We start from the raw sequence: 56,325 nt of genomic DNA on the forward strand, positions 1-56,325 counted from the left end.
TGCTAATGGTTTACATAATGCTGAACTAAGTTCTTTCAATACGCGTGGACTGATATTATCTGGACCGGGCGATTTGTCAATTTTCAGCATATCTAATTTCTTTTTCACAATTTCAGGAGTTATATTTATAGTGCATGCAAAGTCAGTGTACTCAACATGTTTCTGTTCAAAATCTGGCCAAGGGCTGTTACTATTATTGGTAAATACGGAGGTAAAAAAGTCCCCAAGAATTTCAGCTTTTTCATAATCACTACACGAAACCTCTGACTTATCCTCACTTTTATACATGTCAGGAATTGATGATTTTGTCTTTGTTCGAGATTTGACATATGTCCAATTTTTTTTCGGATTTTCTTAAACCTGTTCAATGATTTTTCTTTCATGATTTTTAACAGCTTGACGTGTCAACCGACGCACTTGATTTCTCACTCTATTATATTCTTGCTGGTCCTTTCCATTTCCAGTTTGCCTGTACTTGTGCCAAAGTCTGTCCTTCCTTTTCATCTTTGCTTTTAATTTGTTGTCTATATAGAATGTTTTGTTCCTTTTATTCCTCCTACTATCTTTGACCTGGACTTTTGGAATACATGATTCCATAGCTGCCTGTAATTTTACTCTAAACACTCTCCATTGTGCTTCAACTTTCTTATTTCCTAGAACATTTTGCCAATCAATGTCAAGTAACTCTTCCATGGTTCTAAAGTCTGCTTTATCATACTTAAATCTTGATTTTACGTAGTTTGACTGTGTATAAGCTTCAAAATTAAATTTTATCAGTGAATGGTCACTCTTTCCCAACGAAGAGGTCACTTGTAGGTTTGACACCATTCCCTCCTCATTTGACAATACAAGATCCAAAATAGACGGTTCATTTGTACCCCTACCTCGAGTAGGTTCTCTGATATGTTGGAACAAAAAACAGTCTTTTATTGCTTCAATAAATTCATATTTTAGCTCTCCAGGCCCTCCTGATGTAGAAAAATTCTCCCAGTCAATACCGGGATAATTAAAATCACCAACGCTTATAATGTGACTATAGTTTTTCTCAGAGAATACACGCATTAATTCATTCAAATTACAGCTATTTTCACTGCTCGAGCTCGGACTTCTGTAAAAAGATGTGAACAGCATCTTATCTTTTTTACTGATATCGATTTCAATGCGACTGTATTCACTAATGTCTATATCAAAGTTTACTGGGGTAAATTTCACGCTACGGTGTATGTAAATAATTGTTCCTCTTCCAGGATCATTCTTTGCAAGATTTTTATGCACTATCTCGTAGTCGTCTATGTTATATTCACTCAGAGATCTTTCATATCTAAAATTCTTGGGTCGAACTTTCTGTAGATTAATTATAGCTGGTTTTTTACTCACAATCATCAATTTTCAGTTTCAATTCATTTAATTTGGCTGTATAAAAACCCGTATTATCTTAAAACATGCCCACGAAAAATGACAAATTTTACAGTAAATAATGAAAAATATTTACATTTGTGATTTATAAAGATGTTTTATTTGATCAAACATATATGTTATCGCAAACCTCACAAGACATACATTTGAAAATAAGAGTAAGGAAAACAATATAAAACGCCGGTAAAGTATCATCAAACTCTCAGACTTGGGAGTAATTATGCGGTTAGGAATTAAACATGTATGCTAGTGTATTGTAATTTTATTTGAATCGGAACTGTATGCAGTTATATTTTCATTGGCACTTAAAGGTTTTGTGAATAACCTTGGCACAAATTTGTTTTTTTTTAGTTCCATTCAGGGTTCGACATTAACTTTTTTTACAGCCAGACCATCGGACCAGCTCCTCTTACAATTAACTAGCCCTAATCTGATGTCTACTAGACCATAAATGACATAGCAAATAAACAGAATTGTGTCGTGTAACTGTTTAATCAGGTTTTATCAGAAAATAATTAGTGAACACAAGAAAGTTATTTTGATGCACAGAGTAAAAAATAAAATAAAACTATTTAACAACATAAATTGTTTGTTGTAATTTCACTGCTTATCACCAGTTTTACAAATGATGTCTGTACAGCAGGTGACATTTATTAAACGTTATCAAAGTCTGGCCTCCTTGACCGCTGTGCTCCATGCTACCACAGCTCCAATGCCCTTTTCCATCATAATCTGTGCCAGTTTTACCGTCGGATTTTTCTTTATTAACTTATTTGTCAGACGAAAATCCAATCTTGAACAAAGTCACTCTTCAAATTACATTCTCTCGTCTTCTACGCCAAGATGTTTACATTGACGATACCGATTTTCGATAGAAGTCGTAAAAACATGATGTAAAGTTCTACGACACTGCAGAAAATCATTAACTATTTCAGTGCTGGAACCGAATTTTGAAGGTCTTTGAAAACAGTTTGGATCCAGATGAGACGCCACGTTCTCAAACTGTTTGCTATTCTGATAGTATTCTTTGAAAACAAATGAAGAAAATGCTAATTTTAGAAATTCAGCAGACAACATTTTAGCAGACTACAAATTTCCCAGCATGCAAAGGGTTAATATTCATGACAACTTTACCAATGGAAACAAGCTATTTCTGCGGGAAGCTCTCCTTCGCGTCTAAAAATAGCGATGAACCATGTGAATGCTCCGCGTTTAATTTATATACGCTAGTTTTGTTCTGATGTAAATAATGGATACAATAGTTATTTTACACATTAAGAGAAAAAGGTTTTAAGTTAGTTATAGTTATATGAATCAGTATAGATTTTGTATGTACGACCAGTCGGACAAGCTAGCCCACAGTTTTACTAGCCCGACCACCGATCTTACTAGACAATGTCTGTCGGACGTGCCTTAGTGTCGAACCCTGCCATTAAACAAATTTATTTAATCCCAAATGCTTTTTTTATATTTGAGTGTCAACGTATCAACGAACGCGCTTTTGCCAGATTTGCCAATGAAAAGTACTGGATGATAGGATTGCTTGGTTTTACATAAAAAACAGATGACTATGACCATCGAATCGTATTTTAACCAATGAAAACAATCCACGCGCCTATGTCCGTGGCTGCGCGTGGTTTGCACTTCCTATGTACATTGCAGCGTCAATCTGGAATATAGTAGAAGTTTCACTTACAAAAGCATCGAATAAAAGGGTAAATAAAATTTAAATTTTGTGTATATTATTTTTATGTTATTATGGTTATTATATTTGCATGTTACTTGAAGTATTTCTTTGGCATGATAAGAAACCGGCGTAAAACGCATTGTTTGCATTGGTGGGTGGGGAAGCGGTACATTTTCAAGTGTTGTCGTTTGTTTATTTGAAAAAGCAGTTGCCAATAAAAATTAAGCACCTGCAAGTTTTTGTATGAAATGCTCATGTGGAACGACTGGAACTATTTGTTTGCAATAATATAAATATTTGAAGGAAAGTTGGCCCAACGCAGACTCAAACACAAGTTGGAAATACCACAAAAACACTTTCAGGGGACTAACCAAAATAACCACCTTGTTATTACCAGGGGATACCAGTTGCAATAATTATCCCTTGCCAGAGGCGGAGGGATATTGTTTTGGCGTTGTCCGTCAGGCTGTCCGTTGTCCGGCACTTTTGTGTCCGGAGCCATATCTTGGATGTTCTTTGGCGGATTTCATTGAAACTTTGTATGAGTATATATATGCATTAGAGGATGATGCACGCCAAATGGCATTGTACACCATCTGTTAAAAACAGAGTTATGGTCCTTTGTATCTTGAAAAAATGCTTTTTACTATAGGCACTTTTGTGTCCGGAGCCATATCTTGAAAGTGCTTTGGCGGATTTCATTGAAACTTGGTATGAGTATATATATGCATAAGAGGATGATGCACGCCAAATGGCATTGTACACCATCTGTTAAAAACAGAGTTATGGCCCTTTGTATCTTGAAAAAACGCTTTTTACTATAGGCACTTTTGTGTCCGGAGCCATATCTTGGAAGTGCTTTGGCAGATTTCATTGAAACTTGGTATCAGTATATATATGCATAAGAGGATGATGCACGCCAAATGGCATTGTACACCATTTGTTCAAAACAGAGTTATGGCCCTTTGTATCTTGAAAAAATGCTTTTTACTCTAGGCACTTTTGTGTCCGGAGCCATATCTTGGAAGTGCTTTGGCGGATTTCATTGAAACTTGGTATGAGTCAGGGCCTTGCCGGGGCGCTTGAATTTCGAAATCAGAGTCCCCGGGGCGCTTGTAATTTTCCGATCAGTGTATTCTTCAGTAAAAGAAAGTGGACATTGTCAAAAAAAATCAAGGTTTCCCTATCAGTGTATCAATATTCCCTGTTTTAAAAGAGCACTCGGTACCTACTTTCACAAGTAATGGCCATAAACACCACATGGGGTAATAGATAATCCACTGAAAAGAGAATAGCATGACGCGCGTATCGATTATTCTAGCCACATTACACGGTCATTTAAATGCTGACAAGGATGTATCTGGTAACTTTCCAGTCGTCAAACTGTGAAGTTCATCGTCCATCGGTTACGCGAATGCTTATGAGGGCGGGGTTAACTATCGACCATTATTTTTGATTGACGGCATGAAGTAAGAGTTTATCGCAGCTTGATTAGCAAGTAGTTGTACCATTTGAGTAATATAAAACCGGTAATTAGTACAGAACATTAAAGACGGTTTCGGGCATCATCATCACACCTTTTTACTGTAAACAAGTGTTACCTATGACTCATAATTAATACAAGAAATTAATTGCAAGTAGTAAACAATTAATTATTATAGCGGTTACAATTATGTGATAACAATTTATTTAATTCCAGTACGTGTATATTTCAACATGCCCATTTTTAGAACTGATTCACCTCGTTTTTCTGACAATTATTCGACACGTAATGCGCTTTAACAAATTTTCGTTGAATTAATTACGCACACTTGTAAATGTTTCGTCAGATAATCGATAGTTAGAAGACTGATGATGGCAACCGGCCGTGATCCTCGTGGACAACGTGAATTTCATGCATAATTCCGTCAAAACATTTATTCAACTCGTAAAGTGTGTAAACAAATTATCGTTGAATTTATAACGCAACGGTTAATATTTGTTGAAATCTCAAATGGGAATAATTAAATTTGTAATCCGAAACCCATTACCGTAAGTCGATGTTAACGCGTTTTTAATCCAAACACACTTCCGAATGTAAATGTTACCGCAACGTTAAATATTTTTGCTTCAAATTTGCAGGCCTCAACACTAACGGTGGTCTGGGGACCCGAGGCCCCCAGATTTTGGCGAGGACCACCAGTTTTTTCAAGCTGGGTGGTCCTCCGGGAACCCTAAATTTATAGAACCACTTTGTCTTGATTGACCATTTGAATTTTTAAAAGTGCCTCCAATTTTTAAAGAGAGGCGTATAAAAAAAAATCGGTAAAATCTTATCCGTAAATGTACTGCGAATCGAAAGCACGCGACTGAGCATTAGCGGCCAGCGTCTGTCAGTTGTAAATATTGATTTTCGACGATGTAAGCGACCTACAGTGCAGAGAATATATTGAAATCTCTGAAGCGTGTAAGTGTTACAAACGGTGTTTTTACTGCTATAGTCAAGTTTTATGGGGGTTATTATCGGATTATTAATGGCTCCTTTATGATATTGAGCCCCCCAAAAAGTAACATTGGGACAAACTGTCACGACGATCAGTAATTATAATAATTATTAGGGCCGCTATTTCTTTAATCAAAACCATAGGCGATCGGGCTGGCAAAAGCATTTAATTTCTCCTCAAAAACACATGCCGATAAACACTTTTTTCTACAGGTATTTGTGAGCATTTCTGTTTAATAGTTCCATTGTTATTATGACCTTGGAAGGATATAATTTGATTAAGACACCAACAATTTCTGAAATAAAAAGTATATCGTTCACTTGGTATACTATATTTCGGATATGTTAAAATTCGGACATTTAAAGATAGTGACATGTATGTGTTTGTTTGTTGTTGATAGTTTGTAAAAAAAATATGCTTTATGTTATTTCAGGCAACTAGAATAGATGGTGGTAATTATCTGGGCCTTTCTGTCAGGAAATAGGCGTGATCAACTATAATTTAATTGATCCTGAAAATCATCCACCACTAACAGAAAACGTTTTAACAACAGAAGCTGATGTATGACATGTCCAAATGACCATATATAACTGTTTAACAAATTAAGTGAGATGATTTATTTTCTGATGTTTTATATTTCTTTTTCCCTTTCAAATGATGTAAATTGGTGTGATTTTCTGTTTAAATAATTAATTTTGAAACATTTAGGCAGCATACTGTTTAATACATTGAAGTTAACATTGTTATATTATTTTGGTTATCTGTGTTGTTTATCAAGTTGAAAAAAATGGTATTTATATACAAATAAAGCTTATTAAGACTTATGAAGGTATGACTTATGAAGGTACATATTGTTTTTTATGTAATAATATACTTTTTAAAGTGATAATATAGGCAATGACATTAATGTAGTAAGGTTTCTTTAAATGATTGTTCTTATTAATAAGGTTGGAATAATCGACAGTTTTCACGGCGCGAAAAAGTTGCAACAAGTTTTGTTGAGCCAGTGAAACCCCTGAATGCGCGTAATTACCTTTTATTTCTTAAAAGTTTATAATAAGAACTTCCGAAACGCTAAGTTCTGGCGGCGAAGGGCAATGCTGAAGATGATAATGCTGATGATGATTATGACAAGGATGACGATGCTTATGATATTAATGAAATACATGATATCAAAAGTTAACAAGACAAGGTTATGAGCTTTTAATGGGTCTGCTTTAAATGGCAACAGAATTGAATATAGGAAATAAAAATGTGTACTAGTATAATTCTTGTACTTATTTGCCCATACGCCAAGTGTAGCTGTGTGTTGAAACAAGAGGACTCCCTAGTTTTGGTGAGGGCCACCAAAAGTTGAAAGTAGGGTTCCCTCCGGGTTACCTGTCAAAAAAGTTAGTGTCAAGGCCTGATTAGCAGTGCAAATTTATTTTGTGTCGAATCTTTTTCTCAATTAAAAAGAGCGCGAAAATTATGCAGCATGTACAACGTCGCGTCTATTGCATACCAATGGCGTGTATTGAGCGTTTTAACAAGCACACAACAGGTCAGGGAATTGACGCATATTCAGAGGCAATATTTCATCAAATCTATAAATAGTCACTTAAAAAATGGCAAGGTTTGTGTTAAAGAAATAACTGAAAGCTTTTATCGTAAATATTTACCAGAAAGAGATTGATGAAAACGGAATAAACGGGATTATCGGGTAATAAATAGAAACTTGAAAAATAGTAAGTATACAGTAATAGTAATTTTTTTGAAGAGTCATAGCGCACCAAATGACGTCTTTTCACGCTGCTTTTTTTAGTTATAACGCACCACAGAACGTGAATTGACACGTTAAATTTAAAAAAAATCAACGTCGGGATCGGACACACGAACCCACCCCCGGGGCGCCTGAACAAATTCCTGGGGAAGGCACTGGTATGAGTATATATATGGATAATCGGATGATGCTCGCCAAATGGCATTGTACACCATCTGATAATAACATAGTTATGGCCCTTTTTATCTTCAAAAAAATGCTTTTTTAGTGTCAAATATAAAACTTTTGTGTCCAGAAGTATATAGGCGGGGGATATCAATTCAACAAATTTGCTTGTTCAACTATCAGATAGAGTTGCAATGCACTGTTAATGTTCCATAGGTGCAAAATGTGATCACCTAACAAGAGCTAAGGAACACTGAAACTGCAAAAACTAATCAACATGTACCTGTCTAAACCACAAACTCATGCAAATGATACCATGAAAGCTAGAAATAATTTCTTTTTATTTATTTTATTTGGGACGATTGAACTTTACCGGTACGCAACACTTAACATCAAACAGCGTACCCTAACCCTTAACACCTTACACATAGCAACTAACACAACACCTTATAATCTTTTTTATCCTATATATTTCCTTAGTATCGGGGGCTACCGCCCCCCAAACCCCTGCTTTGTTGGTTGTGGTAGACACTGCGTACTGGTAAATTTCAATCTAGCCTTTTATTTTTAGCTCAGCTGTTTTCAGAGAAAACCCGAGACACAGGCACTTGAATTTTTTTTTTGGTCCTTATATATAATAGGAGAAAAGGTATCCAACGATGATTTCACAGGTGTATTAAATAACACAATGCAACAGCATAAAAGATCAAACAATGTACACATATGCCATTGTGGTTACCAGCAGGAAGCGTCCATCTATGATAAAACACCTTTTATTTGATGAAAATCGTCCAAGTATGTCCAAAACAGCCAAAAAAATCAAAAATAGCACCCCAGAATGAAAGTGTGTAATTCCGGACGTCCAGCTGTCAGTAATGAATGAAGGCGATTTTCGGCATTAGGCCTCAACCTTATGAGGTAGTCACTGCGCGAGAATAACGAGCTTGTGAAGCAGAAAATGTAAGAAATGTTTTAAGTTCAAAATAATTTAAAAGTTAGTCAAAATTAAATGGTTAACCAACATACGGCTGATGATGCAACCTGTACAAAAATACCTGCTTCTTTTTCAGTTTAGTGCAAGATGAGACTTTTCCAGCTTGGATTAGCGCTGGTGTTGGGGATCCTGTTGGTATCCTTTGGGGTCCAGGCTGAGTTTGATGACGATGATAACCTTGAAGATGGAGTAGTGGAAGATGAACCAGTACCAGGCCCTGTCACTGTTGAAAAGGTCGGTCAAACATCTGTATCCTCATACTTTCATATATTATTCCATGTATATGAAATATGTAATTGCAGGGCATTGCTTTGGCTTACTTTATTAGCTCAGCTGTTTTCGGAGAAAACCCGAGGTATTGTCATAGCCAGGCGGCAGTGCCAGCTTGCCGTCCGCCCGGCGTCATGCTAAAACTTTGACATTTTGCTCTAAAATCAAAGTGCTTCCACATACAACTTTGAAACTTCATATGTAGATGCACCTTGATGAGTTCTACATGCCAAACCAATTTTTGGGTTACTAGGTCAAAGGTCATGTTACTGTGACCTCTAAAAAAAATAATATTCAGACAAGCTTTCATTTATTAAAAATGCACCCACAGCCGAGCAATGGCACCCGTTAAGCAGTGCTCTTGTAGAAGTCATTCGGTCATATTCCCAGCGGCAAAAAGTATATTTTTTCCCCAAACTCGGCCCTAAAATTGTTAATTGATGGTTTGACTTTCACATGTTTGGAAATAGAGTTGTAAAAAGGTAGAAATTATGAGTTTTTAATTTGTGCCATGCATTTAAACTATCTTTTTGTGCCAGTGTTTTTTTTCACCTATAGGGGAATGGTGGCGGGGCCCGTCCAAAGGGGAAAACGCGTTGTTTTTTAGGAAAAGGGGAAAATTAAAAATTCACTCTTTTGTATGTTATGATATTTATTATATGAATACACATGTATGTATGGATGTAATATTCACAGCTGAATTTCTCTGTCCTTTTTCTTAAAGATATATCAATGATTTTTCAACATTAGTTTCAGACAGTTCAGCCTTCGTGCACAGTCTCAGTTTTCCTAGCCATTTTGAGTCTAATTGGGATATTTTAATCAATAAAATGGCAAATTTGAGCATTTTTTATCAATAAAATGGACCAAATTGGAATGTTTTTATCAACAAATATTGACACAATAAAGATACATCAGGTCTTTTCCTGGCCATTTTGAGAAAAATGCAATTCATATGAAAAGTCCACAGATGTGGGAAAAACTACCGTAATTTAATATAACTCTTTATAATAATTCAAAATCATATTAATTTTTTATATACTTTGTTAGTTGTTTATGAAATTAATTTGAGATATATTTTTATATCATTAGAGAGTTCTTTGCAATAAATTTTTATTTTTTATTTTTTTTTTTTTTTAACTTTTGGAGGGGATTTTTTCTACAAAATTGGGGGAAAATATATACTTTTTTAGGGGACCGAAATTGCCATAAAAAAACACTGTGTGCTAACAATGATCTTCTATATGTAAGTTATACATATATATTATTATTGTAAAAAAGTTATAAATAAATATTATTTTCCCAATTTGACATCGAATAGACTATACATTATCCAATTTTATGGGTATAGGTCATATTCCCACAATGATCAGAAAAAGCTATGCATCAAGTCAATGACACCATTTGCTACATGTACCTTTGAAGGTTAATAGATTTTTATATGTTGCTAAACTTACATTTCAAAATGTAAAATTTAACTTAATTATAATTGTGTATCATATTTTTCAGCAAAGATACCAGGCACCCAGTCTTCAAAAGAAACCATTCTTTGCAGAATCTTTTGACAGTGAAGAAGACTTCAAGAAAAAGTAAGCTTTTGTGAAGGAATAGGTTAAGATTAAATTTTTTTTAAATCTCATGTGCTTTTTAGTCCCCTATTGGTTTCACTGGAGAGACTTATGGTTTGCGTTCTGTGTGTCTGTCTGTCAGTCCGTCAGTCTGTCTGTCACGCTTTTCAGGATCCTGCAATAACTTTAAAAGTTCTTCATATTTTTTCATGAAACTTGAAACATGGACAGATGGCAATATGGAGATTATGCATGTCATTTTATTCTATTCCTATGTCAAGAATTCTGGTTGACAACAAATAGACTAGAAATGTTGCTGACAATGGTGGATCCTGCGATAACCGGTAGGGGACTTTTATTGCTTGGCAACCATGTAACAATGTAGTAAAAAGTTGCAGCTTTCAACAGACATACATTTCATACATTCAGCTACAGACATATAAACATTCTTGATCTTATATGAAATTTTCTGTCAAAATGAAAAATCAGCAACCTCTAACACCACAGCCGTTTGAAGATACACTTGCACATCATGGACCCAAAGATATGTTGCTAGAAAAAAAACACATGATCTACATTAAATGCAAGCAAACCATGTAATGGGGTATGCAAACTTGCTGATTAATTTTTGAGTAACATTTTGCCTCAAACCGTTCTGATTTGCTTGTTAAGTAGAGTGCAGGATCATCAAGTCCAACTCCCAGGGTTTGTCAGATAACTTCATGCTTGTGTCGAGGTTTTGGTATAGTTTGTACATTGATAAATCTGGTAAAAAAATTAGACACAACAAAATCGAAAACTGAAAACCTATCTGTCCCCTTGCAGGTGGACATCCTCCCAGGCCAAGAAGGACAACATAGAGGAGGAGCTGGCAAAGTATGATGGCAAGTGGTCCCTGGAGGAACCCAAGGACTCCGCACTGATTGGAGACCTGGGACTCGTACTCAAGGTGGGACATGATGCAGACATTAATTGTTTTAACCTTACCTCTCAGATACACCCTTTGACATGTGTAGTTCCTTAGAAAATTAATATATTCAAGTATAAAAGGCTTAATATCCAACCCTAAATTACTAATGAGCATCAAACCCCATAAAGCCGTTTTTGCTGTGATTCTGAACTGGAATGGGCATAGGCTAGTAACCTTGATCAGAATGCAATCATTTTTAACAAGAACATTTTTCATTTGTGTGACTAAATGTATTGAATATTTACTATCTTAATTGTATTGAATTAGTACCTGATGGGAACCTCAAAGACTTTGGGACCACTGACAATTCTGCAATTTCAATAGTTTTTTCAGATTATTTTTTGTCAATAATAGTCTTGCGCAAATTCAGAGCATGTAATGTTTTTTAAGCAATTTTAATGAATTTGTTCCCATTTGCTATATTTTAAAGCAGAGCAGACAAAAATGTTTGGAATATATGGAATCCCAATTCTATTTATTTGTAGTCTTTTGGTATAATTTATATTTATGATGATTATGTATTATGTTTAATAAATATTTGTATTCAGGTTCTGATTAAGGATCCATTCTCAGATGTCAACATTGCTGCATTATTATCCCCTGCCATAGGCGGAGGGATATTGTTTTGGCGTTGTCCGTCCGTCCGGCACTTTTGTGTCCGGAGCCATATCTTGGAAGTGCTTTGCCAGATTTAATTGAAACTTGGTATGAGTATATATATGGATAAGAGGATGATGCACACCACATGGCATTGTTCACCATAGGATAATAATGGAGTTATAGCCCTTTGTATCTTGAAAAAATGCTTTTGTGTGTGTCCGGAGCCACATCTTGGAAGTTCTTTGACTGATTTGATTGAAACTTGGTATGAGTATATATATGGATAAGATGACGATGCACGCCAAATGGCATTGTACACCATCGGATAATACAGAGTTATGGCCCTTTGTATCTTGAAAACATGCTCTTTTTGTGTGTCCGAAGCCATATATTGGAAGTGCTTTGACGGATTTCATTGAAACTTGGTATGAGTATACATATGGATAAGAGGATGATGCACGCCAAATGGCATTGTACACCATCAGATAATATCGGAGTTATGGCCCTTTGTATCTTGAAAACATGCTCTTTTGTGTGTCCAGAAGTATAATGGCGGGGGATATCAATTCAACGAATTTGCTTGTTCAAGTAAGATTGGCACATATTTGTAAATTTTGAAATATACAAAGATTTTGAACATCATCTTTATTATGCTCCCCCCCAAAAAAAATTGGGGGGAGCATATAGTCACCACACGTCTGTCCGTCCGTGTGTCCGTCCGTCCGTCCTTCTGTCTGTCCGTGCAAAATTTTTGTCCGGGCTATTTCTCAGCAACTAATGACCGGAATTCAATGAAACTTTATGGGAAGCTTCAGTACCAAGAGGAGATGTGCATATTATCAGCTGGTTCTGGTGGGATGATTTTTCACAGAGTTATGGCCCTTTGAAATTTTCCATTAACTGTACATATAGTGCAGTTCTTGTCCGGGCTATTTCTCAGCAACTAATGACCGGAATTCAATGAAACTTAATGGGAAGCTTCACTACCAAGAGGAGATGTACATATTATCAGCCGGTTCTCGTCGGATGATTTTTCACAGAGTTATGGCCCTTTGAAATTTTCCATTGTACATTTAGTGCAATTCTTGTCCGAGCTATTTCTCAGCAACTTATGACCAGAATTCAATGAAACTTTATTGGAAGCTTTACTACCAACAGGAGATGTGCATATTATCAGCCTGGATATGATCATTGATTTTTATGCCCTTTCGAAGAAAAGGGGGCATATAGTTTTCGCACTGTCCATCTGTAAGTCTGTCTGTCTGTTAGTCTGTCCCTCTCACACTTTTCGTGTCCGCTCTCTTATTCAAATAGTTTTCATCCGATCTTTACCAAACTTGGTCAGAAGTTGTATCTAGATAAAATCTAGGTCAAGTTCGAATATGGTTCATGCAGGGTCAAAAACTAGGTCACGGGGTTACTTAGTGCATTTCAATAACCACTTTTCGTGTCCGCTCTCTAATTCAAATAGTTTTCATCCGATCTTTACCAAACTTGGTCAGAAGTTGTATCTAGACAATATCTAGGTCAAGTTCGAATATGGGTCATGTTGGTTCAAAAACTAGGTCACGGGGTCACTTCGTGCATTTCAATAACTTCTATCAAAGCGTTTATTGGGGGCATATGTCATCCTATGGAGACAGCTCTTGTTCACAGAGTTATGGCCCTTTGAAATTTTCTATAAACTGTACATATAGTGCAATTCTTGTCCGGGCTATTTCTCCCTAACTACTGACTGGAATTCAATGAAGCTTTATGGGAAACTTAACTACCTTGAGGAGATGCGCATGTTATTTGTGGGTTCTGGTTAGATGATTTATTTAGAGAGTTATGGCCCTTTGAAATTTTTAAGTTGCTAAACCATCCATCGTATTATTTTGTCCAAAGTTATGGCCCTCAAGACGTTTCCTTTTATCTGAATATATAGTGCAATATTGTGACAAAAAAACTTTGGGGAGCATCACCAGTCTCCGACGGTTTCATGTAATTAAGCGGTTTGAATATTAATCTTGGATATCTGTTGACTATGATGAACAATGTTGTGCTAGTTATCAATTCTATTATTCATCTTAATCTTTCTGTATGTGCATGGTAGTAACATGCTTGTACTTATTTAAAGAATTATTCAGGTCTGACTTGAAAATGCTAATGTGGTTCAAAGAAGGGAATGCTTGTGCATAAATTTTGCTGTTTTAATCATTCAGACAAAAGCCAAGCATCACGCAGTAGCCAGCAAACTAGACAGGCCATTTGAGTTCAAAGGGAAACCATTTATAGTCTCGTAAGTTTACTCTCTCAGTTACTCTCTCCGTGTTAATGTAACCTTGTATGTATTTATGTTTTTGGTCTGTAATAACCTCTGATTACATAAATTTTTTGCAGAACAACAAACCCCAAAAGTAGCCATGAACAGGATAATAAACTAAGCGTGCCAGTAGCCTCAGTTAGCCTATGGAAATATAACTCTTCAAATTAATGCATGTGCATGCATGTCTAGTTTTAAACTTGTTTTCAAAACTCTGTTACTGGTGTTCTTGCAAAATCAAAATGTTTTTCTGAATTTGATTGCTTGTGTCTTACTATTGTAAATGTGCTGTCTTATGACCTGCAAACTGTGATCAAAGTAACATCAATCATGTGTATGAAGATATTAGGGTAGATGGTATTTTTGTATCATTAGAATAGAACATTTATATTTGCTAAATCAAGAACATGTTTGCATGGCGAAAGTTTTCAAGGTCATACATTTTCAACTTTAAATCATGTGTTTGTATTTCAGATATGATGTGAAGTTCCAGAATGGCATTGACTGTGGTGGTGCCTATGTGAAACTTCTGACCAAAACTGACAAATTTGAACTAGTAAGACACTGGTACATGTATTAATATCGGTGTTATAACTAGTATTAGGACCTTATTTGCTTACCTTTGTTCTTTTGAAACTTTATTGAGAATTTTGAAGTTTTTCTCAGAACATCTAGGGGTCCGCCCCACATATAAGGGGTCGTAGTCTTGTTTGCTCCTGCTAATTTATATTCCTGGATATGGTGGTAGGATAATGTTGTTTAATTACTTTAATTACTTTTCTTGTTTTGCTGAAGTCTTAATCGCCAGAAAAATATGAATATGATTTTAGGCTTTATCAATGACGTAACAAAATGCTCAACATGAAAATTTACCTGTATGTATAATAAACAATTTATGTCAGATACAATAGTATCAATAGAATAGTAGCATCAAAGACGCTCAACCAAAATTTGTTCTTTTGTCATAAGCAAGTTGTGAATAAGTTGATTCCATAGTGAGTGATGAAATATGTTAAAGCTGGATCTGTAAAAGCATTCTGAGATTTGCTGACCACTTCAATGAGAAGGTAGTTTCTTTCCCAGTGCAGTTTAATTGTTTCAGAATCATTTCCCTAAATTGTTTTGTATCCTTTCAGAAATCATTCCATGATAAAACACCATATACAGTGATGTTTGGACCTGATAAATGTGGTTTGGATCACAAGGTACAATTATAATTTAATACAGGTTCATATTGTATATTCAGGAAATTTCTTGTTTTTGAAATGAAAAATGTTTGTCAGTACAGTTTTCATACATCGTTAGAGTCTATAAATGATTTAAACTTTATACTGCATGATTTTTACTTTCTAGGCAACTTACAGTGGTTTATTTGAGTACAGAAAGTTCCTTAGCCAGAGTGTATTTGAAGCAGAAATAAGTGCCACACTCTAAAACTATATTTCGTTGTCTATTGTTTCTTTAAATTGTTATACATATACATAGTATGGCCCATGGCAAGTGATTGCCATTTCTGTATGCATTGGAGATTTTTTCTGTGACCTTTGATTCCAAGTTTTTATGCCCCCGGTATGGTGGCATATAGCAGTTGAACTGTGTGTCCATCTTTCTGTCGAGCATTCTGTTTTCCGGAGGTTTTTTACGCAACGCTTTCAGAAATTGAGCTCATTTTTGGTATGTGAGTCCACCTACAGGACTACAAATTAAGTGGTAAATTCGTTCTGGATTATTAGTAGCTCGACTCTTATATATGAAATATATATAGTGAAGCTATCCTACTCACCCCGGCGTCTGTGTGAGCGTCTGTGTGAGCGTCTGCGTTAGCGTCTGCGTTAGCGTCTGCGTTAGCGTGCAAATGTTAATGTTTTCGTACTACCCCATATATTTTCTTTGTCCCTTGACATATTGATTTCATATTTTTGCATACTTGTTTACCAACATGACCCCAACCTATAAACAAGAGCAGACAACTCTATCAAGCATTTTGTCATAATTGAGGCCCCTTTTCCACTTAGAATATGCAGCAAATGTTAACAGTTTTCGTAATGCCCCATTTATTTTCATTGTCCGTTGACATATTGCTTTCATATTTTGCATACTTGTTTACCAACATCACCCCAACCTATAAACAAGAGCAGACAACTCTATCAAGCATTTTGTCATAATTATTGCCCCTTTTATACTTAGAATATGCATATTATTGATAAATCTATGTTTAAGTTTGCGTACTACCCCAAATATTTCCTATATCCTTTGACATATTGCTTTTATATGTTGCATACTTGTTTACCAACATGACCCCAACCTATAAACAAGAGCAGACCACTGTATCAAGCATTTTGACATAATTATGGCCCCTTTTACACTTACATAATTGAACATTTTGCTTAAATTGCCATTACTTTTTTATTTATGATCACATTTTATTATTTTGTTGACAAAACAACACACCCCACATTATACCACCCTCTCACCCCCACCCCCCTTATTTTTTTTGCAAACATCATCTAATAAATTACCCCACCCCACATGATACCCCCCTCTCCCCCCCTACCCCCCCCAAAAAAAAATAAAATATTTTTTTCCTTTTTTTATTTTTGAAAGATCGTCTAATAAATTATTGAATGTGAACAATTTCCCATTGATGGCTTACGTTATACTGTCAAGCACTCAAATAGTCGAGCGCGCTGTCCTCTGACAGCTCTTGTTAGCTCATTTTTTTTTGAAAAAAAAAAAGAGCTATTGTCATCACCTTGGCGTCGGCGTAGGCGTCCGGTTAAGTTTTGCGTTTAGGTCCACTTTTCTCAAAAAGTATCAATGCTATTGCATTCAAACTTGGTACACTTACTTACTATCATGAGGGGACTGGGCAGGCAAAGTTAGATAACTCTGGCATACATTTTGACAGAATTATGTGCCCTTTTTATACTTAGAAAATTGAAAATTTTGGTTAAGTTTTGCGTTAAGATCCACTTTTCTCAGAAAGTATCAATGCTATTGCATTCAAACTTGGTACACTTACTTACTATCATGAGGGGACTGGGCAGGCAAAGTTAGATAACTCTGACATGCATTTTGACAGAATTATTTGCCCTTTTTATACTTAGAAAATTGAAAATTTTGGCTAAGTTTTGTGTTTAGGTCCATTTTATTCCTTAAGTATCAAAGCTATTGCTTTCATACTTGCAACACTTACTAACTATCATAAGGAGACTGTGCAGGCAAAGTAATGTAACTCTGACTGGCATTTTGACAGAATTATGTGTCTTTTTATACTTAGAAAATTGAAAATTTTGTAAACTTTTGTGTTTAGGTCCACTTTATTCCTACAGTATCAAAGCTATTGCTTTCATACTTGCGACACTTATTAACTATCATAAGGGGACCGTGCAGGCAAAGTTATGTAACTCTGACTGGCATTTGGACGGAATTATGGGCCCTTTATACTTAGAAAATTGAAAATTTGGTTAAGTTTTGTGTTTTGGTCCACTTTACCCCTAAAGTATCATAGATATTGCTTTCATACTTGGAACACTCGCAAACTATCATAAGGGTACAGTAAAAGGACAAGTTGCATAACTCTGGTTGTCATTTTTACGGAATTATGGCCCTTTTTTGACTTAGTAACTTTGAATATATGGTTTAATTTTGTGATTCGATCCACTTTACTTCTTAAGTATCAAGGCTTTTGCTTTCAAACTTCAAATACGTTCATGCTATCATGAGGTTACTGTACCTGGCAAGTTGAATTTTACCTTGACCTTTGAATGACCTTGACTCTCAAGGTCAAATTATTAAATTTTGCTAAAATTGCCATAACTTCTTTATTTATGATTAGATTTGATTGATACTTTGACAAAACTACTCTTACCTGACATACCACAATAGACTCCACCCAAACCATCCCCCGTGCCCTCCCCCCCCCCCCCCCCCTCCCCCCCTATTTTTATTTTTTTTTAAGATCATCTCACAAACGACCACCACACCCTCACACTATACTCCCCCCCACCCCACCCCCCCCCCTCCCACCCCACCCACCCCAATTTTTTTTTTTTGAAACGGTACAAAAACACAAATTTATTATATTATTATATAATATTTTATTATCTGATGTTTGAAATACCGTCCAACCATCGCACCCAAGAATCCCCCCACCCCCCGTCCCCCCACCAGAATCCCCCCCCCCCGCTAATTTTTTTTTTTTTTTTTTAAGATCATCTCACGAATTACCACCACACCCTAACACTATACCCCCCCCCCCCCCAATTTTTTTTTTAAAACGCTTAAAAAACACAAATATTTATTTTTATTATTTTATGTTTGAAATACCGTCATACCATCGCACCATTGCATTTTTGGAAGATAATGTAATAAATGTCCACACCCCCACACTATACAGCCCTCTTCACTCCACCTCCCCTCCTTTGTGATTGAAAATGAGAGTCCCTTCACCTTTAAAAAGAAAATAGATGAGCGATCTGCACCCGCAAGGCGGTGCTCTTGTTTTTATAACAGTTATGGGCCTTGGACTTAGAAATGTATTCGTATTATAACTTTTCTGGAGGTTTCAGATATTGAGCTTATTTTTGGTATTTGAGTGTACCAACATGACTTACAGATGAAGTGAGTTTCGTTTTGGTCCATTGACTTTTGGCTAAGTTATGGGCCTTGTTTTCTGTAAATAGCTGCTTCAAAGCGCAATAGGGGCATTGTGTTTCACAACCGCAGCTCTTGTTTTTTTATGTTGTGCATTATCTCTCTGCTTAGTGATACAAAGTGTGTATTATTTATGTTTCAGCTGCACTTTATTTTCCGCCACAAAAACCCGAAGACTGGAGAATTTGAAGAGAAGCATGCTAAGAAGCCATCAGCCAACCTGGACAAGTACTTCACAGACAAGAAAACACATCTGTACACACTTGGTGAGTCTTCTGTGGGGGAAATATATCACAGTTTCCTGTTGGACACGGAAAAGCAGTATTTTTGAAGCACATATATTTAACTTACCAGTTAGCACTTGTTAATCAAGAATAGTTTGCAATTGCATTACAGTAGATATGGTGTAACCGTGTATGCCTTGCGGCTGATAGGACCAGGGTTGGATATTCACTTAAGGGGCCTTCTTATGATCTTTCTATAGACACTAAGTCTTTCCAGGCAGCAGACTCGAGAATGTTTCTATAAGCCCAATGCTATTTTATAAAATATTTTTTAACCAATCATATGCTAGGGTATTTTTTTCTGCTGATGTCCTTGTTTTTCAATTACTATTTTTACCTGTTTTGAAACTTAGTAGGATCTGTGTAAAAATGCAAAGATCTGAACTTGGGTAATCTGCCTTTCATGTTATCCATTCTCATGTCTGAATTTAAAAATGAAGGATTTAGTTGACATTTGTGATATTTCAGTGGTTAGCACAGCAAATGGTTTCATATTTGAAATGATTTATTGCAAACACTCAGACAAACAACAGAACTGCAGTGGGATAGATTTCAGTATATTAGTTTATGGAATGCTAGTGCTTTAAGTTGTCATGGTCAAAATATTAAAATAAGTTTGTTTGTTTACAGAGAGGTTCTGTTTCATATTACATGGATGTGATTTTTCCTTCTTACAGCTGATTTCCTCCCTTTCAATGTCAAACTTATTTCACAACTAGTTTGTAACTTTGCTGTATATAAAAATGAAGAGTTTAACTAAATCCTGTAAGGGAGGGGAGGTGTAGGGCATTGTCCTCCCCTTAAACAGTTCTATAATCACACCCCTGATATTAATACCAGGAGGAAGAGTTTTAAGCCATCTATGATAACTTAATGATAAGCTCCAACCCCTGTGTACAATACAACCATTTTACTGTTGAATTTGATGACTTTGTGCAAATGTTCTCAATGTACAGTTATTCTATGCGAAACTGCTTTTGAAATGACTTGTCCAACACTTGAGTGGGATTTGTGTTGTCCAGTGAATATTGAGTTTTGACTTGCTAATCATAGGTCTGGTCTGGTTGCTTTCAGTTGTGAATCCTGACAACACATTTGAAGTTCTCATAGACAACTCTGTTGTCAACTCTGGCAGCTTGTTGCAAGACGTAAAGTGAGTGAAGATATAAATATTTATGTTTATATTATTAAAATTTAATTGGTTTCAGACTACTAGATAATAAATTCCTTTAACACTGATGAAATTTCTGATATACTTTATTGTGAATATTTATTTCCCCTACCGGTGAAACCGGAGGGGACTTATGGTTTGCGCTCTGTGTGTCAGTCTCTCCGTCACACTTTTCTGGATCCTGCGATAACTTTTAAAGTTCTTCATATTTTTTTCATGAAACTTGAAACATGGACAGATGACAATATGGAGATTATGCTATTCATTTTGTTCCTATGTCAAAAATTGTGGTTGCTATGGCAACAATGCTATGGACAATATTGCTGCTTGTTCATTAATGGAATTAAGATTGTTATATGGATGTATTTTAATCCAAAGTCTTTTTAATTTAATTTGACCTCAGAAAGTCTCCAGTTTTTGTTAACTGACAGATAAATATGCAAATGAATGATAAGTAGTTTTCGTATTTAGAAATGACACAATGGGTTGTTTCTTGCACGATAAATTTACAAGCAAGTTAAGATAAAAAATGGTCGCAAAATTTATTATTTTAGTCGATATTTTAACATGATTGAAGGGAAATTACTTATTGAACAGTAGTAATTACTTATACTATAAGAGGTAAGGGTGCCCATCTGAACATGCTTGTGTTCTGTCTCCAGCCCCCCTGTGAATCCCCCCAAGGAGATTGATGACCCCAATGACAAGAAACCTGCTGACTGGGACGAGAATGAAAAGTAAGAACTGCAAACAAATTATTGTCTTTGATAAAAAACAATGTTTTCAACAATGAAATGTTTAATTAAAATTTTAAATGCTATTTATAATTCATGGTTAGCACACATACAGATAAGGCTAGCAATATGACCTATCATTCTATACTAAAATTGGATTGATAATTTTGATTGCAACTGACTGCAAAATCTAGATTTGTGCATTAAAGTTTTATGAAAGTTAGTCTTAGTTCCACTATGATTAACAATGTACAGCTATGCTGATAAGCTGCGTTTGTCTTTCAGGATTGTATTCATGATATAACTATTTTGATGAAACTGCTGACTTGTTACATGTTTGCTTGTGCATGTTGCACTGGGCCGACCAAACTTTGAGTACGGCAGTGTCTGGTGATCCTGTTGTAATTAAGTTCTGGAACACTAACTGTCAACCGGCCTCTTACTAAGACCTCCATCTTGTAGATGGTTGGTCAGGCAAAACCTGTGGATACACTACAACTTTAGCAGATTTAGTTTGAGCTGCGCTCTTGAAAAACTGGACTTAATGCATTTGCCTAAAGTGTTGTCCCAGATTAGCCTGTGCAGTCTGCAAAGGCTAATCAGGGACAACACTTTCCGTCTAAACATGTATTTTTGTTCAGAAGAAATTTCCTTTCAACAAAAAAATGCCATCAAAGCGTAAAGTGTTGTCCTGGATCAGCCTCTGCAGACTGCATATACTAATAAGGAACAACACTTAACGCACATATTCATGAAGACCTGTTTCCCATAGTGCAGCTCAATGAATACATTGATAGATATATTAATATTGAATGTTTCCTCCCTCCATATTGACTGTATACTTGTGAATTCTTGTAGCCAATACTTGGTGCTATGCACATTATAATTCATATGCACATCATAATCTAGCTTTCTAATGAAAGTCCAGTCTTTGAGTATGGCTGTGTTTGTTGACACTGCTATAATTATGATCTGGAACAGTAAATTGCCTCTGGAGCAGCAATGTTATTTCTAGACACTGGAAATCCAGGTCTAGGAACTGCTCTAGATGATACAATGAACAACAGTTACTAATATTGATACAGAAATTCTAGATGAGAGTTTCTTCTTTGAGTTGATATACCTCTGTTGTTATTTAAAATCAGGCAATCTCCCTGCATTTAATAGTTTGAAAACATAAATGAGCCACGCTGTGGGAAAACTTGACTTAATATATTTGTGAATAGTGTCATCCCAGATTAGCAAGTGCAGTCAACACAGACTCATTAGTGTCAACAGTTTTCCAGTTTTCTTAGAGAAATCCAGATGAGACAGCAATTGTCATACCTGATAAGCCTGTGTGGACTGCACAGGCCAATCTGGGACAACACTTTAGGGACATACATTGAGCCCAGTTTATCCAGAACAAGACTCAATTAATATTGAAGACTGCATTCTAGTGAATACTTGTGGCCATTGCTTGGCGTTATGCACATTATAATTCAGCGATCTATTGAAAGTCCAGTCTTTGAGTATGGTTGTGTTTGTTGACACAGCTATAATTATGATCTGGTACAGTAATTTGCCTCTGGAGCAGCACTGTAAACTCTAGACACAGAAAAACTGTGTCTTGGCACTGCTCTACTGGATACAATGAACTGCAGTCAGTTAAATTTACAGACATATTTGCAAGAATACAGTCTCCTTTGAGTTGATTTACCTCTGCTGTTATTTAAAATAATGCAAACTCCTAGCATTTAAGTATTACGGAAACATAAGACTCAAGTTACTTGTATTTCACATAGAAAATCCATAAAGCTAAAATGATAACTGAATATTGAGTTTACTTTGAATTTTTTATAGCAAGTTTCTTTATTTTTGAAACATGCTTTATGTGCGCACATTTAGTTTTTGTTTTTTGTTTTAACATATTAGTTGTTTCATGTTCAATTTGTTTACTATTGTTTTTTGAACTGCCATACGTCTGCTTTCAGAATTGCCGATCCCAATGCCAAGAAGCCTGATGATTGGTAAGTAGAGATTAACTGTGCATCTGGGGTAGTGTTGTTATGATACATTTGTACAAGACTTATTACCTTGTGATTCTTTAACACAGCAAAAGAATTACTAAAGTGCATGCACCAATCAAACATTTTAGACTTGGTTCATACTATTATTACACACATTCAGGTCTGTATATGTACATCATCTGTTGATTTCTTCATATTAATTTGTCAACACTTTTTCATAAACATGTCCATACCAGACTGATATTTTGCTGTCTCCTGTAGGGATGAGGACCAACCGATGGAGATCCCTGACACAGCTGCAGTGAAGCCTGCGGGCTGGCTGGATGACGAGGAGGCCCTGATACCAGACCCAGACGCACAGAGACCCAAGGATTGGGATGAGGAGATGGACGGAGAGTGGGAGGCACCTCTCATAGGTAGATATTCAGTGGCAGGAACCTTTGGTGACTTGGGTTTAAAGTTATATTAGTATGCTTGGATTGTATTATGGTGAATCAAACCAAATAAGTTGGCAAATTATTTTGTTTGGTTCAGCTACATTTTTTTGCTATCATGATTGACGGGTTGAAGCTCTTAATTGTCAAAATTTCAAATTATGTAGATCCAGATGTTATACTTACGGTTTCTATACATTTCTCATTTGCAATACTCAATTGACAGGATGCATATTTGGTTCTCTCATCAATACGGTGTTTCAAAACACTTTCATTGCTTTATTACACATATAACCATAGTCATGAAAATTACATTCAGGATTTCCATTTACAGACAACCCAGTGTGTAAGGATGCCCCTGGCTGTGGTGAATGGACCCGCCCCAACATCCCAAACCCCCTGTACAAGGGCAAGTGGAGGCCAGCCATGATTGACAACCCAAACTATCAGGTATGCTCTTTAACCTGTCTTAGCCTTCTTTTAGATAATTTTTTGTTATATTGTTAATGCTACATTTTCTGCTTGAACTATGTATTTTTACTTACTGTAATCAGGATTTATTGTAAAAAGAATTGTAGGTGTTTAAATGTATTTCAATACTGCTAAACATTTATCAGGAATTTTAAGTATTGAACTGCTTTTTTGTCTAAGTTTATTAATAGAAAATTATATATACTAGTACGGTTATGCTTTCTGGGGATCCTTGTCGGGGTTAAGTTGAAGCCTTGATGTTGCTTAAAATAACCTCTTACTCTATCATAAACATCTGAAATTACATCCAAACGAGGTGTATAAGGATAAGTTTCATTATATAAACCATCAATATTAAGATTTTCTATTAATACTTCTTGTTCAAAATTAGTGTATAGAATTATGGCAGTCTTTTGGACTATTGCTATGTGAATACTTATGCAATACAGCTGTTATGTTTCAGCCATGTCATGTCAAAATATGTCCTATCCAATAGGCAGCCAGTGTAGCTCCACACCAGCCAGTGTAGCTCCACACCAGCCAGCGTAGTTGGTAAGTCTGGTTAGGAGCTACCCTCTCAGCTACAAAGTCACGCAAGGTTTTGTGGTCTTATAACCAGACAGGTAGCCCCTAACCAGACTGTTGAATGTGCAAGCTGGTCTGGAGATATAATGGTTGCATACCGCCCTAAGACCCATTTTCGCATTATGAGGCCCATTGTTATGTTACCCATGTTTTGGCAGGGTGAGTGGAAGCCTCAAAGGATCGCTAACCCCAACTACTTCGAGGACCTCGAGCCATACAAGATGTCATCCATCGTAAGTTGACTGGCATGCTACGGATGACTCCCATATGTGCTAGGAGTTGCGACGTTGAACACAATGACGCAATGACGTCAATTACCGATCGTAATATAAGATTATGAAAGGGGTTTATATAAACAATTGGCAGTTGGCAAAGTGACCATTTAAAAAATATTTTCATTCATTTTTCCAACATTAACAATAATGGTATATACAAAATTTGAGAAGGGAATATTAGCTTCTCCAGCACACTAAACTTTGTTGTAAAAAAATGCTTCAAAACAGAGAATACAATAACACCTTAACATAAAATACCATAAAAAGAGCATACAACTGTTTTTATAATCTTATAAAATACTAAAATTTCTACTCAGTGACTAAGGTTTTAACTTGGAAGAGACTATGAATTAGATATTAGTGCGATATAATAGGTAGTAGTAAAATGTAATTGAAGGCCTGTTACAAACTTGCTACATCACAGCACCCAGGCTTACATTGTCTATAGTTTGTGTTATTTATTGGTCAGATGGCGAATGTATATTCATCAATTCAAACTTCTGACAGGTAATTCTCTCATGGTGGATAATAAAGTATGTATGAATATAAATGTGTTCTAATGAACTCCTTCACTTTTCATGTAACATGCCTGTGTTGTGTGTTGTCAGGGTGCTCTGGGTCTGGAGTTGTGGTCGATGACTGACGAGATTGTGTTTGACAACTTCATCATCACAGATGACCGTGAGGAGCACTCTGTGTGGGTCCAGCAGACCTGGGAGAGAAAGAGGGCCGCAGAGCAGGCCACCACTGGGGTGAGTAGGGGTCAGGGTGTTCACTATGAACAGTGGTATGTCTTGGTTGTGATTCTAATATACATCCAATGGAGCCTCTCTCTGTGAGGGAAAACTGGGCTCAATGCATCTGTGTACAGTATTGTTCCAGATTAGCCTGTGCAGTATGCATAGGCTTATCAGGGATGACACGCAAAGCATATGCATAAAGCCCAGTTTTCTCAGAATGAGTCTCTAGTGAAGAACAATCTTGAATGAAACGAGCTTTTGTAATTTTCATAATATTTAAGCTATGACAGATTTTGTGATCTAGAATTTTGTTTGAGAAGTTTAATGTTTTAAAGTTTTGATGAACAATAGGGAATTTCTAGCTTTATCTGCGGAGAGTTCAATATCAGGAATGTTTCTTATGCTAGTAGGAACATAATTGGCCACTTAAAAAATAAGGTTCTTTTTAGGTTATCTTGAGTTAAGTGAACCTGTTAAGGAGGGTATTGTGTTGATATTCCAGAAGTTCTTGAAATCATACCCCAGATCAACAGTTTGAATAAAGTTGCAAATTAAATACTTTATATTGAGATATTTTAGAATGTCATTAATTACATGGTTTTTAAAATTATTAGCATTTTGTCTCGTGCTCTTTTGATTTTGAAGGACTAGATGATGTGTTCTTTGTCTCTCGGCCATTACATATTTATATTGTATATTATTACACAGTTAAGTTCTTGTAAATCACCAGTTGATCTTTTGTATGTTAAAACAAGAATTTTGCCTTTGGAAGTGTAGATAGAAGCCGACAAGAAACACTTATTTGTTACCTACATGTCACAACTGAAATTTATGTAAAAACATTAAATAACTTATTTTGCTTTTAATAATAATATTAATTCTGTTTGCTGTCAGAACGGTGCCTTTGTACAGGGTATACTGGACGTGACCCACGAGAGGCCCTGGCTATGGGCTGTGTTTCTCGTGGTCATTGTCCTGCCCATAGTGCTGCTGATAGCCTACTGCTGTATGTCCAAAGAGGGTCCCAAGGTGAGCAGAGGGCGGTACCAGCCCAGCCCCTGAGCATGACATGTCATGTGTCACAGTCCAGGGGTGGGGGTGCCTCTAGGTGGATGTCTCAATGTGGTGTTGGTGTTTTAGTTGTGTTTGGCAAATGGTTCATTTTGCAATGGTGATTATGTTGCAGTTACTGGAAACATTTTGAAATAGAAATAAATAGCAACATACATATCAGATTTTCTAAGGTGACATATTTATTACATTACTAAGCATAGCTTAGATAGTGTGTACTCCAAGAACATTTAACTTAAAAAAAATATATATGTTAAACTGTATTCCAAGTCATCAAATATGATCACTATCCCTTGCATGATGAATCACTTGTCTTCAATTCAGGGTTTGTGACTTTATTTTATCCTTTCATTGAATATATATGATCAATTACTTTACAGAATGTTCCGAAGTAACAATTTTGTCAATAGACATACGAACCCTGGATTGACCTGTTACTTTTTAGTTCTGTTCTTAGTTGTGTTTTTAGTTGAGCATTCTGTTTACATTTTTGTTTTCCCCTGGGTGGGTCATGTTTAGGGCGGTGTATGGTCCACTCTGATGGGTGCAGCGGAGGAGAGACCCTGGCTGTATGCGGTGTACGTTGTTGTCTGCCTGCTACCCATAGTCCTCCTCTCTATCTGTCTGTGTCCTAGATCTGGACCCATCAAGGTAAACTGACCTCAGGGAAAGAGAGAACAATACCAGTCTTTGAATAGTCTCTAGATTGCTAAAAGCAAACAAAAGAGTTGCGTTAATCTTGTCAGTTTACCTATGCTTGTTTTAGGGATGAGAGTAAAAAATTCAAACTGATGAGGGAAACCAGTCTGTATCCTGGGAAGAGCCTATTCTTGTTTTCTTAAGAAAAATCATCTCTGTGTAGGGATTTGATGAAAAAATACAGTCACCATGTGATTTACAGCACTGGGGCTCTCACCAAGTTTCCAGTGTATTGTTTAAAACTAATTTCACATAGAGAGTTTTTGAGTCAGAAACACAGCCTGGATGTGCACAAGGAATCTGATTTTACAAATATTCAGAAATAATAACAGTTTCTCAATGCAATTTGCCTGTGTGTCTAAGTTTTTTTAGATTAAAAGTTGCTGGTTTTAGTTTTATCAAAAAATTGTAACATTGTTCAAAGCCTTGGGAGACCAATGTCAAGTAGAATTTAATCATTAACTGTTTGTGTCACTGCACTGTTTATTATGCTCTCCCAAACAATTTTGGGGGGAGCATATAGTCGCCGCTTCGTCTGTCCATCCGTCCGTCCGTGCACAAATTTTATCCGGGCTATTTCTCAGCAACAAATGACCAGAATTCAATGAAACTTTATGGGAAGCTTCACTACCAAAAGGAGATGTGCATATTATCAATGGGTTCTGGTCGGATGATTTTTCAAAGAGTTATGGCCCTTTGAAATTTTCCATTAACTGTACATATAGTGCAATTCTTGTCCGGGCTATTTCTCAGCAATTGATGATAGGAATTCAATTAAGCTTTATGGGAAGCTTCAGTACCAAGAGGAGATGTTATTATTATTAGCCGGTTCTGGTCGGATGATTTTTCACACAGTTATGGCCCTTTAAAATTTTCCATTCACTGTACATATAGTGCAATTCTTGTCCGGGCTATTTCTCAGCAAATAATGACCGGAATTCAATGAAACTTTATGGGAAGCTTCACTACCAAGAGGAGATGTGCATATTATCAGCCGGTTCTTGTCGGTTGATTTTTCACAGAGTTATGGCCCTTTGAAATTTTCCATTGTACATATAGTGCAATTCTTGTCCGAGCTATTTCTCAGCAACTTATTACGGGAATTCAATGAAACTTTATGGGAAGCTTCACTACCAAGAGGAGATGTGCATATTATCAGCCGGTTCTCGTCGGATGATTTTTCACAGAGTTATGGCCCTTTGAAATTTTCCATTGTACATATAGTGCAATTCTTGTTCGAGCTATTTCTCAGCAACTTATTACGTGAATTCAATGAAACTTTATGGGAAGCTTCACTACTAACAGGAGATGTGCATATTATCAGCCGGTTATGGTCGGATGATTTTTCACAGAGTTATGGCCCTTTGAAATTTTCTATAAACTGTACATATGGTGCAATTCTTGTCCGGGCTATTTCTCCCCAACTACTGACTGGAATACAATGAAGCTTTATGGGAAGCTTGACTACCTTGAGGAGATGCGCATGTTATTAGTGGGCTCTGGGTAGATGATTTATTTAGAGAGTTATGGCACTTTGAAATTTTTAAGTTGCTAAACCATCCATCGTATTATTTTGTCCAAAGTTATGCCCGTCAAGACGTTTCCTTTTATCTGAATATATAGTGCAATATTGTGACAAAAAAAATTTGGGGTGCATCACCCGTCTCCGACGGTTTCTTGTTTTAGAAAGTTTTCCATCACTATAAATCACTGCTTTTTAATTGTCTAGTGAAACATTTTAGCAGTCTTTATAATAAACTTGTTTCACTTTGTATATCTTTTATTTATGAATATGTTATGCAATTTATTATAATGCTTTTTCTTTAATTGTATTTACCTTACCTTGTTGTGTTTTATTTCTAATGGCATGCACTTGTATTGGGGGCAATAATATTTTGTTTGTTTTTGCAATTAATTTATACTTTAAGGAGTTCTCCTTGTTTACCTCCTCGACACATTTTTCTGAAGATTGATTTTGTTCATGTTCAATGTAGTAAATTACCAGCTTGGCTTAACTTTAGAGCATATATAGAATATAAGAGTTTCAAGAATATTCTTTATCCCTGGTCTTAAGTCTAAGAGGTTTGGTATGAAAGTCCAGTACTTAATCTAATGGTATTTGATATTTTACAATGCTGGTGTTCAATTATTATAAAAAGGTTTTGTGTTCGTACGTGAAAAAGTCGGCCTTATGACCATGTCTTATATAGGGCTATTAGCCTTTTAAAGAAGATGCCATAATACAATATATTTAAAGAATTCTTTAAATTAAAAATGTATTACTGTTAATGCCTTAGTGTTTATGTGGGGATATTCTATTAATTCTGCATAACTGTTTGCCCCCTAAAGTGAGGGAAAAATGCCCCATCCAAAGAGTTGAATTTCATAAACTTTCCCCCTGGTCCCCCTTGTGTATTCTGTGTCTGTACCTGATGTTGTTCCCGTCCCCAGCAAGAAGATCTGGATGCGGCCCGTAAGAAGACAGACGAGGCCAGCCCGGATGATGACGCAAAAGAGGAACAGGAGAATGTCACTGAGCCCACAGACCCAGGGGCAGCAGGTGACGCCACAGGCAAGACACGTGGCAAGAAATCCAAGGCTGCTCTAGAACAGGAGGTATGGCACTTGAGAGATGATATGAGTCTTGTTTTGGCAACACTGAGCTAAACATGTGCGGTAAGTGTCATCCCAGATTAGCCTGTGCGATTTGTTCAGGCTATTTGGGGTCGACACTTTCTCTGTTTATTGAATGTTTTATTTTATGGAGGTCTCTATTAAATGAAAAATTGTGTTTAGGCGGAAAGTGTCAGTGCCCATTTCTCTCAGAAAGAAGCTCAAATACTAGTAGGCGGAAAGTGAAAGTGCCCAGTTCTCTCAGAAAGAGGCTCCTTTATATGGCATTGAATGCTGAGTAAAGATATTTTTTGCCACCTAAAAAGGGCTTATCTCTCGTATTCCAAACTTGAGTATTGTTATGGCCATGCATGTAGACTAATCTGATATCCAGTACTATTAAGTGAATGCATGTAACGAAGTGCTTGTAAGCAGAGTAGCTAGTGCTCAGGAGCTGTGTTCACGTCAAGCTGTTTTTTTTGTGTCAGGAGGAGGAAGAGGAAGCCGAGGAGGAAGCTGATGTTTCACAAGGTTCCCAGGAGGAGGAGGAGGAGGAAGTAGCACAGTCCAAGTCAGACTCCCCCAGGTGAGTGCAAGCTGGAGAATTACACTGTTCTACTTTATGTGATGGCATTGAGATAATAAGAGTCTTGTTCTGAGAAAACTAGGCATAATGCATGTGCGTAAAGTGTCTCCCCAGATTAGCCTGTGCAATCCGCACAGGCTAATCAGGGACGACACTTTCCACTTTAATGTTATTTTTCGTTTAAAGGAAGTCCCTTTTTACCGAAAATCTAGTTTAAGCGGAAAGTGTCGTCCCTGATTAGCCTGTGCAGACTGCACAGGCTAATCTGGGACGACACTTTAAGCACATGCATTATGCCCAGTTTTCTCAGAACGAGACACATAAGGTCTTTGAAACTCTTATTGGTCAGTATCTGGAGAGAACTGTATGTTTTGGGGAAAGATCTTCAGTGATCAAGGGAGTACATGTATTTACAATATCCACTACGAAACTGAAATAGCTTGCAATGAGCAATGACAAGTAAAGGATGGCTGGCATTGGTGTGCTTATCAATGAGTATGGCTTACCTGGCTGTTAAAGCAAGTTTAAATCAGATATATATTGGTTATTAGTGTTACTGAAGCATAATTATACAGTGAACAGTTTACACTGTGATAGTATGAATTGCTAGTTATGTGGTATTTGAAGACCCAGTTTATGCCATAACATAAGTAAACTGCCTTTAGTTTCTAATGCTTTCATTGTGACTCAAGCATCTTTCAAATATGTGACACAGGCTATAATTGTTGACATATTTTCAACTGTAACATTTGCTAGAATAAAATTCCGTGAGTATGCATTAAAAATAACAAAAACAACAACACTGGTATTATAATCAAGTCACTATCACTAAACAGTTAAGATAAGAAATGTTGTTCTTATAATTTCAGACGCTCACCACGGAAACGCAGGACTAGAAAGGACTAACACGTAGGAGCCCTAGGACACTAGCTGGAGTGTGTGAGAGATGTGAATGATCCATAGTTTGCAGGGGTGACTTAAGATTCTGACATGGCATCTGTCGAGTAAACCAATGTTGCTCTTAAGTGATTGAACATTGTCACTGGGTGTACAGACATTTGACAGGACAGGTCATGTGTTACAATTGTTTGTTAGAATTACCACAACTTTAATATCATGGTTATTTTAGGATGTAATGAAAGCTATCTTAAGAAAACCTTGTTGCCAAATAAATCTGTCAAATGACTCAAAATACATAGAACACAACCATTATAAATACAAGTGAAATTACATGGTTAAAAAAGGTTTTCTTTATACAAATGTTTAAATGTGCTGCAATTAGCTTATTTGGAAGATGCTTTAGTGATCATTGAAGAAGATAATCATATGCTCGATGGTTTAAATGGTTTACTGATTGCATTTAGGAACAGGTCTTCAGCATGTCTGTGAGGAACCTGTCTTTCAGTCAACTGGCATATTGTTGTTAGCTATTTATTGTAGGAGGTTCTACACTTGAGGATTATTGTCTACATCTGATATGCATCTTCATGTGAAACTGTTTTTGTCCTGTGTAATTGTTGTGTACATGTGATGTTCATGTAATGGATTGTCAACCTTTTTTTGTCAGATTGTCTCTGATTTAAGCACTAGTATTTTTTATGTTTATAAATAATTTGCTCATTTTCAAATAATCACTTACTGGATAATAAATTCGCATGGCAATATGTGCATTATTATATATTTATAGTAAAGTACACACCATATATATTTATCAAAATTTCTTGACCTTTTAAGTTCTTAGGAGGTTTTATCTGCAGGCATAATCATTACATATCAATCTGACACTGCATTTAAAGTGTAAGGACTGCACAGGCTAATCTGGGACGTTACTTAACGTTTATGAATTAAGCCTGGTTTTCCCGGACACAACTCATTGTTATTCTCTAGCCAAAGATATAATCGGATTGCATGGTACAGTTTGTATTTTTCTGAGCATTTGCTATATTTGTAAGCTCAAAACAAATTCAGAATCATATTTGGCGACCTCATCCATTACTGGGGCAGTTGAACGCATTTTTAATTTGCTCTAAACAGTGATTGGAATGGAGACCATCCTATTGCATTTGTATGTACATGAACTAGATATAATCAGAAAGAAAATAAAAAAAACCACCAAAAATCTAAATATATTACAGTTATTTTGTAGTTATTTTCATTATAAACAGTGATATAATAAGTAATAGCTGTGATTTCAGATTTATGATGTTAAGTAACAGACTTATAAAAACAACTCAGTAGATTGTGGTCATTTTTTCTTAGGTGTTATTGGTTCACATGCAAGTACTAATACAAGATTGATAATGAAGGAAAAACAATTATGAAATTGTAAATGAAATTGCATGTTTAATGCCAATGGCAAAGGCCAATGGAAAATGCCAATGGCAGAATATAAGAATGGAAAGCAATTTTCAGAGTTATGGAAAGATTTTCCTATAAACAGTCGAACATCTCACATTCCGCTTTGAACATGTCTGAAAAAATATCATATTGCGCAGAAATAACCACATTGTTATGATGAGGATTTTAATGGAGAATATGTTACAAAAAGGGAAGAGAACCACAAGCAGATATACATTTACTTGGAAACTATTAATACTGGCAACTTCTTATTTATCAATATTAAAAGCATTTCTTTGAATGAAAAAGAATTAGCTTTGATTGCGTATTTAATAAGCAAATATTTATGCACTAACTTTTCATGTTCTTTTTATGATTATTGTTTATTGTTTCAATATGCTGGTGTGAAAGTTGTTCATTGTTATTATCATGAATGTTGTACTGATAAAAGTTGTATTTCTCTGTTGGCTTGAAATTTTCTGATACATCTTTGTATGTTTTAAACAAAACCTGTGTTAATAATTATGCAAATTATAATAAAATGTTTAATTATAATGTGTTCTGGTTTGTCCTATTGATCAGAGAATCTACATGTATCAATGCTTGGTTCCGTATATGTTCACAATTATTTAAAACAAGAAACATTTTTTAAAAAGATGTACGGCGTTGATTGTGGTCGGTGTTGATGAACAATCAAAAGTTATATCTATGGAATCAAATATAGTGAATGCCTTTGTAAGCTCCATTACACGCTAATAAATTAATCCGCGTTGCACCAGATTTCATGGCTTATTTTGCTTGTTAAGATATTATTGATCAGATATATTTATAGAATAGAAAAACACAAGAAGAATGAAAATTTTAATATGCGCGTTCTTCGAACAGACCTGTTCTATTGGATTTGATTCCATTAATTTACAGTATCTTGAATCATCATGCTCATGCTTATTAAATATATCTATATGGTGGAATATTTCCAATTAATCAAAACTGGTACTTATCATGCAATTGTTGAAAACACATCAAGAATCTATAATTGACCTACCATAATAATATCCCAGAATATCTTCATTTAATAACTTTGTGATCAAAATAAACTTCAAATTCACATAGTTTACGCAATAGCGTTTACATAATGATTTCTGTTACTGACCGCAAACTGACCTCGATACCATGCGGGTTGGAGTGCAATACATTAATTTAAAGTTAGGGACTGATTCCACTGCTAGAACGATGGCTTGTTTAAAGCTTTATACATTTACATTTTTAATGGTCAATTTCGATAACAAAAATATTTGCGTCAAAGCGTATATCAGGTTATTGAACAACACTGCTTATATGATACATGATGATGATAAAATACATGTATACGAGTGCACAGAATGCAATATTGTAGTAATTGCTAACAAGATGGCCCTAGTTCGCTCACCTGAGAGGAGTCCGTTCATTCAATATTTACCAAATGTCAAACTTGACCTTGATATTGTCCAGACAAACATCCTGGTCAAGTTTCATCATTATTAAACCAAAACTCTGGCATATGGAGTGATTTTGTTTTTGTAAGATTTGACCTGGTGACCTATATTTTGAGTTGACCCCCCTTACCAAACATCAAACTTTGCTTACAAAAATTAATATTATGACCAAGATTCATAAAATCTGAAACAAAATTGTGACCTCTAGAGTGTTTACAAGGATTTTGTATAATATAATGAAAATGTGGACAATCTAAAGGCACTAATTATGGCATTAATTATGTGATATATATAAAACCAATCTTTTCACCAAGTTTCATGATGATTTGGCGAAAATTGTGACTTCTAGGGTGTTCACAAGCTTTTTAGCTCATCTGATTGCTCAGGTGAGCTTTTGTGACTGGTCTTTGTCCGTCGTATGTCTGTCCGTCCGTTAACATTTGCTCGTAAACACTCTAGAGGCCACATTTCTTGTCCCATCTTCATGAACTTGGTCAGAAGCTTGTCCCAATGAAATCTCGGCCGAGTTCGAAACTGGGTTGTGCCGGGTCAAAAACTAGGTCACTAGGTAAAAGAAGAGAAAAACCTTGTAAACACTGTAGAAGTCACATTTCATGCCCAATCTTCATGTAACTTTGTCAAAATGTTTGTCTTAATGATATCTTGGTTGAGTTCAAAAGTGGTTCCGATCCGCTGAAAAACATGGCCGCCAGTGGGCGGGGCAGTTTTCCTTATTTGGCTATAGAGAAACCTTGTAAACACTCAAAAACATGGCCGCCAGTGCACGGGGCATTTTTCTCTATGTGTATATAGTAAAAACCTGTGAACACTCTAGAAGTCACATTTTTGGCCCAATTTTCATGAAATTTGGTCAGAACATTAATTTTGTTTCCTTGATATAAGAGTTGAAAAATTGTGACTTCTAGGCCACGACTTTTTTTTTTATTGGTTTACAAAAATTATTTTGAAAATGGTCCATCGGGCGGTCGAAAAAAAAAAAAAAAAAAAAACATCATTGGAAAAAAAAGTTAATACTAATAACATCAGAACAAAGACAACATATCTTTTATAACCTTAAACACAGAGACAAAAAATCAAATTATGCAATGAAACACATCTATATCTTCAAATAAAATGAGTCCTAACAGCACATTATGTAACATCAGGCAATTTTAAACACTGCATTACATGACATGCGTTCTTCTCCCATTAAAACGAAAAACTGCGCTTCATTTCCATAATTGGATGCGCACCATTACGCAATGCGATGCCCGTTGCATAAATCTTATATAAGATAAACTACTCATACACATATTACCCGGTATGTGTTTGCTCTTACTCGACTTATGAGATCGTACATGAAAAAAAAATCGAGGTAGATCGATCCATGCGTCGTCGCGGTAATGTTTGTCAAAGTTGTTGTTGTCATGAAAACTCGTTGATTTACAACGCAAAACGTCTTATTTGAACTGACGCGAATTAATTTAATCATATTTGTCAACTTCGCTTTTGCTTTATTTTGATAATTTAATCCAAAGTTTAATGTTAGCAAGTGTTTTTTTTTTACTGGAATTGTAAACAAGGAGTCGGGTTAAGTCTTCCGAAAATGTGCAGTCTGTGTGAATTGACAGTTTGACGTCATCAAAGGAAAGCCGCTTTCTGTCGGAAGCAATAAAGCGACAAATTTCGCGCCGAAAAAATTGGCTTCCTTTGTCTAGCAATCAACATGCCGAATCAATTGTGTGTTTGGTTCTCAATTGCAATCCTCCAATTTAATAAAAGCACGTGCATAGCTCCGCCTTCGAATCTTTTGCAGAGAACGGAGGCGGAGTTTAACGGTTAATTGAGCTAGTGTTTTACACAAGTTGAGTTCCGATTTGCCGAAATTACTCGGCCCAAAGCGTTGAAACGACAAATACATTTATCAATGATTTTCCGAGATATACCGATTTGTTCCGATTTCCAAACTTTCTGTACAGTTCCTATAAACTATGGCGGACGTGTTTACAAAATTCCTAAACACATATATCGTAAATAATGGCAGTGTTTTATTGGATTATTTATACTAATTATCAAATACTATCGGGTTTGTTTAATATAATTAACATGTTAAACAATATAGTTGCGTCACAGACACGGAAATAAATTTTGATGGGGTCGACATTTGACTGACGCTGATTTTCTTATTGTCTGTAATTTTTACCCGAAATAAATTTTGAGAAGTGCCCATAAAAGGACTGGTACATAATGTGTCACATTGAAAAATATCCCGATCTCTGCAATTGAATATATGTGAACCAATCGTTGATTGTACTTACTTGATTTTATTCGCAACCGTACTCAAACCGGATCGTTTTTTTTTCTCGTTTCGCTCGTTTTGCAGTGCGGTCGGGAATAAAATATTTAAAAAAAAGACGATTTTCCGATTTTATTTTTTTTCCCATTTTCCAAAAATTAGGGTCGGCGGTTTTGTAAACCAAGAAATATAAAAGTCGTGGCCCTAGAGTGTTTACAAGGTTTCTCTATAGCCAAATAAGGAAACTGCCCCCCCTCCCCCAGCAGCCATATTATTCAACTGACCTGAACCATTTCGAACTCAACTCTCATATCAAGGAAACAAATGTTTTGACCAAATTCCATGAAAATTGGGCCAAAAATGTGACTTCTTGAGTGTTCATATGTTTTCACTATATACATATAGAGAAAATGCCCCGCCCACTGGCAGCCATGTTTATCACCCATCTGGACCATTTTCGAATTCGTCCGAGATATCAATAAAACCAATGTTTTGACCAACTTTCATGATGATTGGGCAAAAAATGTGACTTCTAGAGTATATACAAGGTTTCTATAAAGCCAAATAAGGAAAACTGCCACCCCCCCCCCCCCCCCCCCCCCTGGCAGTCATGTTATTCAACTGACCGAAACCATTTTTGAACTCAACTCTCATATCAAGGAAACAAATGTTTTGACCAAATTTCATGAAAATTGGGCCAAAAATGTGACTTCTAGAGTGTTCACATGTTTTAACTATATACATATAGAGAAAAATGCCCCGCCCACTGGCGGCCATGTTTATCACCTATCTAGACCATTTTCGAACTTGTCTGAGGTATCAATAAAACCAATGTTTTGACCAACTTTCATGATGATTGGGCAAAAATTGTGACTTCTAGAGTGTTTACAAGGTTTCCATATAGCCAAATAAGGAAAACTGCCCCCCCCCCCCGCCAGCCATATTATTCAACTGACCGGAACCATTTTCATGTTATTCAACTGATCGAAACCATTTTTGAACTCAACTCTCATATCAAGGAAACAAATGTTCTGACCAAATTTCATGAAAATTGGGCCAAAAGGTGACTTCTTGAGTGTTCACATGTTTTCACTATATACATATAGAGAAAAATGCCCCCGCCCACTGGCAGCCATGTTTATCACCGATCTGGACCATTTTCGAATTCGTCCGACATATCAATAAAACCAATGTTTTGACCAACTTTCATGATGATTGGGCAAAAATTGTGACTTCTAGAGTGTTTACAAGGTTTCCATATAGCCAAATAAGGAAAACTGCCCCCCCCCCCCGCCAGCCATATTATTCAACTGACCGGAACCATTTTCATGTTATTCAACTGATCGAAACCATTTTTGAACTCAACTCTCATATCAAGGAAACAAATGTTCTGACCAAATTTCATGAAAATTGGGCCAAAAAGGTGACTTCTTGAGTGTTCACATGTTTTCACTATATACATATAGAGAAAAATGCCCCGCCCACTGGCAGCCATGTTTATCACCGATCTGGACCATTTTCGAATTCGTCCGACATATCAATAAAACCAATGTTTTGACCAACTTTCATGATGATTGGGCAAAAAATGTGACTTCTAGAGTATATACAAGGTTTCCATATAGCCAAATAAGGAAACTGCCCCCCCCCCCCCCTGGCAGTCATGTTATTCAACTTACCGAAAACCATTTTCGAACTCAACTCTCATATCAAGGAAACAAATGTTTTGACCAAATTTCATGAAAATTGGGCCAAAAATGTGACTTCTAGAGTGTTCACATGTTTAAAACTATATACATATAGAGAAAAATGCCCCGCCCACTGGCGGCCATGTTTATCACCTATCTAGACCATTTTCGAACTTGTCTGAGGTATCAATAAAACCAATGTTTTTACCAACTTTCATGATGATTGGGCAAAAATTGTGACTACTAGAGTGTTTACAAGGTTTCTCTTTAGCCAAATAAGGAAACTGCCCCCCTCTGGCAGCCATGTTATTCAACTGACCGGAACCATTTTCGAACTCAACTCTCATATCAAGGAAACAAAATTAATGTTCTGACCAAATTTCATGAAAATTGGGCCAAAAATGTGACTTCTAGAGTGTTCACATGTTTTTACTATATACACATAGAGAAAAATGCCCCGCCCACTGGCGGCCATGTTTTTTCACCGATCTGGACCATTTTCGAACTCGTCCGAGATATCAATAAAACCATGTTTTGACCAACTTTCATGATGATTGGGCAAAAATTGTGACTTCTAGAGTGTTTACAAGGTTTCTCTATAGCCAAATAAGGAAAACTGCCATCCCCCCCCCCCTGGTAGCCATGTTATTCAACTGACCAGAATCATTTCCAAACTCAACTCTCATAATATCGAGGAAACAAATGCTCTGACCAAATTTCAAGAAAATTGGGAAAAAATGTGAATTTTAGAGTGTTCACATGTTTTCACTATATACATATAGAGAAAAATGCCCAGCCCACTGGCGGCCATGTTTTTTCACCAATCTGGACCATTTTCAAACTCGTCCGAGATATCAATAAAACCAATGTTTTGACCAACTGATGATTGGGCAAAAATTGTGACTTCCAGAGTGTTAACAAGGTTTCTCTATAGCCAAATAAGGAAAACTGCCCTGCCCACTGGCGGCCATGTTTTTCAACGGACCAGAACCACTTTTGAACTCAACCAACATATCATTAAGACAAACATTTTGACAAAGTAACATGAAGATTGGGCATGAAATGTGACTTCTACAGTCTTTACAAGTTTTTTCTTTTTTTGGACCTAGTTTTTGACCCTGCACGACCCAGTTTCGAACTTGACTGAGATTTCATTGGAACAAAGCTTCTGACCAAGTTTCATGAAGATCGGACAATAAATGTGGCCTCTAGAGTGTTTACGAACAAATGTGGACGGACGACGGACAATGACCTGTCACAAAAGCTCACCTGAGCAATCAGGTGAGCTAAAAATGAGAACACAGGCCTTTAAGTACAAATGCTCTGGCGCTGACAATCTTGTAAATATAAAGGGACACACACAAACTGTGTTGTTGTTGAGTGTGAAACTGCTCTATCTCTCAAGCCTTATCATTAGAGAAAAATTGTTTAATACTGAACACGCAGTTAACATTGTTGCTAAAACTAACTGTAGTATCCAATTTCATACCCTATACTTTCAAACAATAGAAAGTTGATTGAATAACATTAATGTAAATGTGATGTGTTTGTAGATTGCACATTTTCTACTTCGAAAAGTTTCAGGACTACCGGGGGGGGGGGGGAATTTTATATTCAAATTGATTGGTCGGTTACAAAGGTCAGCTAAGGTGAAAAGCTGGGTTAGACAACCATGCAGACACGAAAATTAAGAAATGTGTAAAATAATCTTCGTATTCGAGTAAATCCTTCAGAAGACATGTAAGGAAATTCTGCAATAATTTCTAGACATCACAATTGTTTGACGTTTTACAAATATCATTAAGAGTTTACTGATCAATTAGTTATAAACACTCATTTGTGTTCTGAAAGGAACACAAAAAACTAAGAACACTTCCATTCTGGTTCATTATTATTGTTGTTGTCATTTCCTGTCTTTCCCATATGAGCGTGCAAGTCAGAATCAACTTCCATGTTGAGCACAGCAACATCTATCAGCTTGTGATTTCTTGATAGATCATTGTTATATAAACTTGTGATTTCTTGATAGATCATTGTTATATAAACTTGTGATTTCTTGATAGATCATTGTTATATAAACTTGTGATTTCTTGATAGATCATTGTTATATAAACTTGTGATTTCTTGATAGACCATTGGTTATATAAACTTGTGATTTCTTGATAGATCATTGTTATACAATCTCCTCAAGTAAGGTAATGAGAGTTGACACTAAGAAACGAAGATGAAAACGTATTCTGATAAACAAAAGTCCACAGTCTCTGGAAGTATTTTCACATTTGCAAGACTTGTTCCCAAGCATTACTGCAAATTGAATTTGTAATCTTCACCTCAACAGAATGCACCTTTTGACGAGATGAATGTGTGCTAAACACAAGAATACAAGAACAACAAATACAAATTGTACACATTTTATTTGTACTTGAATTATTTCATAGTTAAGATTATGACCCAGTCACATGTACCAATTGCTAGTGAGTAAACATTTACTAACACAAGAAAAGGAATGTCTCACTAAAATTATGTTACAATTAATGAATTTCACATAATATACAATAGCCAGCCTTTGATGATTTTTATTTGGTTATTTCATATTGAAGCCAATAATTTATATACAAATGACTGAATGTGATGATGGTCTTTGTTTAACAGTTTGAAACGTGAAAACAACATATTAGCACTGGTCATATCACATTGCAAATGATTAAAAACAATGAAACAAGTGTTTGTATTTCATTTTTTAACGCCATCATACCCTTGTTATATTAATAAAATAGACATAAACAACATACACATTTTTTACAGTATAATACACAGTTCATTCAGCACACATAAAAATATGTAATTCTGATTGCCATGGTAACCATCCTTCAGAATCTATTTCCAGTAATTTGTGATAATGCAAAAGCCTTCGGACTTAGTCCCAAAATACAGGTGGACAGTACATAAATGCCCCTAGATATGAAATGTACATTATTAGTACCCCTAGATATGAAATGTACATTATTAGTTTAACAAACTTAAACATGTACATGAATGCACCATTAAGACGAAAATGAAAATGTGCACTGATAGATTACAAACGAAAATGTGAAAAGTAACATAAGAATCTGGGGTTAAAATTGGTAAATGCACACTGCCAGTAATATCTTCCTCCCATAAGAACCAACAAAATTGGTTTACTTTTAAATAAATAATAAATATACGAAAACACATAGCCTCATCAATGACGAAATCCCTACATTTTGTCATGGCAACGACATCTCAGTCATGTTGTCATAACAACAACAACTCTGTCAAGGAATCGTGTGAAGCGTTCGAAAGACTGCCGGTACAAACATAAGGTATCTACTCTTCAAATACAACACCATGAAACATCACAAATGGTGTACGAATATTATTCATACACGTACAAGAAATCTCAACAGAAATTGATAATTAAGCAACAGAGGGGGTAATCACGTGACAAACAAGATGGCGACGTCCATGTCGAGGCAGGTATTTTTCGTAGTGTAATCCCTTAATTATTGTATTATTATTTTTTATTCCGCCCACTTTCCAGCCATATTAAAAAGAAAGTTACTGTCTTTTATTTCTAAGTAATATTCGCTCTATATCTTGACTTTACTCGGTGCAAAATGTCTTAGCGGGATGACCTAACTAAGAAAATTTGCACCGAGTAAAGTCGAGATATAAAGCGAATTTAAATACGAAATAAACGCTAATCACCTTTTTACTGATATGGCTGGAAAGTGAGCGTCATTTAAAAAACAAACGGAAGTATAAAGGGTATAAAGCAGCGAAAAATAACTGTCTCGGTATGGACGTCACCATCTTGACTATCACGTGATTACCCCCTCTGAAGCAAATCAATGCATCTAAATCTGCATCTTAAAATGACAAGTAATTACAGATGGTGTACCAATGAAGTTCATCTATGACATACCACTAAAAATCCTCAATGAACAAATACAATCCTAAACAGAAAATCCTTTCAAGGGATTAGGAGATATATGAGTCATTAAATGAAATATCTCTCTTTCAGCAAGGACATTGTTTGACTTCCTTAAAAGTTTGTTCTAGGTTTTTATATACCTGTTGCAGTCACAACAAAGTCTTATTTTTACCATTCGAGTCGAATTTAAATTCCCAATTATAAAGTTTCTTAATTAAAAAATTCTTCAACACATTGAAACAGGTTCTGTTAAGAACGGGTAAAAATTGTGTTCAAAATACAACACATCATTTGGCTCCCTGCAGATGTTACTTCTTCAGTGGCATACTCTTCTGCAGTGCAGATATCTGCTCGGTTCCCAGCGTGATCTTATCCTCTAGCTCCTGCAGCTGTATGGTGTATTTGGACTTCATCCGGATGTAGTACTGGTAGTCCTGCAGCTCTGCCCCGCTCAGACACTCCCCAAGGAACGCCTCCACCTGCTCACGCCGCCGATCAATGTCCACCTTCAACTGCTTGGCGTCCTCATGTTGCTGGTACAAACCGATCACGCTTGTCCAGGGTCATTTTTCTGAGTTGTTAAATATGATTTCATTACTTAAATATATTTCTATATAACGGCTTTTATGGCATTTTTTAATGAGGTCTTTTGTTAACAAAATCCAGATAAAGCTGAAAGTGTTGTCCTTGAGTAGCCAGTGCAGACTACACAGGCTATTGTGACACTTTAATCATATACATTTCAACCTGTTTTCTGGGAGGTTCAAATATGAACAAATGACAAATTTCAAAGTAGCGATAACTTAAAATTTGTAGAAATCAGGATCCTAAATAGTGATTTTATTCAAGGTGATAGTTTTGGACAAAAATATTTAAAACAAACATTCCCCAGTAAAAGGCTTATATTTATGATTGAAAATTTACAGCAGCAATTATATATTACATTTAGAATTGTCAATTTTTTATAATATTACGAAATATCAAGACATATATATTTATGTTACCTTCACTTTCTCATTAGTGTCTCCTTGAGGCCCTGTATGGTGTTCTCTGCGCGTGCAAGCAGCCCTGACAGCTTGAGCAGCAGCCGTATGATCTTGTCGATGTCGTCAATGTACGAGCGGTACTTGTCCGTCTCCTGCTGACTGCGACACCGCGTCTCCACGAACACGCCCACCTGGCAAGAGAAGTGGAAGGGTTAGAACCGAATGTCATCCATAGCAATACAAACATGTGAATATGGCTCTCGGAAATCTGACTTTACCCATGTACGTGTCTGTGACTTTACCCATGTACGTGTCTGTGACTTTACCCATGTATGTGTCTGTGACTTTGACCCATGTATGTGTCTGTGACTTTACCCATGTACGTGTCTGTGACTTTACCCATGTAAGTGTCTGTGACTTTACCCATGTACGTGTCCTGTGACTTTACCCATGTACGTGTCTGTGACTTACCCATGTACGTGTCTGTGACTTTACCCATGTACGTGTCCTGTGACTTTACCCATGTACGTGTCTGTGACTTTACCCATGTGCGTGTCTGTGACTTTACCCATGTACGTGTCTGTGACTTTACCCATGTACGTGTCTGTGACTTTACCCATGTACGTGTCTGTGACTTTACCCATGTACGTGTCTGTGACTTAACCCATGTACGTGTCTGTGACTTTACCCATGTACGTGTCTGTGACTTTACCCATGTACGTGTCTGTGACTTTACCCATGTACGTGTCTGTGACTTTACCCATGTACGTGTCTGTGACTTTACCCATGTACGTGTCTGTGACTTTACCCATGTACGTGTCTGTGACTTTACCCATGTACGTGTCTGTGACTTTACCCATGTACGTGTCTGTGACTTTACCCATGTACGTGTCTGTGACTTTACCCATGTACGTGTCTGTGACTTAACCCATGTACGTGTCTGTGACTTTACCCATGTACGTGTCTGTGACTTTACCCATGTACGTGTCTGTGACTTTACCCATGTACGTGTCTGTGACTTTACCCATGTACGTGTCATTATTCACAGGCTTATCATGGACCAAACTTTTTACATTTATGGAATATTTTGTTAAAAGGAAGTCTCTTCTAAACAAAAGGCTGTTCTGGTTTTATGCTGTTTGCCTCTAATCAGTAATCCCCTTATCTAATCACTTAGGCTTGAAAAAGCAGCATTTAAAACTGGAATATAGTAAAAAAGGTTGTCAATTAAGACTGATTTTTTATGACACTACAATACGTCCCAGTATATCTGAGTGGTAAAGGCCTACCTGTTTGCCAAGGGTCTCGTTCTCGGTGATGTCTGACAGCAGCTCCTTCTTGTCCTCCTTAAGCACCTCCACCTTCTTCATCATCCGCTGTAACAGCTCCTCCTGGGGGCAGGACAGAAACAAGAGAGGTAAGCAGGGAGCCATTAAAACAGATGCATTGCAGTGATTATCACCCATTCACCCTATTCACCAAATGTGGAATATATCATTTTCAGTAAGAAGGGAACAAGTTGTTTATTTTAGACACTGTCCCAGGATTTGCTTAAAGCTTTGCTAGGAACCGCATAACTCTATTTGTGGGTTTTCAAAACAAAACAAGGTAACTACAGAACAAAAACGATGTGATGCAAATAGAAGGAGAATGCAACAGGAAAACAACAGCAGAGACTATTATGTGGTTTGTTAGCTTTTGTTCACAAACTCATGGCTTATTCTTCCTTCACTGTCATGTTTTGCATACAAACAAGGAATGTAAAAGAATATGAATAAAGTACTTTGATTTGATAATTGTTGTTGGTTTAGAATAAAATATCATTAAAACATGGTAACAAAACACCAAGCATAACTTACATCAAGAATGATAGGAATGCTTAAATGTCCTCTTTACTCTTTAATGTGAACAACATATTAAAACAACATTTAAATACACTTCAGTTAAAATAATACATAGTTTATACTTCCTACTCTATTGCTTACAATATTTATTATCACAGTAATGTTCAACTGCAAACAGGAATGCAGTAAAGCACAAACAGTGCAATTACACAGCCTACATAACTGCAGGTGTAATATGCATTAAAACATCAAATGTCAGTTTTGTATTAATAAAACATTTCAAAACAAACACAATTGTTATCTGCATAATTATGAGTCTAGGCTATATAGCTTGGACAATGAGGCTTAACTCTTGCAGTGCTGGAACCAAGTTTTGAAGGCCTTGCAAACAGTTTGGATCCAGATGAGACGCCACAGAACGTGGCGTCTCATCAGGATCCAAACTGTTTGCTATTCTGATAGTATTCTTTGGAAAAAAATCAAAGAACATGCTGATTTTAGAAATTCAGCAGATGACATTTTAGCAGACGACCAATTTCCCAGCATGCAAGGGTAAATGAATGTGCTAAACTAAAGTGCTGTCCCAGATAAGCCTGTGCAGTCACTGCTGTCCCAGATAAGCCTGTGCAGTCAACAAAGGCTATTCAGGGATGACAAATTTCCGCTTTCATGGAATTCTTGGTTAAAGGTAGTCTCTTTGAAACGAAAATCTAGTCACGGTCCAGTCTGCAGACTGCACAGGCTCATCTGGAAAGCACTAAAGGCACTTGCATTCAGACACATTTTCCCAAAGCATGGCTCTGAGTTAGTTCAGTAAAGTAGGAACAGTTTTCACAGCAGCTCCATGACAGTAAATAAGAAGAAACGTAACAGTTTGTGTACCTTTTTCTGTGCGAGGGTGTCATTGTCTGCGATGTCGTGTCCTAACTGATGGCTGTCTGTGAGTTTTCTTATCTCCAACTCTATCATGGCCTTCGGTGGAGACACGTAGTAATTTGAAGGCATCGGAGAGGTGGGCCTGCAGGCAACAAAGCAACGTGAAATTGATCAAAAACACAAGTCAACTATAATGACCATAATAATGATGCATGAGTTGTAGACCATCTATATATGTATGTTCAAATACAATAGTTTAAATGGGTTGTTTTGTTTATTTATATGAATTTAATTAACTCCACTTCACATGGTAATTGTCAAACATATCAGGAAGATAATTGTACATGAAACAAAATTTTGAATATTACTTACTCATCAGACTTTTCTTCTGACTTTTGTGGCGTCGATTTCTCATCGCCCTTGGTTGCCGAGCGAGGCCGTCGCTCCTCTGGAGTCTCGGGTTCCACCTGGAGGATTCCATCAAGGAACTGCATGCGGCTCATCTTGCTGTCAGACTGGAGCACCTCACACAGCTCCCTCTCGCTGTCCCCAGCACCTTGGCCAGCTCCTGGGCCCTCAGGTCACACTCCAGCTCCTCGGCCGATGGCTGCCGGCCATGCTGCACACTGACGAGGGGGGCCACTGGCTGGCGGCCGTGGTTCAGGCTGACTTGGCTGAGCGCGGGCTGCACTGGCTGATCTGGTAAGGTCTGGTCGGCGCGATTTGAGTGAGTTGAGCGATCACTACGATTAACCGAAGTGGAAATGTTTTGAGTATGTGGAGAAGTGTTGGACATTTTTGTCTGACTGCTGGGGTGTCTGTTGTCAGATGTGGGGGGATGTTGCCAGCTTTGAGGAGGGCTGGACATGGAATGAGAAGGCACTGTTCCAGGGTTTTGTTCACTGTCTCTGGTTTTTTCTTTGGGATGGTGATTTTGTTGAAATATAGCTACATTTTGGTTATCAGAATTATGAATGTGACTACGGGTATTGGGTGAAAACGTGGTCTCATGGTTCCATTTCTGTCTACTTTGACACTAGTGACTTGCGTTTTTTCTTTGTTCTTAACAGTATCACTTGCATCACCGTGATGCCTTGAGTCTGGACTAGAAACACTTGAGTTTTGATCTCGCACAAACTGCTCGTTTTTCCAGCTGCGTGCAGGCACTTGCGGCTCCGGTATCGACTGACCCGGACTTCGCTTCATGTCCTGACTTTGACTAAAGTTCACAACATTATTCTGATGTAAAGGATTATGAATATTGGCACTGTTGTTTGATTTATTTGCATATGGCTTCGGGCCATGATTCTGAAATGAGTCTTTTCTGTAACTAGAGCTATTTGACACAGCAGGTTGTTGTTGCTTGTAAGTCCTGTTAGGAACCACAGGAGGCGTTGAAGACACAATGTCAGCCATATCCTCACTATGTTTACTTTCATCATCGCTCACTTTTTCACCACCGGTCGAAGCCGGTCTCTAAAACTATCACTATGAGTCACAGAACTTTCCAATCGCTCTAAAGAGTCTGCTTTGTGATTTTCCATGCTAGAGTCTTTTTTCTCATCACCAGTTGCTCCAGAAGATCCATTGCTATGTAACCGTTCACGACTGCCTGACCTGGTAGAGCCAGGTGAATGTGCAAACACTTCAATGTTTTTCACGCGATCCTTCACAGTAGGCCGTGGTTCCTCAGACACACTGTTACGATCGCCTGGCCGCTGAACGACCGTGTCGGTAAAACTTCCCGAGCTGGTCATACTGGTTGGTAAATTAACCTTGGGCAACGGTTGGGCCACTGATTTCACCACATGGGGGACCGAGGTCACGTCAGCAGACTGGAAAGCCGGAACCTGTGGCGGCGACCTACGGTATTGATTTGATGAGCGCTGACCCAGATTGGGTGAGTCACGACCCTCTAGCCTCTTGCGGGGAGGTTTGTTTGGCGTCTCGTTGTTCTCTGGGAGAGGCTGGAAGGTGTTAACATCCTGTTGCTGTCTCAGCAATGTGGTGTCAGACGTGGTACGCTTGTACTTGCCGAGCTCACGAGGGGACCGGGTCTTGTAGGAGCCGTACGAATCATCAGCGCACCTGCAATGTACACAGGAATGAGTTGTAAATAATATGTACACAAACTACAAACAATTAAGATTTTTTAAATAAAGAAGGAATGAGTATAAGATTTATTTCATTAAATGCAAATGTAACGATTTGTTTTCAAAACAAGGTTTTAGTGTGAGTTGTCAGGACAGACTTGTTTTTCATGATAAATGTTTGTTCCGTGCAAAAAGTATGTAAAAAACAATGGGGCTGTTGACATTATTTGAATGCTGCTTTGGTCACATCCATATTGGGGAAGTATCACATGCAGGGACTGAGCTTTAAGGATGTGATCAAAACAATCTGACTTAACAAATGAAGAAAACTGCTCTGAAATTCAATGGCAAAAGTTAATACAAACAATCATCAATGACTGTTAGACAAGTACTTGGTATGATGATATAAACAATCACTTGTCAGATACCGGTATATATCCGCAAACATCCTGCTCTTAGTTACTTTATTGCTCAACAGCTGTTCAAATATTACCCAAATAATAACAATAGGCACTTGAAATGATTAAGTCAGTACATTTACATACACAAATAAAGGGTAAATTCCTCCAGTTTTTGCACCAAAATGTTTCTTAAACCTTAACGACAGTCTCTTTTTCCACTTTCTTGTTTCTGACACAAAAATCCCCTCCTCTATAATTGGTTTCCGCTTCTTCGAACCTTGTATCAACTTCACATTTAAATCCATTATTCTTCATATATTCAGTTATACATACATTACAGTAAGTACTTAATATACAGAAACCATGAATAACCTGCTTCAATTAACATAAAGGTTGTATCTATCTATGTATCCATTTCAAGTATGACATCTTTTATTCTTAAAGCATACATTTATGCAGAAAAACCTTACCCAATCTGGAGTCACTCAATTGTTATCCAAACAAAATCTGTTTTACAAATCAGCAAAGAAAAATACAGTTATCTTTTTAATATTAATCTGATAACTCCTTGTCATGCAACTTGAACAGGTTTTGTCCAGAGGTATTTTCACACCAATCACTTATCCTGGGCCATCAAGAGTGTCTTATCTGACTCATCAATTATCAGTTATTAACACACCTGTCAGCCTGAATTGTGACTTTCCTACTTTAATTTAAAATGGTGTGCAGTAATTATTAGCATTATCACATTCTGTCAGAACACATTCTCTGCATATCATCTTTATCATCTTTATAGAACTATAGATGATGATGTTAACAATTTTACTTGGAGATCTAGCACACTTAGAGAAAATAATGACAACTTGATATTTATAATTGTAAGTCAGGCAGATTATATTTATATAAATAAGCTTTACAATGATCACATATTAATACCGCTAAAACTGATAGAGGTCAACTTAATTCTTTTAAAATGAAGAAATATTGTGGTATTTCATAATTTTTTAATGAAAACACACACTTGTTCATTAGAACTTAGAAATAAAATAATGTATTGCCTTAAAATATACATTCAGACATATCACAAAAACACATACTGGAACTTTTTCTCAGATTTAAGTATTATTTCATAATAAAAACCTGACATATTCTCACATAAAAACAACTTTTTAAAGCATGAATGTCAAAGTGCACCACAATACAAAAGTGTTGTTATTGTTGTTTTTCAATGTAATAATATTTAGGTTAAGCTAACGATTAAGACAAATGACAAAGAAAAGTAAATCTGGAAAGGACCACTAACCTGTAGATTGACTACTGTTGGATGTTATAAATTTCACAGAAAGACATTTATGAGGAATGTGGATGGGTAAAAATCACCATAATATTTGTACTGCATAATTTAGATTAAGTAGTAGTTAAGAAGGTGACAATTTCTGTCAAGCCTATATCTACAGCAACAATAAACCAATCAGATGCAATGACAGTTGCATGTGATAAACTTAAACATGAGTCATGCTTGTTTACATGTTAAGCAAGCAATATGTAATTTATGGGATTAGTTCAAGCACATTTCTTTTTTTTAGAAAATTAAATCTTAACCCTCGAATACATCTAAAGATGTAAGAACTGCATAGCTACCTGACTCCCCAACGTTGGAATGCATACATGTTCGTACTAAATCCAAAAAACACTGAAAGTTTTGTACTTCGAAAAATGCTTCACTCAGTGTATCTCATCTTTAAGCGGTTTTTAAAATATGTCACTATCATATAACACATGTGCAGATTGAATTACAATTTGCACTAAAACAAAAACTGAATTTTTTTAAATTAAAACTCTGGAATCATGAGCTCATAAAAATCCTGACCACCTTAGCAATGACCACAAAGCAACACAAAACGCTTCCATCAAGATCATAAGCTGTAATCCCTGCTATCTGGAGCTGCAGAAGTCACAAATCCATTTGGGCCACCAAATCACAGATCATTAAAACCACCAGTCTTCACCCTGCTTTTAGTGTACACCACCTTTATGGACACTGCTCAGTGATATCCTGCACTTAAACAACATTTAACAGCAATTCCACCTGCACTTCTGTAATTGCAAGGGTCCAGAAACCACAAGAAAGTTTTACCACCTGCTTATTTACTGCCATTCCCAACATACCACCGACCCTTGGGACGGCAAGATGAGGAAACATGCATGTACCAAGAATAGGATCCCAGAGCTGAGATTTCACGAGATTCCTACAATGTCCAACTGGTGCCACTTGGCGCCTGAACAATAATTCAAACAAAACTAAGTCCTGGCTGCCCTTCAGTGAACTAGTACTCTTCACTATTGATACATTTTATTTTTACATAGTATAATTTTGTATACACAAGTATACATTGGGTTAGTCCCATATGTGGAAACTTTGAAGTCATAGATCACTAGCAATTAATACTTCACATCTCTGCATTGCTCATGATCACACAAACTGAACATACAAGTAGTATCAATGTTCCTGCTCTGTCTTGACACAACACTGTTCTATTAATCCTGTAACCCCACTGAATCAGACTGTGAACACAACATCAGAGCCCCTTCTGAAAATTCTTACTTTCACAGAACTCTTTTAATTTACTACCAGGAGAGTGGTACCCGATAAAGATCTTCTCTAGATAACAGATGTTCTATGAATGAGATCCTGAGCAACCTGCAGTAAAGGCCTTTCACTCCCCTAGGATTTGTAACCAGCAGTCGTAGACTCAACAAACTAAGTGAGCCACAATCTGTGAAAACCGGGCTTAATGCATGTGCGTGAGCGCCATCCCAGATTAGCCTGTGCAGTCTGCTTATCAGGGACAACACTTTTCTGCCTAAACTTGATATTCGCTAAATGAGACTTCCCTTACAAAAAAAACAACAACAAAATTGGAAAGTGTTGTCCCTAATTAGCCTGTGCAGGTCAATCTGTGTTGACACTTTACACACCTGCATGCCTTTTTTCCAGAGCTCAGTTCAAGTTATTTTACATACAAACAGCTTTCATTCAACATCTTCAACTCTGTGGAAAACTACAAAAACTGGTGTTTCATTATTAAAGTATGAGAAAGGCGGATTGTATATATTTCATCCAGTAGAAATGATATCCAGCAATTACAAGAAGTTATCTCCAGGAAAGAATGAGAGGTCCCCCCAGAGCATTATAACCCGGCTCTAATTAGCAATAGCATACTCATATACATACTGGTTCCATTTAGAAGCAGCCAATACTATTGCGCCCACACTCTAATGAGAGAGATACACTCACTTGAATTGGCAAAGGTCACTTTATTGTTGTAAATATAAATTACACCTGTAGAATACTTTGTAATTCATATCCAGAATAGTACCATTTGCAGACAAAGGATTGACTAGAACACACAGTTTTCAAGGTAAAAAAGATTGACACATTCTTTATATAGAACCTGATCAATCTTCCATATCAGAATGTTAATAAACCACTAGTAGTCTGTGAGTACAAAGAAAGCTGACCCATTTTACACTTAACCACTTAGATATGTATTTTAGACACATTGTAGCCCCTTAGAAAGTTACATTTAATTAAATACTTTTCTTACTATATTCAAGTTTTAAAGTGTTGTTTGCGCCTGTTTGTTTCTGGGAGTGTTTTTTTGTCAAGCCAAATGCAATCGTGGATACCGTAATTACTCTATGTTTTCGGACACTCTAAGTTTTCGGACACCCCTTTTTTAGCAAAAATAATTATTTTTCGTGACTTAATTTTCGGACACACGAGTTTCGTCCATAATTAATGTCTCTAAGTTTTGACAGTATATTTTACAGTGCTATTTTACCAAATTTCGGTCCTGTTTTCAAAATCTAATGACACTTTGATCATGGGGTTTTACAACCAGATTAACATCATAAAACATGGCAGGTGCATGCCTGAGGGCAACGACCATTACATTTGCCTTATTGGGTAAATAACCCTGTAAACCGGTATTAAACAATGGTTTCGTCCGATAGAATAAGCGTTATGACAATTACCAGGGTAGTGCAAATTAAAGGTTCAATTATCTACCCCAATGGTACCACCCCTTCTCAGTAAAATAACTGTGACAAATACTAAACACTTCAAAGTGTGATGCACCCTATTGCAAGTTTTACGAACAATGGAAGGTGTTAGACAACACTATCGGAAATGAACAAACAAAGAATTCATAGTTCGCTTTTTTTAATTGCGTTAATTACAGGTTCATACTAGCGAGTATCGGTACATCACATGCTCATCTTATCTTTGAACTCGTTGGTCAAAGTACAACCTTGTAGTAACTTTCTGTCAAATAAATTAAGCATTTTAAAAAAAAATGCAGTGCACACATATATAACTGTAATTTATACTATATGGTATTTTACAAGCACGTGCTATTACCGGTAGTTATTGATACAACTTACGCTATTTTCGGACACTTTATTTCGACTCTAAGTTTTCAGACACCTGTATTTTGTGATATTTTTCGTATCTAAGTTTTCGGACACGATTTTTTAAAATTATTTTTAAGTGTCCAAAACATACGGTAATGACCAGAAGTCTTTTACTGTTAAACTTAAATGCATGAAAACAGAAAATTTCTTTGCTAAAAATTAACTAAAACATTTTGTTATATAACATACTAAGTAATCCTTAACTCCCTCTTTCTAAATTTGCTAAAATCTCTAGCAATTTAAGGATAAACCCTAAACCTCAAGCACAAAATACATAAAAGTAACAAATATGAAAGCAATAAAATACCAGGACTAAACATGCAGAATTATAGCTAAATAAGCCACTTTAACGACACCACAACCTGGTTTTTGTTGCAAGAACAGTTGCCATGACGTTTGAATCCTATAACTACAATAACAACATCGCATTTAATTTGCAAAACATTCTTGGTCTATTTCTGCTGTAGAACAATAAACATTTGGATTTCTGGTTTACATCAAAACATTCCACCATTTTATGCAATAACAACAACTGTTATTCCAGAGACAATACAGTTGTTGCATCTCCCTGGGAAAACGATTTGCCACAATTAAAATGGCAGCAACTTACAATATAGATTGTAAAGCAGAATAAATGCATTACTATCTCCCTTAAGAACACAATTTGAATAAATTACAATGGCTGCAACTATAAAGATCATTAAACAAAAACAAAAGCAATAATTTATCTTCATTTTAACACATGATACAAAATTCAATTTTACCTTCATTTCATGTGTATCAAATAGGAATCTGGATGCAATAAAAATAACTGTTGACAATAACCCTTATTATCTCCTTTCAAGTAAACACCAATAATGAGAAAACATTTAAGGAATTCATCCAGTCACTCAGTCCAGCATTATAGCCTGGACAGTGGTCAGCCATTAAGGACTGAGCAGTCGTTTGAAGTAAGTCAATAAACTTTGACCATAAACACAGACCACCTTGCCAGATACTACCTGTTAATAGCATTCACAGGTAATTTGATCAGCATTTAATGTTTGTCGTGAGTCAGGTAGCCAAATATTCCCAGTCCACAACACAAACAACCAAACAGCTGAATTCCTGACCAGACACACAGTACAACAGAATGCAAAAACACCTGATAACCAACATTGATAGAGAATCCTCGTTTCAAAAACGTATCACCAAAAAATAATATAACAGCTTTGATCCAATTAATTTGGAACTGCAAAACAGTTAAGAGATCCAAATATTTGAATACCTGTGTGAAATTTTCTCAATAATCTAAAGTCCTCGAAATGTCCCCACATCAAAGAGACAATCATGAGAAATAGTCTCCACCCTACCATGTGTCTTTCTGTCCCGCAAAGAAGTGATAAGGGGAAGTGTGTGAGATAATTTCAATGACTCAAGCAACATGCTCCCTTCGGTTTATCACAGAGTTAAGAGATGAAGCTATTGCAGAGAGGAAATGACTTCCCTTTTCACAACAACACAACTATTCTAATCCAGTTGACATTCACCAAAATAGCACCCACTTCAGCAAGCTATTCCATCATTTAGAAACAATCTAGAGTATTCGGCAAATCTTCAAATATATAGAAAAAACTTAAGCGCCAAATTTTCATTTGAATATTAAAATCTCGAATGAAAGGTCACAAAATGTGCACATCGAGTTATTTAAATTTAAACGGAGTGAGAAATTGTAATCCAAAGAACAGTGTCCATGATTAAACTGAACCACAGATTTGAGTTACCACAAATTTCCATAAAGTAACCCATTAAACAACACAGCGGTGTGTGTCCAACCATGCACAGAAGGTGGTTATAGAGAATAATTGAATTATCACAAAGAGCGCTGCAAAGAAGGTAGCAGCCCATAGATCATCAGCCGGGGCTGATTACTGCTGTTCCTGCAGCTGATTGTTGAGACTAATCATGTGGATATACATCTGGACAGGTGCTTGCTAGCTTGCGACCAGCCAGTCTGGGGGTGGAAATGTTTTCATACAACACATATCAGATACATATCATCGCCCACATCAAGAGGCATTATATTCATTGTTGTGGATATCTTCAGTAGAGACAGATATTATAGGCTTTATATAATTTGCAAGAGACCACCGACCAACACTTCAAAATTCATAACTGTTCCCATTTACATTTAAAGCCCAGATTAATACATGTGCTTAAAGTTTTGCAGTACGCACAGGATTATCTGGGACTTTTTATGGAATCTTTGATGTTTGAAGGAAGTCAGGGATGACACTTTATGCACTGCATTAAGCCCGGTTGCCCAGAGACAGGCTAAATTATTCCTGTTAAGCCATTAAAATTACTTATCGCAGCTTAAGTAAGTAAACAGAATCTAAAGTTAAGTAATTAACCTGAATATATGTAAAATAGAATTGCATGCTTAAACACTAGCAAATTGTAAGGGTGTTTTTTCATTTATCAAACATTACACAATCCTTTTAATACTAATTGGAATATAATTGTGATTGATCTGGTTGTATAAATTTTGCTTTAACATTATTAAGCTCTTATACTTAATTGTTACATGCAAGACATGATGTAATGGCAGACTCCTGGTTCTTGTCATTTACATGGCAACATGGGAGAAGTAATTATTTTAGCAACTGGCCACTTGAAATAGCAGGCATCCATAGCCTGGCTGCCAAACAATTGACCAGTCGCCAAATTATCGATCGCTCCGCCCACATAGTCACGTGGTCTAGTGATAAGAAAACTCCGACAAGCAGATCGCAATTATAGCGGATTACGTGAGCGAAATACTATAATTGTAACGAGGTATCATGCTCTCTTTTCTATAATATAAATTATTAAAGCCGCACAGTAAACTAAACTGCTTTGTAAAACTTTAATACAATCATAAATGCTTTAGAGAAAAATGGCGTAATCAAAAATAAATTAGTTAACGGCAGACTGACTATCAGAAACGTTACTTATACATTATAGGAAGTTGATGAAAATCCGTTGTAAAAATGAGCATTCATTGTATATTGATTTTGAACTTGTATTAAATCGTCTGACAGTGAATCCGGTGGCTATTCTATATAATTTGAAAATATTTTTATTAAATGCAAATGACACATCCATATCATGATGGGGTTTTTGTTTATACAAATGTTTAGATCTTTGTTTTATTGTGTGTTTTTTTAAAAGACACCGATTTTTTTATTTAGATATAAATTTAATTTTGATTGTAACCATAATTTAATACAGGCCTAATTTCGTGGTTTCCATTAACAGATAGTCTAATATGCGTTTATTTCATTTATTTTTAATGCAACCGTTACATTTCACTATCGAAAAATGAAATGTTT

General features: G+C 36.4%; 2 protein-coding genes across 3 annotated transcripts; one reads left to right on the top strand and one right to left on the bottom strand.

Moving 5' to 3' along the window:
- Nucleotides 1–3,010: 3,010 nt before the first annotated feature.
- On the top strand, nt 3,011–33,440 carry LOC127857172 (calnexin-like). Of its 2 annotated transcripts, none has more exons than XM_052393589.1 (19): nt 3,011–3,131; nt 8,584–8,741; nt 10,287–10,366; nt 11,171–11,294; nt 14,120–14,196; nt 14,695–14,776; nt 15,357–15,425; nt 19,019–19,142; nt 20,235–20,313; nt 20,994–21,068; nt 23,039–23,074; nt 23,336–23,490; nt 23,843–23,958; nt 24,723–24,797; nt 25,448–25,591; nt 26,474–26,608; nt 29,801–29,965; nt 30,451–30,548; nt 31,418–33,440. In XM_052393589.1, exons 2-19 carry the CDS (start codon nt 8,595–8,597, stop codon nt 31,452–31,454), a joined length of 1,818 nt encoding a protein of 605 aa, XP_052249549.1. In that variant the 5' UTR covers nt 3,011–3,131; nt 8,584–8,594; the 3' UTR covers nt 31,455–33,440. The 2 variants fall into 2 exon arrangements, with proteins under 2 accessions (XP_052249549.1, XP_052249550.1); XM_052393590.1 differs by lacking the exon at nt 26,474–26,608 and adding an exon at nt 27,170–27,301.
- An 8,434-nt stretch (nt 33,441–41,874) lies between these two features.
- Nucleotides 41,875–48,918, bottom strand: LOC127857473 (protein Shroom2-like). The gene is made up of 6 exons (XM_052393868.1): nt 48,641–48,918; nt 46,375–48,090; nt 46,009–46,144; nt 44,572–44,673; nt 43,307–43,473; nt 41,875–42,848 (listed from the first exon to the last, which is right to left on the bottom strand). Exons 2-6 carry the CDS (start codon nt 46,503–46,505, stop codon nt 42,605–42,607), a joined length of 780 nt encoding a protein of 259 aa, XP_052249828.1. The 5' UTR covers nt 46,506–48,090; nt 48,641–48,918; the 3' UTR covers nt 41,875–42,604.
- Nucleotides 48,919–56,325: the final 7,407 nt, after the last annotated feature.

Source organism: Dreissena polymorpha, chromosome 14 (genome assembly GCF_020536995.1).
Source record: "Dreissena polymorpha isolate Duluth1 chromosome 14, UMN_Dpol_1.0, whole genome shotgun sequence".
Lineage (NCBI taxonomy): Eukaryota > Metazoa > Mollusca > Bivalvia > Myida > Dreissenidae > Dreissena > Dreissena polymorpha.

Excerpts from the sequence above, each read along its gene's own strand:
- LOC127857172 (XM_052393589.1), top strand. The coding sequence starts at position 8,595 with ATGAGACTTTTCCAGCTTGGATTAGCGCTGGTGTTGGGGATCCTGTTG. Across the intron at positions 8,742-10,286 it reads GCCCTGTCACTGTTGAAAAG|CAAAGATACCAGGCACCCAG; the intron begins GTCGGTCAAACA and ends CATATTTTTCAG. Across the intron at positions 14,777-15,356 it reads AAACTGACAAATTTGAACTA|AAATCATTCCATGATAAAAC; the intron begins GTAAGACACTGG and ends GTATCCTTTCAG.
- LOC127857473 (XM_052393868.1), bottom strand. The coding sequence starts at position 46,505 with ATGAGCCGCATGCAGTTCCTTGATGGAATCCTCCAGGTGGAACCCGAG. Across the intron at positions 44,674-46,008 it reads ACACCCTCGCACAGAAAAAG|GAGGAGCTGTTACAGCGGAT; the intron begins GTACACAAACTG and ends TCCTGCCCCCAG. Across the intron at positions 42,849-43,306 it reads AAGGAGACACTAATGAGAAA|CGTGATCGGTTTGTACCAGC; the intron begins GTGAAGGTAACA and ends ACCCTGGACAAG.